Here is a 71764-nt window from a genome sequence, read left to right as displayed (position 1 = left end):
TCGGAAAAGGGATTCATCAGAGAAAATGACTTTACCCCAGTCCTCAGCAGTCCAATCCCTGTACCTTTTACAGAATATCAGTCTGTCCCTGATGTTTTTCCTGGAGAGAAGTGGCTTCCTCGCTGCCCTTCTTGACACCAGGCCATCCTCCAAAAGTCTTCGCCTCACTGTGCGTGCAAATGCACTCACACCTGCCTGCTGCCATTCCTGAGCAAGCTCTGCACTGGTGGTGCCCAGATCCCGCAGCTTAATCAACTTTAGGAGACGGTCCTGGCGCTTGCTGGACTTTTTTGGGTGCCCTGAAGCCTTCTTCACAACAGTTGAACCTCTCTCCTTGAAGTTCTTGAATATCCGATAAATGGTTGATTTAGGTGCAATCTTACTAGCAGCAATATCCTTGCCTGTGAAGCCCTTTTTGTGCAAAGCAATGATGATGGCACATGTTTCCTTGCAGGTAACCATGGTTAACAGAGGAAGAACAATGATTTCAAGCACCACCCTCCTTTTAAAGCTTCCAGTCTGTTATTGTAACTCAATCAGCATGACAGAGTGATCTCCAGCCTTGTCCTCGTCAACACTCTCACCTGTGTTAACGAGAGAATCACTGACATGATGTCAGCTGGTTCTTTTGTGGCAGGGCTGAAATGCAGTGTAAATGTTTTTTGGGGATTAAGTTCATTTTCATGGCAAAGAGGGACTTTGCAATTAATTGCAATTCATCTGGTCACTCTTCATAACATTCTGGAGTATATGCAAATTGCCATCATAAAAACAGAGGCAGCAGACTTTGTGAAAATTAATACTTGTGTCATTCTCAAAACTTTTGACCACGACTGTAGACACTGTCATGCGTGAAAAACCCAGGAGGGCGGCCATTTCTGAGATACTGGATCCGGCGTGCCTGGCACCGACGATCATACCTCAAAGTCGCTTAGGTCACTCATTTTGCCCATTCGAACATTCAATAGAACAGTAACTGAATGCCTCGATGCCTGTCTGCCTGCTTTATACAGCAAGCCACGGCCACGTGACTCACTGTCTGTAGGAGCGATCCATTTTCGTTAACAGGGTGGTGTACCTAATAAAAAGATATGTGTGTTGACCGTGATCATGGCAAGGGAATGTAAGTGTGTCTGTTTGAACAAAATAACAAACTATTGATTTCATTTGCATGGCACAGCCATGTAGTCAATAGGCTACACAGACCAGTAACATACAGGTTAGAGAAGAGATGAAAGAGCTCAACCATAATGCACTTTGCAAAAACGGCCTCATACTTGTTTTTTATTGAAACGTCTGCATTTTTCTCCAGTAGCAATGGAATGAGACTGTGACTTTTCCTCTGACAGGCATAGTAAAGCCCAGTGTTTCCCTGCTGAAATGCACAGTGAACACAATGTTAAATGTCACAGAGAATGATCAGTAGCGAATCGTTCTAATATTCAACTACTTAATCTCACTACTCACATAGTCCACAGTGTCAACCTCCCCTTTAGTGCTCAAAACCAGATTAATTAGTTTCACATTCGTCCTTTGCTTGGCATGAGGATAGCAATCATCAGGCAATCCAGGAAGGAGAAGGTTCTCTATGCAGTGTAGTCCTCTGTTTCTACAGGCAGACAGAGGAAGAGAGAGCATGGAAACTTTCCACAAGACACCCAGTTTTGTCAGGGTCATCATTGGTAACACTAACATGTTCCTGCATGATTCTGTATCTTTTACTAAATTGCATCACCTAGGTGAGGAACAATTACAGCAAAGTAAATGGTACACTTGATCTGACAGTCTACTTGTTACCTAGTATTTACATAGAAATTACATGGTGAAATAGTAACTAATAACTACTGTTTGTGTATTTTGGATTCATTGAAACACGCATAAATAAGAGGTTCGAAGTTACACAACTACTATCCAAATGTCTCAGAACTGCACATCCAGTACCTTGTTCCTTAGAGCTACATCTGCATTCAGGTCCAGAAGGTACTTGACCACTCTGATGTTTCCACGTCTGCAGGCAGCTATTATTGGTGTATCGCCAGATTCCCCATCTTGAATATTTAAAGTCTTTGCGTCCTCTTTAGAATGTGGTACACCTTATGAAGGTCGTCATCGTAGGCAGCTTGGCAAATGGGCTGCAGAGATGAGCAAATGGTTGAGTATAAAGTGAATTCATAAACAAGTTAATGTATTTGTATGTATTGTAAATCAATGCATGTTGATTTGTCTTGATTTCATACCTGGGTCAAGGGTTTATTGAAGGATAAACAGATCAACAATGAAACAATGCCAACAACAAATACTGTAAGTGAGCCTACTGCTGTAATCAGACCAAACCCTTTTGTGGCCAAGACCATATGTGTGACATATGAGCATCATAACTGTACCAGGAGTGGGTCGCAGTTCCGGAGCGACCCACTAGGTGTCATCCTCCGACAACCTTAGGCACCTCCTCACTCACAGTCTGGACTAATCAGTATCCTATTGGTGTCACCTGTGTCTACCTGTTCACCTGTGTATTTATGCCCTCACTTCCCTGTGTTCCCTTGCTCAGGCCAAAGCATTTGTCCAAGTGCATACCTCCGCAAATCTGTCAGAGGAGGTGCAGAGGGGGAGAGAGAACACGAGAGAGGAGCATCATGGAGTGCTGAAAAGGAGGGAGGATGTAAATGATGCGTTTAGTGCACCATTTACCAGGGCAGAGGTGAAAAGAGCAATAGGTAAGGCTGGGTTAACTTCACCTGGGAAAGATGAGGTGTGCTATGTTATGTTGGCCCATCTTAGTGATGTGGCACTGGATAAGGTATTGGTGTTGTACAACAGAGTGTGGGAGGAAGGGAAACTACCAGGCAGTTGGAAGGAGGCAGTAGTGGTACCAATCCGGAAGCCCGGGAAGGATCCAACGAAGCCAACAAGCTAGCGGCCTATAGCTTTCACATCACATGTATGTAAGATTATGGAACGTATGATTACGGAGAGGCTAACTTACTTCCTGGAGAGCAGGGGGCTAGTATTGCCATATCAGAGTGGGTTCAGGAAGTGTAGGGGAACTATGGATCCAGTGCTCTGCTTAGAAGCAGAAGTCAGGAAGGCTCAGGTGAACAAGGAGACTGTTGTAGCTGTCTTTTTTGATGTGGAGAAGGCGTATGATATGATGTGGAAGGAGGGGTTGTTAATCAAGCTTGATATTATTATTATTTTTATTTTTATGGGGGTAGGAGGAAGAATGTACAACTGGATAAAGGACTTCCTGTTTGGAAGGTCTATCCAGGTGAGGGTGGGGAAGTCTTTATCAGGCAGCTACTTGGTGGATAATGGTACACCCCAGGGGAGCGTGATTAGTCCTCTGTTGTTCTCAATCATGATCAATGATGTTTACGCTCAGGTACAGCCGGATATAGGGAGGTCGTTATTTGCAGATGATGGTGCCTTATGGAAGAGGGGAAGAAATGTGCCATACATAGTCAGGAAGGTACGGGAAGCAATTGATGAGGTAGAGTGGTGGGCATTAATGTGGGGATTCAGGTTCTCTGTAGAGAAAACTCAAACAGTGTTCTTTACCAGGAGGAAGGTGGGAGATGAGGTATGCTTGAGGTTATATGGGAGAAACTTGGAGAGGGTGGGGGCCTTTAGGTTCCTTGGGGTATACTTTGATACTAGACGGACCTGGGCAGAACACATTGAGAGAGTGGTGGGAAAGTGTAAGAAGGTGCTAAATGTGATGCGCTGTCTGACGGGGAAGGAGTGGGGGGCTGAGCGTTCCTCATTGAAGACCATGTATGTTGCATTGATCCGATCTGTAATAGACTATGGAAGTATAGCATATGGTTCGGCAGCCCGTACATCACTGGAAAGGCTAGATGTCATACAGGGGCAATGACTCAGAATATGTAGTGGGGCGTTTCGGATGTCCCCAGTGGCTGCATTACAGGTGGAGATGGGGTTATGCCATTGCAGATTAGGAGACAGCAGCTGGCAATGAATTATTGGGTCAACCTACAAGGACATGGGGTGTCTCATCCTGCGAAAGGGATTTTACAGGCATGCTGGGAACATGAGCGAAGACCGAACACAAGCTTTGGGTGGGTGGGTAATACCCAGGCGAAGGAGATGGGACTGTATGGAAGGGAGTTTAGTCCAACGGTAGTTATTCCTGTAAATCCACCATGGCTATTCCCGCCTCCAGTAGTTGATCTAGAAGTGTTGGAGAGACTACAGAAAGATAGGGAGGGGGTTGATCCAGCTGATTTCTTTAAAAGGTTTTTGGAGACTTATTTGCTCCGCCTTTCTTTTATCGTGATAAGTCCATTATTTTGTATTCTGGCTTCGGGACCACCAGTAAAGATCCTTGTTTCACCATCTCTGCCTACTGTATATCCTGCACCGCACCTGGGTCACACCTCACACCAACCTTTACACATAACAGGTAATTCCTGTCTCCGTTCAGTTATAGCCGTGAGACAGCCAGCCCCTCCTTAGGTCACTACCTTTCAAAAACACAAATTACACCTGAGTGCAGTCAAATACAGACCATCTCCGGTTTCTGTCAGATGGCTAGTGAAATCCCATAGCCTATACAGATGCCATATCTTAATTTGATCATCCTGTTGTTGCAAACTTGTAGTGTATTTGAGGTTTGAAAAGGCTTCTAAAGTTTGTAAATCGAACAAAAAGTGTATCAACCACTACAAAAAATGTCAATTAATTATAATCTACATAATAATTCACATTTCCTGTTGCTGCAGGATTATTTTCCTGCTATAGCAAACTGGCTCAAATTAAGATCCTATATATGTATGTGTACAGCCAACACTTCCCTAATTAACAAGACAATACATCTGTGGGAGACCCCAAGTCATAAAGAGCATTCTGCACCCATCCACTATCTCTGTCTATGGACCACCAAAACACAGAGAAGAAAAATAAATAAGTCAGACTACATATAAGATTTCCCTCACCTGGTCCAAGAAAACAACTATACCAACCCACTACTCCCAGTAGGCTATTAGATGATGTAATGAATAGAACAATTTAAAAAGTTGTGATGAAAGTCTGTCTGGCAGGCCTATTATTATGAAGTGTTTGACTTATTTCCTTGTATTTGCCAACGTGGGACAAAACTATCTCAAATAGTTTTTTTTGTAAGTGTAGGCTACTATTTATCCTATTATACATGCAATTAATAATGTAAGTAGCCAACATGATGTGTTACAGTGGGGGGAAAAAGTATTTATTCAGCCACCAATTGTGCAAGTTCTCCCACTTAAAAAGATGACAGAGGCCTGTAATATTCAGGTACACGTCAACTATGACAGACAAAATGAGAAAAAAAAATCCAGAAAATCACATTGTAGGATTTTTTATGAATTTATTTGCAAATTATGGTGGAAAATAAGTATTTGGTCAATAACAAAAGTTTCTCAATACTTTGTTATATACCCTTTGTTGGCAATGACACAGGTCAAACGTTTTCTGTAAGTCTTCACAAGGTTTTCACACACTGTTGCTGGTATTTTGGCCCATTCCTCCATGCAGATCTCCTCTAGAGCAGTGATGTTTTGGGGCTGTCGCTGGGCAACACAGACTTTCAACTCCCTCCAAAGATTTTCTATGGGGTTGAGATCTGGAGACTGGCTAGGCCACTCCAGGACCTTGAAATGCTTCTTACGAAGCCACTCCTTCGTTGCCCGGGCGGTGTGTTTGGGATCATTGTCATGCTGAAAGACCCAGCCACGTTTCATCTTCAATGCCCTTGCTGATGGAAGGAGGTTTTCACTCAAAATCTCACGATACATGGCCCCATTCATTCTTTCCTTTACACGGATCAGTCGTCCTGGTCCCTTTGCAGAAAAACAGCCCCAAAGCATGATGTTTCCACCCCCATGCTTCACAGTAGGTATGGTGTTCTTTGGATGCAACTCAGCATTCTTTGTCCTCCAAACACGACGAGTTGAGTTTTTACCAAAAGGTTATATTTTGGTTTCATCTGACCATATGCCATTCTCCCAATCCTCTTCTGGATCATCCAAATGCACTCTAGCAAACTTCAGACGGGCCTGGACATGTACTGGTTTAAGCAGGGGGACACGTCTTGCACTGCAGGATTTGAGTCCCTGGCGGCGTAGTGTGTTACTGATGGTAGGCTTTGTTACTTTGGTCCCAGCTCTCTGCAGGTCATTCACTAGGTCCCCCCATGTGGTTCTGGGATTTTTGCTCACCGTTCTTGTGATCATTTTGACCCCACGGGGTGAGATCTTGCGTGGAGCCCCAGATCGAGGGAGATTATCAGTGGTCTTGTATGTCTTCCATTTCCTAATAATTGCTCCCACAGTTGATTTCTTCAAACCAAGCTGCTTACCTATTGCAGATTCAGTCTTCCCAGCCTGGTGCAGGTCTACAATTTTGTTTCTGGTGTCCTTTGACAGCTCTTTGGTCTTGGCCATAGTGGAGTTTGGAGTGTGACTGTTTGAGGTTGTGGACAGGTGTCTTTTATACTGATAACAAGTTCAAACAGGTGCCATTAATACAGGTAACGAGTGGAGGACAGAAGAGCCTCTTAAAGAAGAAGTTACAGGTCTGTGAGAGCCAGAAATCTTGCTTGTTTGTAGGTGACCAAATACTTATTTTCCACCATAATTTGCAAATAAATTCATAAAAAATCCTACAATGTGATTTTCTGGATTTTTTTTCTCAATTCGTCTGTCATAGTTGACATGTACCTATGATGAAAATTACAGGCCTCTCTCATCTTTTTAAGTGGGAGAACTTGCACAATTGGTGGCTGACTAAATACTTTTTTTCCCCACTGTATGTTTATGTATTCAAATTTGGGTCACACTTTATTTGGATAGTACGGATATTCCATGTAGAGGCTCTACAGATGGTCATATTATCAACAAACTATCTGTTGATAAGCAACTGCTTGCTAAGGTTACGGTTAGGGTTAGAATAAGGGTAAGGGTTAAGGTTAAGGCTAGGGTTAGTAAATAGCAGTGGTGGCTGGTGGCACTTAAAATGGGGAGGATGGGCTCATAGTCATGGCTGGAACGGAATGAATGGAATGGTCTCAAACACATCAAACACCTTGCTTTCTATGTGTTTGATGCCATTCCATTTACTCCTCTAGCCCCTTCTGGTAGATAGTTAGTTGAAATGTTACTGGACTACCCAAATAAAGTCTTACCCAAATTTAGAAGTACATTTATTTAGTAAACCAGATTATATCTGGTTATAGGCTAAATTTCGCAACAACTGCATTCTCATCGACGGGGCTGTAGTGGAACAGGTTGAGAGCTTCAAGTTCCTTGGTGTCATCATCACCAACAAACTATCATGGTCCAAACACACCAAGACAGTCGTGAAGAGGGCACGACAAAGCCTATTCCCCCTCAGGAGACTGAAAAGATTTGGCATGGGTCCTCAGATCCTCAAAAAGTTATACAGCTGCACCATCGAGAGCATCCTGACTAGTTGCATCACCGCCTGGTATGGCAACAGCTCGGCCTCCGACCGCAAGGCACTACAGAGGGTAGTGCGTACGGCCCAGTACATCACTGGGGCCAAGCTTCCTGCCATCCAGGACCTCTATACCAGGTGGTGACAGAGGAAGGCCCTAAAAATTGTCAAAGACTCCAGCCACCCTAGTCATAGACTGCTCTCTCTGCTACCACACGGCAAGCAGTACCAGAGCGCCAAGTCTAGGTCCAAAAGGCTTCTTAACAGCTTCTACCCCCAAGCCATAAGACTCCTGAACAGCTAATCATGGCTACCCTGACTATTTGCATTGTCCCCCCCTCTTTTACGCTGCTGCTATACTGTTTATTATCTATGCATAGTCACTTTAACTCTACCCACATGTACATATTACCTCAATTACCTCAACTAACCGGTGCCCACGCACATTGACTCTGCATCGGTACCCGCTGTATATAGCCTCCCTACTGTTATTTTATTTTACTGCTGCTCTTTAATTTAATTTTTGACTTAACACTTTTTTTTCTTAAAACTGCATTGTTGGTTAAGGGCTTGTAAATAAGCATTTCACTGTAAGGTCTACACCTGTTGTATTCGGCGCATGTGGCAAATAAAATTGTATTTTATTTTCTTTCATCTGCAAGTCCCGACATCTGCTTTTCACTGGAATATGGTTTGTCTGGAATGAACTGTTTTCATGAACTGACTTCTGATTGTGTTCTTTCACCCTTTCACACGAGACACCAACATCGTTGACCAAATAGAGTAGTCCTTTAAATATCATAAAGGCAGAGTTACCTCAGGTGCAAGAAGGTGCGTCTACTTGGCTACACCTGGCAATCCACCTGCTATGCTGCCGAGGGGCTAGCCTACTATTGTAAAGTAGGCTACTGAAACTTTATTAGCCTATGTCTGAGACTAAACAACTAAGAGACTAAAATAGCCTACAAGGCCATTAAACGTGTTTAAATGACAGCTCACCTCTGAATACACTTGGTGCATTCAAGACAACTGGGAATTCGGGGGAAAACGCGGTCAAATAACATCAGTGATCTTCAGGTCGGAAAGTCGGAGCTCTAGAAAGATGCCGAGTTCAAAACAACAAGGGACTGAGAACTAGGAACTCAGACATTTCCGACTTCCGACTTCAGTGCATTCAAGACAACTGGACTCTGAAAAAAACAAGCTCTGACTGGGAAAAATCGTTTTGAATGATCATCCAACTCGGAATTCCATCTTGGAAGCTCGGGCATCTTTCGAGAGCTCCGACTTTCTGACCTGAAGATCACTGACGTGTTTCCTAGACTAATATTTCCACAGCCGACTTCTTCATTTTTTATTTAGGCCATAGTAGGGTGTGGCTTGTTGGATTATTTAATGATTCATCATTACCATAGATTATAACTTTTTTCAGGTGTGTTTAATGACCATTTTTACGAACATACATTTGCCTACACAAACCGTATTAGGCTACAGTTGGTCTATTGCTATGCTAATTTTAAGAAGTTAGAATAGGCTATGGTATAGGCTACTATTTACTTTTATGAAGTTGATACTTCACACAGTTCCATCACAGCACAGACATTTTTTTGGAAAAAGGGCAACCTTTAGCTGCTGAACGTTGCAGCTAGAAATGCCCTGAATAGAGCCGATGTGATTCCTTATTGTACATATCAGAGAAGCATGTTTGTTCTACAGAGCCTATTTCTATCTGAACGTTCCAAAACGCCCTGCAGGTGTCGTAATGTAGGCTACGCCCTCTGGTGAAGGAGTTTGATTATTACACCACACTTATTTCCAATGCACACTATTTTAATAAGAATCACCTCTGGTGACTATTCAGAATGCACTGTTAAGTAACTGTATGTCCAAAATCATGTTTTGCTATAAGCTTAATTATTGGACAAATTATAATGAAATAGCTTCTTGTTGGTCAGTCTGTAGATTTCTGTATTTCTCTTTTCCCTCCACATGTTTTTATGATGGCAGTGTGTCAAGCGCTGCTGTTGCGTGTGCGCCATGAAGAATCTTCTTATGAATTACAGGATGCAAATGCTGTTGCCTGTGTCGAAGCTGTAGGGCATTTTCTATTTTGTCCAGTAGTGTGCTGGAGTCGATTTTCCTCTCCACCCCTTTTATGTGTAGTAGGACACATCCCTTCATAGCGACAACTGCTGCTGTCACCAACATCACTGCGCCGATGTTATCATAGGAGGACTGGATAACAATCTCTTTCGCCTTATAGGACATTGGATTTGAAAGACAGCTTTCAGCCATTTTATCACCGGTAAACTTTCGCTCTTTCTATCCCTTTTCATTTTGAACAATTACTTCATGAATTAGGTTTACAAAAGCTAAATACGCCAGGTTTGGATAAGATAGCAGTGGCTTTTATTGACGCCAGTTTCTTGCTTTCACACTCAATTCTAGCGTGTGACGACAGGGATGCAGAGTTTGGGGAAAGCAAATAAACTGGTACGCGTTTTGAACTATTTACATGGTTTATCAGTCTACTGCACGTTAATCTGTTAAATCAAATATCTTCTTTAATTTTCCAGAACCTACACGGTGTAGCCAGTGTTTTTATTAGGGAGTGAGTATCATTCATAAGCTCCTCCTCCCCCCCTTAAATTTCCTGATGTTGCAAAGCTGGTGAAATGTCCAGGAATTGGTTTTAAATCACAAACAAGAGGTCGAATAGAAGGTGCTATATTGCTACATGGAATCTGAAAAGTTCAGTGTAGACAAAGTGATGATCGATTGTAAAGATACAATGTTGCTGATGAGACACATTCCTAATGTTGACATGTAGGCAGTGATTTTCTCATTATGTTGACACACATGGCTATCAATAGAGGTTGTACTACTAGCTAGTGCCAGGTGCATCAGCTTACCAAAGCATACAGGAAGCACACAGACAAGTCTCAGTTTGAGAGAGGTAAGTTACAATGTTCATTCAAATGTTTCATTTTGTTTCAGATGAATAGTTACCTACTTTCTATGTCTATAGATTCACTGTGACTTTTGTTATTAAGATAATGTTATGCTACTGTAATAACGGGTATTAGATAGCCTACTGATATAATGGACCATTATCCTAACAATAGTACAGTGACTCAAATACAGTATGCTGCCCTACAATGCAAGCACATGCTATAAAAAAAGGTTTTGGTTCCTGAATCTGTACCGTATGCAAGTCATATCTTGAAATAGCCTACCATTTTTATTGTGCAAATTCAATTAAAGGAAAGACTCGAATCATTTTGATGGAAATACAGGTTCATTCAGAAAATAGGACCTGTCAATAAAATGTGTTCTGTTGTTCCCTGGAATATTGACTTAGCATCTTAGGTATGTTGTAAACAACTTTTAGCTTTCTATGCCTTTCCATTCTCAAGCAACATTTTAATTGTGTTGGTTTGTTGTCCTTACTGTACTGTACCATAGAAAATAGTACTGAAAGTAAATAGTACTAACAGAGTAGAACACCTTACTCTGTTAGTTTCCTGATTGGTTCTTTCTCACAACTCACATTTGACCAAGCATAATTTTAGGATTAATAATAGGATCTGTACTTATCTTTCATAATTATTATTACGTTTTTATCAGATATTATGCATTTTACCACGATTTCCACAACAATCAACACAAAAATTATTATTACTGCAAAAGTCCAAAAAAGTAATAAACAAATAAATAATAAATAAATAAATAAAAATGGTACCCCCTTTTTGATCTTGTCTCATCACTGCAACTCCCCAACGGGCTCGGGAGGTTGAATGTCGAGTCATGTGTCCTCCTAAACATGACCCGCCAACCGCGCTTCTTAACACCTGCCCGCTTAACCCGGAAGCCAGCCCCACCAATGTGTCGGAGGAAACACTGTTCAACTGACGACCGAGGTCAGTCTGCAGGCGCCCGGCCCGCCACAAGGAGTCACTAGAGCGCGATGAGCCAAGTAAAGACCCCCGGCCAAACCATTTTTACATTTACATTTTAGTCATTTAGCAGACGCTCTTATCCAGAGCGACTTACAGTTAGTGAATACATATATATATATATTTTTTTATACTGCCCCCCTGGCGTTGCAAACGCCATGCTCTATCAACTGAGCTACATCCCTGCCGGCCATTCCCTCCCCTACCCTGGACGACGCTGGGCCAATTGTGCGCCGCCCATGAGTCTCCCAGTCGCGGCCGGCTGCGACAGAGCCTGGATTCGAACCAGGATCTCTAGTGGCACAGTTAGCACTGCGATGCAGTGCCTTAGACCACTGCGCCACTCACAAGGCTGGGCCAATTGTGCGCCGCCCTATGGGACTCCCGATCACGGCCGGTTGTGATACAGCCCAGGATCAACCCCGGGTCTGTAGTGACGCCTCAAGCACTGCAATGCAGTGCCTTAGACCGCTGCGCCACTCGGGAGGACCAACAAATCAATTTCTAATATTTTTTAACATTGCTCCCCTAATGAAAAGGCCTGAGTTAAACATAACACTGAAAAAAAATATTTTAAATGAAATTATTAAATGTATTTTGTAATTTATCTCATTACCGTAATACATAATATTTTTAAAATATTTTTGTCATCACTTGTGTATACATGTTTTTTACGTTATTTATGTACACATATTTCAATAAAGAACAAAAGTCACACTATCAGATTAAGCCACAATTTTTTAAGTATATGTTGTAATTTTCCCTAATATTTCCGAAATATTGGTGCTTTACGATAATGATGAGCAGGTTTCGGAAGATGAGGCAGCATGTTTTGGTAATGAGTGTTGCATAGTTTGCCATTGAAAAACTGTACTGATCTCTATCTGAGATTCGGTAACCCAACAAATCATCAGTGTGTCATTTGTTAATCCCAAATGATTTGCATAATACTAAAATCAGTGATCTTAAAAACCAGGGCCTAAAATTAACTTTTTGGTCCACCAGCCACTAAGATTCTTTACCAGGCAAAACACATTTTTTCACTAAAATTACACCAACAAAACACAAGAAATGGATGAACAAGCTTTGTAACGTTTCTAAAACAATAAATGTATTACTAGTAAGAAGAAATGTGGTATATTGTTTAAGTACATTTTTTGTGACCTGAGTCTTTTAAACAAAATATCACAGATGAGACAAAAATGTTCACCTGCCCCTTTAAGGGCGGGAGGTTACCGTGGTAACGGGACTCGAGTTATGTTTATGCCTGTGAGATTGAGTCTGACTAGTAGCTGCATTGTCTTCTCTTCCCTAACAGTTGAAACTTGTTTGTGAACGAAACAATTTAAATAGCCAAGAAACACAAGGACAAAGTCTCTCTTAAGTAGACTTTCGTTTCAAGTAAATTAGGCCAACTTTTATACCTGTGCGCAGCGCTACTAAAAATTTTATTTTCACTCAGTTCTTCACGTGCGCACGGCCCCCAGGCAGGCAGTGTTGCAGCGCTGGGTGGGTAATCTTACATCTGCATGGGCTTTGCAGCATTTAAATTGATAAGGCCTCTGCAGAACTCAGGGAATTCATACTTCTTGCGCTCCGCGAAGCAGCGCAAAGCTGGTGTGAAGAAAGTTGTCTAGGAAGTGAGTTTGTGTTTATACAGGACCTCCACTCCTCACCTACCGTCAAACAATCATGTCAATGCGGAGCTGTACTGAGCCCTCCACATTGTAAAAAAAATTGAGAGGCATGGCGATCTGGTACGGAGCTCAATTTGGCCTCTGCGTGCCTCTGGAGGCGCCACAATTGCGTCACACCATCCATACTGGCGCCTCTGACCACATTTTCAGATAAAACATAAATTGACTCTTACCTGCCAATGCCAAAATCTACCTGCATTTGGCTGGTGGCGGGTGTTAATTTTAGACCCTGTTAAAAACCAACTTGTCATTTAGAAAACAGCCTATGTGGGATTGATATGAGTCAGTAACATTTATTCTACTGTCAAAATTTACTACAAAGTGTAAATAGGATAATTTTGGTCATAAAGTCAGTCACGTCCAAAACAGAGTTTTTTGAGACTTGTGGTCATGAGTGCATCACAATGTAAATGAAGGTTGGGTTTGTTTCAATCCTACCCACATGCACACAGCTGGCAGCACACAAGTAATCATAAATTCAGAGTGCAGTTGCTCCTGACCAGATCATAATGCCTGTGGTAAATGTGGGTTTACTTTGGATAGCCCTATAAAGCTAGTTAGGGACCATCTGTAAATTACACAATGTACATGGGACAATATGTTAAAATTCCAACAGCTCCAAATTTCAATAGCTGTGTTCGAATACTCATACTAACTGCACTAACCGTACTATTTATGACGTGAATTGAGTATATAGTGTGCTTATTGGTCATAGTATGGATATAGTTAGTATGCCAAAACTTCCTGGATGTCGTATTAAATTTGCCAAAATACGAAGTATACATGCAGTGGACACTATTTCCGTACTTTTAGGGCCCATAATGCAATTCTTCGGGAAATGGGTGTGGCTTCATAACGTTTTCAGATTTGAAGAAAATGGCAGAAAATATGCGGCCGAAGTCCGACGAGAGCGGATACAAATTCAATGCTTTAACTAATTATGACAAATGTTAACAAAATGTTGAGCAACGTAATAAAGTAATTACTTTTCAAATATGCTACGTTACACGTTATGTTGCCTGACAATTTGTTAGCTACACTATCCTTACGAACCGCATAGCGTTATAGCAGTATGTACCGGTATGTTAACTAGTTACCTAAGATTAGTTGGCTACTAATATATCGAACTTGCCAGGTAGTATATTAACTATCTGCTATCTAACTAGCTACCCAACGTTTATTGACTTGATTATTCACATAATTTTTAGCTAAGTGGTATACTCACAATTTCAGAGCCCTCTCGTGCAGAATAACTGATGAATTTACGAATGCTCAACAGCCGTTGAATATGGCCTGTGTCAGTAAACGTCAGCAAAAAACAGCATAATTAAATTGGTGCCAGCAGCACAGTTACAGTCACCAACGCTCTGGATAAAATGAAAACAGCTTAACCAACTCTGCTAGGGCGAGTAAAATGGTCAGAGTGAGGTGTTCTCTCATTTGTGTCTGGAAGTAGCTCGCCAACGTTAGCCAGTTAGCTTGAGTGCTTGACTGCTGTTGAATGCTCGGATCAACCCTACTCTTCGGCCAGAGCGTCCAGTGTGCGCTCTGAATGCTCCGAGAGCGAAACGCTCTGAATTTACGAACGGACAACCTGACAACGCTCTGGAAATTACGAACGCCCAGCGCACACTCTGGCACTCCAGATTGAATTTACGAACACACCCGAAATCATAAAATGTTTAGCTAGTCATCTGTAATGCTAACAAGCTAGCAAGAGGTTGCATAGCAACAGTATCAACTTCCGGTAGACAAGCAAATCTCTAGTACGCTCAACTGAAACGATACCGTTTGTTTACAATATACTAAAATGAACTAATAGTATATAGTATGTAGTATATACTCATTAAGTATGTAGTATACAGTATGTTAGTATGTGTATTCGAACACAGCTAATGACTTAAAAACCTCAAACCAACTATACATTGAAGAAATTCATTTACAAATTGAAAGTATTTAATGAGAAGGTGTGCAACATTTAAATATTGTCTCATTTGCAATGTGTAATTTATTGACGTCCCTAACTAGCCCCGGAGATAGGCTATCCAAAGTCAAACCAACTTTGCCATGGTCTCACACCAGCCCAAAATAATAATTGTCCTAACTCTTCCCACCTGCGAACACACACACGAGACACCCACATCAAACCACACCCCAAAACCAACTCACATTTGAAATCATTAATGGCCGCTAGCATTTCTTAATGAACCAAATCTAAAACGAGGCCAAATCAGGAATGCAGTCACCCTTTAATGCAATTTACTAAAATACCCCTTACTTCAGTGTAAGTATAAGTACTGTAATTACATGCATGTATTTTCAAAAGTCAAAAGTGGACTTAAACGTAACAAAGTGACTGTAAAAATGTAAAAGATAATGATCTATATATATATACAGTGGGGAAAAAAAGTATTTAGTCAGCCACCAATTGTGCAAGTTCTCCCACTTAAAAAGATGAGAGAGGCCTGTAATTTTCATCATAGGTACACGTCAACTATGACAGACAAAATGAGATTTTTTTTCTCCAGAAAATCACATTGTAGGATTTTTAATGAATTTATTTGCAAATTATGGTGGAAAATGAGTATTTGATCAATAACAAAAGTTTCTCAATACTTTGTTATATAACCTTTGTTGGCAATGACACAGGTCAAACGTTTTCTGTAAGTCTTCACAAGGTTTTCACACACTGTTGCTGGTATTTTGGCCCATTCCTCCATGCAGATCTCCTCTAGAGCAGTGATGTTTTGGGGCTGTCGCTGGGCAACACGGACTTTCAACTCCCTCCAAAGATTTTCTATGGGGTTGAGATCTGGAGACTGGCTAGGCCACTCCAGGACCTTGAAATGCTTCTTACGAAGCCACTCCTTCGTTGCCCGGGCGGTGTGTTTGGGATCATTGTCATGCTGAAAGACCCAGCCACGTTTCATCTTCAATGCCCTTGCTGATGGAAGGAGGTTTTCACTCAAAATCTCACGATACATGGCCCCATTCCTTCTTTCCTTTACACGGATCAGTCGTCCTGGTCCCTTTGCAGAAAAACAGCCCCAAAGCATGATGTTTCCACCCCCATGCTTCACAGTAGGTATGGTGTTCTTTGGATGCAACTCAGCATTCTTTGTCCTCCAAACACGACGAGTTGAGTTTTTAACAAAAAGTTATATTTTGGTTTCATCTGACCATATGACATTCTCCCAATCCTCTTCTGGATCATCCAAATGCACTCTAGCAAACTTCAGACGGGCCTGGACATGTACTGGCTTAAGCAGGGGGACACGTCTGGCACTGCAGGATTTGAGTCCCTGGCGGCGTAGTGTGTTACTGATGGTAGGCTTTGTAACTTTGTTCCCAGCTCTCTGCAGGTCATTCACTAGGTCCCCCCGTGTGGTTCTGGGATTTTTGCTCACCATTCTTGTGATCATTTTGACCCCACGGGGTGAGATCTTGCGTGGAGCCCCAGATCGAGGGAGATTATCAGTGTGTATGTCTTCCATTTCCTAATAATTGCTCCCACAGTTGATTTCTTCAAACCAAGCTGCTTACCTATTGCAGATTCAGTCTTCCCAGCCTGGTGCAGGTCTACAATTTTGTTTCTGGTGTCCTTTGACAGCTCTTTGGTCTTGGCCATAGTGGAGTTTGGAGTGTGACTGTTTGAGGTTGTGGACAGGTGTCTTTTATACTGATAACAAGTTCAAACAGGTGCCATTAATACAGGTAACGAGTGGAGGACAGAGGAGCCTCTTAAAGAAGAAGTTACAGGTCTGTGAGAGCCAGAAATCGTGCTTGTTTGTAGGTGACCAAATACTTATTTTCCACCATAATTTGCAAATAAATTCATTAAAAATCCTACAATGTGATTTTCTGGATTTTTTTCTCAATTTGTCAGTCATAGTTGACGTGTACCTATGATGAAAATTACAGGCCTCTCTCATCTTTTTAAGTGGGAGAACTTGCACAATTGGTGGCTGACTAAATACTTTTTTTCCCCCACTGTATATATTATATATATATATATATATATATATATATATATATATATATATATATATATATATATATACAGTGGGGAAAAAATATTTAGTCAGCCACCTACAATGTGATTTTTTCCACGGTCTGTACTGGTAAAATTTGCTTTGTGTAATAGGATTTTGATATTTGTGGTTGTAAGGTATTTTAGATGTATTTCCGGATTGAGTGGGAATGCAAACGGCATAACACAATATCCCTATAAAGTATCGAAATATGTGAGATACAGATCAAAAACTGTCTTGGGATATCAAACAACAGTATAGGTACACGTGTCAAAATGGGGGATATCCTCCTTTAAGTGGTTGCTCTTTGCTGAAACATATACTGCCGATTGTGGCTTAAAGTAAGTTAAATGGGGTTTATACACCCCGTATTTCATGACAAACCCTACTTAATCAAATAACTATTGTTTTACAAAAAAATCTGTGCAATCGGTTTAAGGAGTGGTCCTAGTAGAATTAGAAATTATGGTTCACATTACCAAAACGGACCTAAAAATGATGTGGTAATGAGAAATGTGTGTATCGGTTATGAGAGGCACTTAGCTCAATCCTCAAATAATAGGAGACAGCCATTATGAGTCAGCAAATAATTGACCACATCACTAAAGCCCATTCATGCCTCCATGTTAGTAAGGTAATGGTTCTCTGACATTTTACCAATTTGAGCTTTTTAGCTGTTTCGGTAATGAGAAGGCCAAGTGGGGTAAATGGGGTGTTTTTATTTTATTTCACCTTTATTTAACCAGGTAAACCAGTTGAGAACAAGTTCTCATTTACAACTGCGACCTGGCCAAGATAAAGCAAAGCAGTGCGATAAAAACAACAACACAGAGTTACATATGGGGTAAAACAAAACAAAGTCAAAAATACAACAGAAATACATATATATACAGTGTGTGCAAATGTAGCAAGTTATGGAGGTAAGGCAATAAATAGGCTATAGTGCAAAATAATTACAATTAGTATTAACACTGGAATGATAGATGTGCAAGAGATGATGTGCAAATAGAGATACTGGGGTACAAATGAGCAAAATAAATAACAATATAGGGATGAGGTAGTTGGGCGGGCTAATTTCAGATGGGCTGTGTACAGGTGCAGTGATCAGGATTGAGATTAAGAACCTCATTCTGAAGGCATACAAGCAAATAAAGTAAATTAACTTGTGCTCATCCAAGGACAACTCCTCTAGATGATGCATCATGGGTGAATACAACTTTATTTAAAAACGGAGTGGCGTTTTTACAGGCACTTGAAAAAGTGTTATGCAATTAGACACGTCTACAGACACTGTGTTGTTACATAATAAATATAATAGTTTAATATAAAATTCAACTAATATACAATTTTTATGAGTTATGGACAAACTACAGCAACATATTTTGTTTTATTCAAATAAGTTCTGTTTTCTAAAGGAAAATTGACCCGAGAATTTAATCCAGACGCATTTCGGTAATGAGAATTTGGGGTGAAAATGTACAAAATGCAGGTCAAAATGTTACATGTATTTAAAATAAGACACAAAAACTCAAAATCTTAGTCTTCAGAATCATAGTTGATTTTTCATGCATCAAGTTAGAGAGTCATGCTGTGTTCGTAAAAAAAGAGAGAGGAAGATTAGTGTTTCCAATTACATAATCAACCAATTAGTAAGCAATTAGTGGAGCCTACTCACAATTGGTTAAATTCACTCGATGCACACCGATGATGTCATTTCAAACACTTATCTTCCTCTATTCTTTACTACAAAACATAGAAACGCGCAATTTTCACATACTGAATGTTGATGTTGGGGTGGTGCTGGAGATTTAAAACAATATATATTCACTACAGAGGTCAATGTTTCTATTTGTGGCACACTTTGGATTATAAAGGACTTGTTTAACATTCCTTTTCACATTTCGTTGCTGGAGTGAAAAGATTTCAGAATTCTAACCACATTTTTGATATGATTAAATACAATTATTAACTGCAGAAATATGATAATTTTACGGTCACTGACTTCAAGTCATTTTTTTCTTCACATTACAGTCAGCCTCAAGCAGTGTTAATTACACCTAGATTTCACACCATGTTCCGATTTTGTACTGTACATGATGGGTTTCCATGGCAGCATCAACCAGACTATCACTGCATATCACTGAGTAATGGAAAGGGTTTGAATGTATGGCAACATCTTGCTTTCGAATCTGTTGCAGTATCAAAGAGTAATTCTGGGATTGAAGAGTAGAGGGAACCCGGATGATTAAAGGCTGCTGAAATCTGATAATTGACCAAGCTAGATAAAGCCCATCAAGGATTTCATCTCAGCAAAATATGTTCATGACTCACCCTATTTTGCTGCTTGGTTACAAGCTGTCATAGCAACAGTAGCACATTTTCTTGGGGGCATGTTTAGCTTTTTTTGAAAAACCTGTTAGAATTTGATTGAGAGGCTGCTTTTGGAGACTCGTGTGCTATGAAACAACATAGAAAAACTATTCGGCTGAAAAAGCAAAACAAATCCAATAGTCAAAAGATAAATGTCGGTCATACTACATACTGTACACTGTAATGCAAGTCAGGTTATAAACCAAGGTCTTGATCATTTATATGACTACTACCGAGGGTAAACTGTCTCTGTGGACAGCATGAATGTGTCTCTCAGTCTATTACACAATAGAGTCATGGCCATTAGCCGAGCTAAGGTTTCGCTCCTCTCGTCTCCAGTGGGCTATAATCTTGGGAGATGACAGATGGACACACTGGGAAGATTGGAGCCTGTGACCCTGCAGTCTAAAGACAACATGGAGCAAGGCTTCAGCTTCAGCACACTGGTGAGTCTTGTCAGTCAGTGGTAAGGGTACTCAGGGTGGGGGGTGAAGCGGGGAGGGTGTGAGCTGTGTGTGAAGTGGGATAGGTGGGAGGTGAAGAGGCGGTGTGAATAAGGAGGGGCTTGAGTGCTCTTGTCTTTGGAATTTAAGAATTCAAGGTTAGTATAGGAAGGCTGATGGAAGGCTGGGGTGAATGGGTTTACTCTGCAGAGGGGGGTTATGAGGCTCTGGGAAGGCACGTGGGTGGGCTGTATTGATGTCTTCTGTAGAGTGGGAATGGGTTAGTGGGCAAGTGGGTCTGGGGGGTCCACGCCAACGGTTTCCTCTGACTCACTCCCATTAGTATTCCCACTGCAGCTGCTCTGACATTCAGACTCATCTCTCCATTCAGGACCATCCCTCCATCCTGGGTTGGGAGAAATGGATTGAAGGAGAAAAGGAGGGATAGAGCGGATGTTAGCCTCTTCAGACTTCACTTCCTCTGCTCATGAATAGATTATTAGACAAAGGAGATGTTATTATCGAGCCCTCAAAAGAGCGAGCGCTCGTGCCTGCTTCAACTGTCACTGCCAAAAGGATGACTAAATTTGATACTTCATCGAGTGTCCAAACATTTCCCCCATTATTTTGCCCATTATGTTCTGCGAGCAATGGGTTCTCTATCCCCCTGTAGAGTCCAGTAGAATCTTGATAAGACACCCACATTCAATAGTAACCTTATAGGAACTCTGCAGCAGTGTCCAGTGTATACTGTGCTGTGCTCATTAATATGGTGCAGAGCAGGGCTGCTCAGGCCAAAGTGGGGGCTAGCATAGCAGTGGGCTCAGAGGGATCAGCTCCCTCCTCAATCCCCCCATCCTCAGCCCACTGAGCCTGCTCTGGCCGCCCTGTCCCAGTGAAGGATGAACAGTGATGATGTTGTCTGGTCACGTGACCTCCTGGAGAGGGAGGGCTGGGAGACTACTGAGGGAGACAGCCCATGTTGATGCTAGCTGTTTCAGAAGAAGCTACAGTAGTACTGCTGCTAGGGGTGATAGTGTTGCTGTGTCAGGCTGTTGGCCTTAGGGTTTTTCTGCCCATGTAGACGCTGGTACTGATGCAATGTTAGTGATGAATGTGTTGTTTTAGGCCCTGGGGTGTAGAGGTGTGCTAATGCTGGTGTTGATAACCAGGTTGTCTTATCCATGCTTAGTCCTATCCTAACCAAAACTAGCCTTTGATCAGTTTCTAGGGACACCTACTACACTGATGCTTGTGATTACTTTGACTCTTAAGTTGACCTCTGTGACTGTTCTGCCCGTGTCCTCTCTGACTCTGACCCTGGTGTTTGAACGTTGATCTCTGATCCTGGTGACCTTTGATCCCCAACAGAAGAAGCTGGCGGCTGAGCCAGATCACACAGACGTGAGCCTGACGGCGGCAGAGCGTGTGCGGACCCTCAGCAAGATGGGCTGCAGCATCGAGATCAACGAGGAGATCACGCCACGCCACTACTTCCGCTCCGGCGTGGAGATGGAGCGCATGGCTGCCGTGTACCTGGAGGAGGGCAGCCTGGAGAACGCCTACGTCCTCTACAACAAGTTCATCACGTAAGGAGAGGAGAGAGAGTATCTTATACCTGTGTCTAGACTAGGGCCTATGATAGAGTGTAATATTAGCAAACCTTTGAGCTATGTCCAATGTACTTATGGCAGATCAAGTATATTATCTGATGATTAATACACTACAGTACTTCATAAACTGTAATCTGTCTAACCACCCACAATCTCTCTGTTGTGTTCTAGTCTGTTTGTAGAGAAACTCCCCAGCCATCGAGACTACCAGCAGTGCAGTGTGCCTGAGAAACAGGTGATAATAAAGGTAATCCCTTGGGCTTCTGTAGTGAGTGGACCCCTGTGGTGCTCAGCCCTGCAGAAAGCCCATTAACATCAAGGCTCATTAGCCTGGCTGGAGGGATGGAGAGAGGGGTGGCAGGGTGGTACGAGGGTCCTGTCTGTCTGGCTGAGTGGTAGGCTGCTTAGTGGGTGCCTCATACTTAGTGGGGGGATTCAGGTCTGCTTTGATTTAAGTGATGTATGTTAAGGTAAGAGAGTCCAAGGTCAGCTCAGGGACAGCACTAGTTTAGAAAGGGCTGTAGATTACCTTTTGTTGTCAAACAATAGAAGCGCCACTATGATCTATTAAGTGCTTTGAAATGGTAGATGAATGGCTCATAATTTTTTATTCATAAAGTAATGATTCGGCCCACTCTTATTGACCATTGGAGCTGCAAAGTACCACTGCTAATGGAAGAAAGTGTTTCCCTGCCTGCACTCACACAGTTGATATTATTCTCAGAAGTTGCAAGATGTCGCATTTCCGCGGAAAGATCAATTGAAGAAGCTCCTCCACGAAAAGTACAACAAGGAACATACAGAGTATCTCAATAGTCAGGTAAGGATTAGCACCCAAACCTTTCATTACATTCATTGAGATTAGCTAGGAGGCTGCCTGGAAGCTCTATTTGTGGCTCTAAGCCCAGTGCTAGCGTGCAACACCTGTTCATATTAGTTACAGTGTGGTATTTGTATCACTTTTTCATGAATGTGAATACTTCAATGCAGCATTTTATAGTTACAGTTGTAGTTTATGGTAAGTAGTGATGAGAAGTGTTTAGGAGTAAGATCATGTATATCAACAAATTGTACTGATATTGAAATGGCACAGATCTGAAGTGTTATGTCTGTACCTTTGTTTGTGCGTGCACATGCGTGTTCATGTGTGCACTCGTTTGTATGTGTGTGCAGAGCCAGGCGGTGGTGGCAGATGGCTGCGGCCAGCAGCTGCAGAGGATGTCTCTGGTTGAGCAGGAGAGGCAGAGGGTGGCACAGCTGCGCAGGATGCAGATTGAGTCGGAGCAGTTCCGCTACTTCGAGGACCAACTGCGCAGACAGGAGCTGGCCAATCGCAGAGACGAGGCGGTCGCTAAAGTGCCTGAACAAACGGACGGGTCCTGCCTGTCTCACTCCTCCAAGAACCATGTTCGTCTCGACCCAAACCGCAATAAACAGCCTCTCCCCAGCAGCAAGCCAGCAGCTAAACTGGCTGGCGTACATAGTGAGTGTCCTGCTCCAGTTAGAATATAACATCTAGGTTCTATATTTTCGATTGAGTGATTGTTACTCAGAGACAATCCATTAGTATGGTAATAGGGAAGTCAATAATGAGGTACATTAATAGATACTGAATATATTTGAGCTGGTTAATCACTGTCGATGCATGTTTTTGTGTTGCAAAGTGCTGCATGAGTCACACTGATTGACATCCTGTTATTGTTGTTCTACATACTGTGCTTACGTGTGTGTGTGTGTGTGTGTGTGTGCGTGTGTCCATACAGATCAACGGGTTGAGGGCCTGAGGCGGGTGATCATTCCTAGAGACCTGACCTACAGGTTTCTACTGCTAGCCGACAGTAACACAGCCAGGGGTATAGAGACATGTGGGGTCCTCTGTGGAAAACTGGTAAGATATGCTCTGCTCTGTACACAAACATTGATCTTTTTTATTTGTAGACAAACTGCCAGTTTATTGGGGAAAGTCAAACTTCCCAGGTTACTGTTTACCTTATCTAAGCATACTGTAGGAGACACCATTTGTACTCAGTGCCATTCTATCTGCAAACAATAGTTATGTCAAGTAGGAGGAGAGAGGGAGGTTGCCAATGTAAGGTGTTCAATGTTCGAAGTTCAAGAATAATATTTGAAGTTGATTGTAGTTGCTACGGAATTTGCTCTCATTTTCTGATGTATGTCATGTGCATGCTTCAGATTGCTGTGTGTAGGTGGGTGTGCCAAATCCTGCAAAGTAGCAATAACAGTATGTCAGTGCCAGTAGACTTATGAGCAGTTATTAGCAACTATGTTGTGCATTGTAATGCACTAGCTCATAGGAAGTGTTACCTTTGTTTCTTCCAGACTCAAAACGAGTTCATGCTGACCCATGTGGTGGTGCCCAAACAGTCAGCGGGCCCAGACTACTGTGATATGGAGAACGTGGAGGAGCTCTTTAGTTTCCAGGACCACAACAACCTACTGACTCTGGGCTGGATCCATGTGAGTCGACACTACACTCACACGTACACACATATGCGCAAGCACACACACGTACACGTGCATGCACACTCACACTTACACATACACATGCACGCAAACATGCACATATACACTTACAGAGAGGCAATCTCGCCTATTCTAGTCATTTCTCATTTTTATGCCTTACAATAAACATGTCAATGACAAAGCCTACTTACATGAGTGCCTACAAAAATGCACAGCCTTTTGTAATTTATTTTCAAAGTCAAAAAGTAGGCGTATTAGATTTCAAATAAGTAGTTACACCAGCAAAATTGAGAAGAAGTAGAATAATAAAAGAAATATGAGGTATAACCGTACTGTTCTTGCTGAGAAGGACACTATTTATCCTGTAAAATGATTCCTTATGGAAAAAAACATACATTTCACATGTGAACACATGTTAAGTGTTCCAAAAACACATGTTTTCATGTGATCACATGTGATCTTATGTGAAGTTAATGTGATAACGTGACAACATGTAAAGCGATGTGGTAACATGAAACTACATGTGAAAACGTGAAGTGTTCTAAAAACATGTTTTTTTTTTGTAAGGGATAGCCCATCAGTGGAACAATTCCTATTCCTTATGACTTACATCAGTTAATGTGAAAGAAAGAAATGAAAAAGAAAATCTCATGAAGACAACAAAGCATAGCCTACATTTACCCAGGGATACACTCTATACAAATTATGTCTATTTATTTTTTCCCACTCTAATAAAACGTATACTTTTGGGTTCACAATGTATTTTTTTTTTAAACTAAATGTGTGCGTGTCCAGTTACAAGGTTGTTAGCTAATAAGGTAACATGACTGAACAGCCTGTTTGTTATTAGACAAATAGGCTAGTAAGTGGCCTGTGAGTAACCTAGTTTTAAAACTGCCTGGGAAATTGTATTTATCAAATGCTTCCCGCGAATTCACGATAGAAAAAAAACAAGAAACTGTACCTCTGGTAAAATGGATCATATCTTTTTGAATAGTTTGGGCTACAGACACACTGTTTTCACTGAGGTAATGGTGAAACCATGACAGTCACAAAGCTGAGCACTTGCCTAGCGTGTAAGTGATGCGCCATTTATGGAAACTTATATCAGACTTACAGCCTGCAATTTCAAAATTCTTCGACCATCAAAAGGTTCGGGGCTTGACCAAAAACATTTGGGGCTGCAGCCCCGGAAGCCCAGGCCTAATAACGCCTATTGACGCCTAAAATGGGAGTTATAGAGGGGAGGGACACAGTGAAATGTAGTTCCGCTGATTTTGGGGAATAAACATATTCTGTAAATATCAAATATAATACCTAACATCTTTTTGACACAGTTCCATTATCTACAACCAACCCTTCTGACTGTTGCTCTCCTCTGCCCTCAGACCCACCCCACCCAGACGGCCTTCCTGTCCAGTGTTGACCTGCATACACACGGCTCCTACCAGCTCATGCTGCCTGAAGCCATCGCCATCGTCTGCTCGCCCAAACACAACGAGTGAGTCTCTGTCCCTGTCCCTGTCTGCTAGAATGAGTAAGCCTACTGATGCTAACGCTAAAGAAAACCAATCTACTAAGACATGCAATGTGGGTGGTATCAAATAGTTTATTCAGTAGGGAACAATGTTATAGGAAATGCATGATGTAGAACCGACATGATGATTCTCTGTGATGTGGAATAATGAGTCGTGTCAGTTCTATACTTAACATCTCTATCTGATTCTACACAGCTCTAAATGTTCTACCTCACTGAATAAGCCTCAGGCATAAGTTAAGCTCTCAGATGACCAACCTAATGTAGGCCTTAGAGTTGCTTGGCTGGAAGACGATCTAGTTTTACCAGATGGATGTCATGACTTCCTTTGGCAATGAGAGCTCTACTGTATATAGACAAGGCCTGTGTCTGTGAGTTGCAGTACGGGGGTGTTCAGACTCACCAGCTCTGGGATGGGGGAGGTCGCCGCCTGCAGGCTGAAGGGCTTTCACCCACACTCCAAGGACCCGCCGCTCTTTAGCGTAAGTAATACACACAGACATTTTCCCAGCAGAAAGAGAGGCCTCACTACTTCCCTCTTATTCAGCACAGTCACAAATAGAGCTTGTGTGTTCATATAACCCTCTATTTTTTAAATGTAACCTTTATTTAACTAGGCAAGTCAGTTAAGATCAAATTCTTATTTACAATGACGGCCTACCCCGGCCAAACCCAGACGACACTGGGCGAATTGTGCGCCGCCCTATGGGACTCCCAATCACGGCTGGTTGTGATACAGCCTGGAATCGAACCAGGGGATCTGTAGTGACACCTCCAGCACTGAGAGGCAGTGCCTTAGACTGCCGCGCCACTTCATGGTTGTGCTTCTCCACTATTTCTGTTAGTTAACCTGAGAATGAAACAAAGCCTTTTCTATTTTCAGATCTGTAGGCATGTTGTTATAAAGGACTGGAAAACAACAGTGCTGGACCTCAGGTGACAGCGAGGGAAAGACACCCACAACCCTCCCCCTCCTCCCCATCACAAACTGGAACTCCTATTTATATCTTTGTTTACAATGAAGGCTTTTGTATTTATTTATTTATTTGAAATGAGGTACTGTGAATTGAAACTGCTTTGCAACACAGAATGATGTGAGCTATGGAGTTGTTCTAATGGTGTTGTTTTATCAACCCTTTATTTAAGTTGTGGATTTTTTGGGGGGGGCTTTTTGATAGCTTGGCTTGTCAGTTTTGGCAGAGGGGAGTTTTTGAGCCAGATAGTCTTTCTGCTTGTCAGATTTTATGTGAAATTCTTCAGAGCTAACTATTTTAGCACGCAGGCCTACTGTAAATGGCCTTAGGTGTTTCAGTGTGAGAACAACTGCCTGAGAATAAAGTGTGTCTGCGAGCGGGTGCATGTGTTATATGAATGATTACATGAATGATAGTCTCCCATGAGGGTATCCTTACCCTTAACTTTCCTGGTACAGGATACAACAGACAAGACTTGAAAGACACAATTATACATTTTTGCATAATTGATTACATATGCAGAGATTCAACAAACAAACAAAACATTTTTTTTAAACTCAATATATAATGGACTGATTGAATTGTGATGGCTGTGTGGTTTAGGAAGTTGTTTTGTGTTGTCTTTTTAGTCTAAATTATAATAGATTACTTTTGGCCAGTTGGATGTTAGCCTTGACATTTTTGCATTATTTGTGAGTCTTGATTTATCTTGAAGTGTTGACCTGAAAGAAAACCGTAACTAAATTATTATTAATGTAGCCCATCGAGGTGGATTGTCTTGTGGGGGGAGGAACAAACCAAAGTGCTCAAAGAATTACAGTGAATTCAGAAAGTATTCATACCACTTGACCTATTCCAAATTTTGTTATTACAGCCTGAATTCAAAATGGTTTAAATAGATTTTTTTGACTCACCCATCTACAAACAATACCCCATAATGACAAAGTGCAAACATTTTTTTAATATATTTTTTACAAATGTATTGAAAATGAAAAATATAAATATCTAATTTACATAAGTATTCACACCCCTGAGTCAATACTTTGTAGAAGCACCTTTGGCAATTCCAGCTTTGAGTTGTCTTTGGTATGTCTGTAGCAGCTTTGCACATCTGGATTTGGGAATTTTCTCCCATTCTTCCTTGCAGATTTTCTCAAGCTTTGTTAAGTTAGATGGGGAGCAGCAGTGAAAAGCAATCTTCAAGTCTTTCCACATTTCCACGTTTGCACTCTGAAGCAGGTTCTCATCAAGGATTTTCCTGTGTTTGGCTCCATTCATTGTTCCCTCTCCTTACAACTCTCCCAGTCCCTGCTGCTAAAAAGCATCCCCATAGCATGATGCTGCCACCACCATGCTTCACAGTAGGGATTTACATTTACATTTACATTTACATTTTAGTCATTTAGCGGACGCTCTTATCCAGAGCGACTTACAGGGATGGTGTTAGACGGTTGATGAGCTGTGCCTGGTTTTCTCCAGACATAGAACTTTGCATTCAGGCCAAAGAGTTAAATGTTTGTCTTATGCTTTGAGTCTTTCACATGCCTTTTTGCAAACATCAGGGGCCTCATTTATAACCGTCTTGTAAATTTTACACAACATATCTGCATGCACCATTTCTGAAAAGTGTGCACGCACAAAAATATTTAGATTTATAAACTTGGTGCATGCCATAAATACGCATGTTTCCCGTTATAAATCAGACCTGTAGTAAAACTGTGCGCACGTGAAGGAACTTTATAACGCTGCCTGAAAAACGCCCATCATTCACCTTTTATGGTGACAATAACTACCTTATTTGCTGCATACCTTGGAAGTATCGGAATTTTTCCTGCGCTACAGATGGCTGTATTGGTCTGCTAATACAGCACTAGTTAAGGCCCAGTGCACTACGTTTGTGGGGGAAAAAAACATTTATTTATTTAATGGATTTTTCAGGGGGTGCTGCAGCACCCTCAGCACCCCTATTTCCTGCGGTTATGCTGTCTACTCAGGAAAAAAAAGAAAACTATAGGCCTACTTACAGTGGTAGCCTATACACTTCAATGCAAAAGATCAACTGTCTGTTCACCTGTTGAATTCTATTGTATGTTATAAAGCGCGCTCCCTTTCGGAAATCATAGCATATCTTATACTGGTAGGCCCAATTAAATGAGAGCTGCGCATGGTAATTTGTTGTATGGCTACTTCAGGAATATGAACTCATCATGGCCAGAAAAGGTGAGGAATTTACTCTGCAATGGTTATGATATATGATATATGTATTATTCTTTATGAATGAAATATTGTCTACTCAAGAAATTTGACATTACCGTATACAGACATAGCCTACAAAGGTCAATGGAAAAGGTGAACCGTCTTGTCTACCAGCCAGCGCAGCTGTCTACCGTTAAACTGCACTTCGGATTGAATCTCAGAGCAAAATACTTGAAATGGCTTATCTGTTTACTACTGTGAAGCGGGTCCAATTAAATGAGAGATGGGACGAATGGTAGCCTATCCTAACTTGTTGTAGGCCTATAGGCTATTTTGTGAGTATGAAACCATCACAGTCAGAAAAGGTGAGGAATTTATTTTGCAATGATCATGGAAATGAAATAAATAATAGGAAATAGATGCCTAAATCCAATTTTTATAGAATGCAAAAATAAAACAAATCGATTTTCGCTTTTCTCACTGACGGCAAGTGATTGCATCTTGTAATTATATATTTAGCTACCCGATTGTTTTGTTGTTATGAATAAGACTGTCGTCATATTTTCCTGCACAAGGCTAGTCTACTTCTGCCTTCTTGCCATGCAATACCTCAACCACTAGAAAATGCATACTCATGGTCTAAAGTTTGCGAGAGGATAAGCACATTCTCACGTCAAGTTTTTATTTATATTTTTTTTATAAATTGCAACTTTAGTGTGAAAACGGGCGTTTTGGGGCATTTATTTTGCAAATGCAAAGTTTATAAATGAGGCCCCAGGAGTGCTGTCATGTGGCTTTTTCTCAGGAGTGGCTTCCATCTGGCCACTCTCCTATAAAGCCCAGATTGGTGAAGTGCTGTAGAGACTGTTGTCCTTCTGGCAGGTTTTGACATCTCAGCCAATAACTTTGTAGTTCTGTCAGAGTGGTCATTAGGTTCTTAGTCACCTCCCTGACCAAGGTCCTTCTTGCCTGGTTGTTCAGTTTGGTCGGCCAGTCAGCTCTAGGCAGAGTCTGGGTAGTTCCATATTTTTGCAATTTCCCAATGATGGAGACCACTGTGCTCTTGGAAACGTTCAACACTCTAGAAATTGTTTTATATCCTTCCCCAGATGTACCTCATCACAATTCTATCTCAGAGATCTACAGACATTTCCTTGGACTTCATGGTATAGTTTCTGCTCTGACATGTACCTTATATACTGTATATAAATCATCTCCAAACAATTTAATTGACAACAGGTGGACTTCAATCAAGTTGTAGTGACATCTCAAGGATGATCAAAGGAAATTGGATGCACCTTAGCTCAATTTGGAGTGTCATAGCAAAGGGGTGTGAATACTTACAGTAGCAGTCAAAAGTTGGGAACTCCTTCAAGACTGTTGGAAAAGCATTCCAGGTGAAGCTGGTTGAGAGAATGCCAAGAGTGTGCAAAGCTGTCATCAAGCCAAAGGGTGGCTATTTGAAGAATCTCAAATATAAAATATATTTTGATTTGTTTAACAGATTTTTGGTTACTACATGATTCCATATGTGTTATTTCATAGTTTTGATGTCTTCACTATTATTCTACAATGTAAAAAATAGTAAAAATAAAGAAAAACCCTTGACTGAGTAGGTGCATCCAAACTTTTGACTGGTAGCGTATGTAAATTAGATATTTCTGTATATCATTTTGAATAAATTTGCTAAAACAATATAAAAACATGTTTTCACTTTATCATTATGGGGTATAGTCTGTAGATGGGTGAGATTTTTTATTTATTTAATCCATTTTGAATTGAGGCTGTAACACAACAAAATGTGGAATAAGTCAAAGGGTATGAATACTTTCTGAAGGCACTGTATAAGCAAAGATGCATTAGACGCCTTATAAGAGGAGTAGCTTTTTGCCATCCCAAGGGCCTTGACTACACAGAGCTCAGGTATCAGTTCACTTGTCACCCCCATGAAGCATTTAACTAGCCTGGTCTCAGACCTGTTTGTGCAATCTTGCCAACTCATCATTGTTTGGCTTGACAATGACCATTGAAGTTAACGATACAGCATAAACAGATATGGAACAAGGCTATCCTTTAACGACCCCTCTGTAGAAAATGGAGCTGTCCTTTTTTCACCTTTGGCAGAAACGGGCATAATTATATATATATATATATTTTACACTACACACCCCCTCACAGCAGTCCTGATAATGGCATTATCAGTTGTACAATGTGGTGTTGGACTATTGCTACAGTGTGATTAGCTGTCCCAGTGGCGCTGCACAAACGTGTTACGTTGTAGTGGCTATGTGTTTGGCAATGGGAAAGACAACCAGTCAATGCAGTGACTCTACCACACTTTTCCACTGCTTTATCTCCTTGTCCAAGTTGTTGTTTAACTGCTCTTCAAATGTAGTTGTTCTGCGTTTGTCCCCAAATGAACAGAACCATGTCATCAAGGGAACGGAATGAGTGAAAACAGGTTATCAAGACAGGACCAGAGATCCAGTTCCTCTGCAATCCAGGGCATGAAGTATGTCAGTGTAATTACGTTGTGTTAGAGAATAAACAAAGCCATTATCCTGAAAGGATGAATCAGGAAATTTGTATTTTAAGAACAGGCATTTGTTGTAGTTCATTTTCTGAGAATGTGGGGTAGCAGTGACGCATAGAATCTGGTGTCTTTTGTATAAGAAAATGTGGCTAGATGCAACAGTAGTTATAGTAATTATATTATAAACACTTGTAATATAAATGTATGAGCCAGAGTTCTTTGTAGGAGAGCTTTATTCCTTCCTTGGGTGTTCATTCATGTTCACATGGATCTTTACAAACAGTCAGATGGTTGAAGCTTTCAGCAGTGATCTGAGCCATGCGAGAGACCACATCCAGGGATGAAGTACTGAACAAAGTGAACAAAAGAGGGAGAATGCTAGCTCTGTGGAACAGATTCAGCCTCTTCTACTTCATTCTATTGCCACTGCTGGAATCTATACACTCCCCCAGGAATGGCCCCAAAGTTGTATATCAGCTGCACATTCAAGCTTTATTCATTCAAAACAAAAACACAACCAACCAATAACATAACATAACATTCACTCAGGGGTGGGCAGTGCAAAGACAGAAACACAGGAGGGTAAATGGGGGACACATTCACAGTTTACAGGCAAAAGAATGAGAGCAGAAATTGGGGCTGGAGGGAGGGAGTGGGCTGGGGTGGGTGGGTCTGGACCTTGTTTAGAAGCACTTGCGATGCACAATGGAAGGGCCGGCCTCGTCGTACTCCTGCTTGCTGATCCACATCTGCTGGAATGTGGAGAGGGAGGCCAGGATGGAGCCACCGATCCAGACGGAGTACTTCCTCTCAGGTGGGGCGATGATCTGGTAACACAGAAGAGATCATTTAATACACAGAATGAGCAAATCACATATGTGCAATGAATAAGGTACAGTACAATGAAACTTAGTAAGACAATATCAGTGATATTTAGCTTCAGATTGAGTCTTAACAACTTAACTCAAATCCTGAAACACTTATGAAGACAAAGATTTATATTAATAGAAAAGAGGTCAAAACTTGGAAAGGATAATTGCGTTGAAGTGGGCCAATATCATTACTGGCTGTGAATGGCAAAAATAGACCTTTACAATTAGGAGGAATACTATATTGAACAAGTTCAAATCACTGTATAACATCTCACACAGTGACGTGTAAGTTAACTCTGTATGTTAGTATCTTCTACACACCTTGATCTTCATGGTGCTGGGGGCCAGAGCTGTGATCTCCTTCTGCATTCTATCTGCGATGCCAGGGTACATGGTAGTACCTCCTGACAGGACGTTGTTGGCGTACAGGTCCTTACGGATGTCAATGTCACACTTCATGATGCTGTTGTAAGTGGTTTCATGGATACCAGCAGACTCCATGCCTGGGGAGAAACCAGAGGAAATCACACTGAGTCACAAGAGACAGAGATAGATCTTTGTTTCAAACTCTTGAGAGAAAGGCAGATGGAGAGAGTGAAAGAGGGATAACAAAAAGAGAGGGGGATTACCGATGAAGGAGGGCTGGAAGAGGGTCTCGGGGCAGCGGAACCTCTCATTGCCGATGGTGATGACCTGACCATCGGGCAGCTCATAGCTCTTCTCCAGAGAGGAGGAGGAGGCAGCAGTGGCCATCTCATTCTCAAAGTCCAGGGCGACGTAGCACAACTTCTCCTTGATATCACGAACGATTTCTCTCTCAGCTAGAGATAGGAGAATAAGGGGGAGGTTAGATCAAGAACTTCGATTGATTGGTAGAACAGCACTTCTGTATCCGCATAGGCCTCTGCTTAAAAGTAATGTACTGTACAGTATGAGAAAATATAGTGTCATCAGAGATTTGACCATCCCACAGTTCCTACTGACCAGTGGTGACGAATGAGTAGCCCCTCTCGGTCAGGATCTTCATGAGGTAGTCAGTGAGATCACGGCCAGCCAGGTCCAGACGCATGATGGCGTGGGGCAGGGCATAACCCTCATAGATGGGGACGTTGTGGGTGACACCATCACCAGAGTCAAGGACAATACCTGTGGAGGTTTAGGAGGACACAGGTTTAGGAGGACACAGGTTTGGGAGGACACAAGGTTAAGACTCAGTGGAACTGAATGGTCAGTGTAAAATTAGGCTGGTTTTGACTGGTGTGTTAGACTGACCTGTTGTGCGACCAGAGGCGTAAAGGGACAGAACGGCCTGGATAGCTACGTACATGGCTGGAACATTGAAGGTCTCAAACATAATCTAGAACATGAACATTTGTTTAGGTTACAGTGTTATTTTTCACACTAACATTTTGACAGTAAGCATACCATTCTCATGGCACTAATCAAAGGTCATAGCATCATGTAACACATTCCTTCTGTATATATCAAGTGCATTACACAGCCTTAAAAGGCTGGGTTAGAGATATACATTGGACCAAGTCCCAGCTGTAGTGTATGAGGGTCATCACCTGGGTCATCTTCTCCCTGTTGGCTTTGGGGTTAAGGGGGGCCTCTGTCAACAGGGTGGGGTGCTCCTCTGGGGCCACACGGAGCTCATTGTAGAAAGAGTGATGCCAGATCTGCCAATCAACACAAAACACACCAACCAATCAAACAACAGCCTCACCACAACCTGTTGAAAAAATATGGGGTTCTATTGAGGCCCTTGTTGAAATGCCACACAAAAACATTGAGGTCGATTTTGAGAGAAATGTGCGATTCTAAGTGAATAACACCATCTGTTGCATGCATCTGTTGAGGGGATGACAGTGTGTGCCCTGAGCTAATTGGTTGACATGTTTGTCTCTTAGTCACCGGGGATGAGTCATAGTTAGATTACATGACAAAACTTGCATGGTGGAGGACGGGGGTACCATTAGCATAACATCTCTTTAGCTAACTCCATCTTTATCTAACCAATGATCATGTAGTAGTTCTGAGAATAGATCCTGGATCTAAATGCCACTGGATGGATCCCAAAGTGCCATCCGGGGAGTTGTGTTGGCTGAGGGGCTATTTTTGGGTGCCATGATGGAAAATTTAAGTACATCAAATTCCATGTTAGAATGTGTTACTGTGTTCCAATGCAATTTTTGTGTGGTCGTCTAAATCATGTGTGTTTATGAGTCTGTGTGTCATTGTTTTCTTGTAGGGTGTGGTGGGGTGTGGTAGGGTGTGGTAGGCTTACTTTTTCCATGTCATCCCAGTTTGTGATGATGCCGTGTTCGATGGGGTACTTCAGGGTCAAGATACCTCTTTTGCTCTGTGCCTCGTCACCCACATAACTGTCTTTCTGTCCCATACCCACCATCACACCCTGGGGAGAGGAACAGGCTGGTCAGAAACACACTCACCACACTGTAAAGTGGATGCTATTGCTAGCACTGAAATTCAACAAATAGGCTTTGCTGTGTGGAGCCTTAAACCATGATGGGTAAAGTAATGAGAAAAAAAAAGTGAAACATTTAAATAAAAATGCTTTGAAATTAAGAATATAACAAGGACCGTGAAAGACTACGGTCAAAAAGTGGATGCATTCCAATCACCCAATCAGAAGTCGGTTACATCCAGCCTCTCTTATGATGGACGAATGGCGGCTCACCTGATGTCTGGGACGGCCCACAATGGAGGGGAATACTGCTCTGGGGGCGTCGTCCCCGGCGAAGCCTGCCTTGCACAGACCGGACCCATTGTCACACACAAGGGCAGTGCTCTCTTCGTCGTCACACATTGTCAATTCTTTGCTTTACCTTCCTTACTCCGACTGGAGACAATCACTGCAGGGGCACCAAACAGAAGAGTGTGTTAACATCTACAGATTGGTAGATTGGTGTGTGTGTGTGTGTGTGTGTGTGTGTGTGTGTGTGTGTGTGTGTGTGTGTGTGTGTGTGTGTGTGTGTGTGTGTGCATGTGTTCACATTTATGTGTGAGTAGGTCTATCCCTCTAAAGCAGTGTGACCACACCCTTCTGAGGTGAATTCATGAAAACCTTAAACCATAATAAATGCAAATCTGGTGTGGCAATTATTGTCATTAATTCATTCAGGAATACATGGCTCAGGTAAATCCACTAGTGTGTACCAAAGTGTGAAAAAAGGATGTAGGCTATTCCTATTGAAAGTGACAAAGTCCATTTGGAAAGTTGACCTGTGCTTAGAGTACAATATAAATACATTTTTCCAAAAGCCTATGAAGCACATTGTTATACAATGTTATAATAATGTAAAAATGTAACATTAATAGCAAAGCATTCATGATTAAGACCAAAACTCCCCATAGGAATTACCCTACAACCCTCCTGAGTTAGGGTTAGGGTTGTACTCCAGTCTGTAATGAATGAATTCAGCACCCTGGGAAAACTTCCTAATTAGGAAATGATGCGGCGTCATGTCTGTCTTTGGACTGGACTTTGCAAACCTTTCTCCTTCACTCCCTTTCTCTGGCCCTGCTTGTCTACAATCGTTAAAAAAAATAGAAAGGAGCGAAACACGACAGGGATGGGAGGGAGGGAGAGAGAGGAGAGGGCAGCAGAATCAAGGAGAACCATATTTAGTCATAAACCTTTGGAATAAAGGATTTCCAAAGCTTTCCAGCAGAGGGTACCATGAGCAGCTATGATGAAGTTGGCCAGTGTTGAACTCTTCAAGACTCCCATCATTTGCAGAACATAACAGAGACCCCCAAACTTTCCAAACTGACTGAGTTCCTAAGAGACTTTACACTCTATGAGACAATCTATGAGCTTGACTGTCCCCAAGAGACGTTACAAGACTTTGAGACAGCCTTTGAGAAAAATGTTTCTGTTGAGTTATGGTACTGACCCAGATGTCTAATACCATGATCAACTAACTGAAAAAACAATGCATAATTGGTAACAGGTATCTTAGCCTATACCATAGTTGCACCAAGACATTGCAATTCGAGCATTTACAACTGTGTTATTCTACTACAGTCTTTCAAGCAAGCTCCAGCATGAGCAGCAACACTCACTTCTTCAACCACAAATCCTAAATGAACCACAACAGCATGAGGCTTAAGATCTGTTCCAAGAGCTGTGACACTTGATACACACAACAGACCACAGTGACTTAGCTGGGATACTTCTAAACCCCTGTCTTGTATTAACATGCACCTGTGAGATTAGCCAAAGCTCTTCAAGGCTAATGAGCCTGGTTTATATTGAGCAGCAGTCTGTGCTGTAAGGTGCTGACCCCTGCAGTTGACTCAGACTAGCAGATTAGCAGCTAACAATGTAGCAGGTGTCGTCTTGAGGCAGTAAGGCAGACTGGCAGGCAGGAGAGGAGGAGAGGGTAGGAGAGCAGAGGAGAGCAAAAAGGACAAAAGAAGTGGAGAGAAGAGGAAAGAAGATGGTAGGAGAGGAGAAGGGAGGAGAAAGGAGGAAAGGAGAGGTGAGGTGGTGGCCCACTTACCCTGACAGTGCTTGGCCGGGGTATACCGCTCAAGGATGGTGTGCCCCCTCACTGGCCAGGGGAGAGTTTATGTAGCTCCCAGCCCCTATCTTGCACTTCCCCCTCCCACATCCCAAACATGGAGCCGGGGCTGCACTCTCCCTGTCTGCCTCACTCAGCCAGAGCCTTATAGGGATGGCCGGGGAAAAACAGTCCAATAGTGGAGGGCCCAAGTCCCATCATTCAGAGCATTCCAGGGGCCTTTTTTCTGTGAAAGGCAGGAGATCTCACCATCCTGGAACATAAACACACAGCACAGAGCTCATAGGACTGCCCCCTGTGACACACAGGGCCCTCACACACACACACACACACACACACACACACACACACACACACACACACACACACATAGACTGTGGCATCACCATGTAGCAAGAGTGACATGGGTTAGGTCACAAATATAGCCTATAGGTGCTGTTTGAATTGGCATCAGTTAGATGATTAAATATTCAAGCAGTGTGAAGGAATATTATTACTTGTCAGTTGAGGTAGAGGTCTGTTAAATTCTCTAACTATGGAATATCCTAACCTCTCAAAATGTCAGATTGTCATTCTACACTCTTTTTCTCAGTGTCTCCCTGAAATTACCTTGCAACCCAACTTGTAATTGTCTGTGATAACCCACACTGAAAGGAAAGGGTGGTCACACTTTATTTGGATAGACCCATATAGATGATCTTGAGATGGTCATACTAACACTAAACTATCTGTTGATAAGCAACTGCTTGCTAAGGTTACTGTTAGGGCTAGGGTTAGGGTAAAGTTTAGGGTTAGGATAAGGGTTAAGGTTAGGGTTAGAGCTAGGGTTAGTAGATAGTTAGTTGAAATGTTGTTGGCAGTTATTGAACATCTACTGAACATCTACAAACCATCTACTTGGGACAATCCAAATAAAGTGTGTGTTACCAAAAGTGCTCTCGTTTGTGAGCAGCGGCTTGGGTAGGTAGACCTTGAGACCATAGCGAGGAAAAGTGAAGTTGAGGCTTTACTAAAGGTGCTGAAAGAACCTGTCACCAACTGCCAATTGCCACAGCGCTGAGACCCACAGTAAGTGGCCTGTTGAGTCACTGGCTCTTAGTATTACAAAGGCCACATCACCCTGCTCTAACAGTCAGGGGGTCAGACGAACAGTTCTCCCCCCTGGTCAAAAAGCACTTTATCTTCCATTTCATCACTTTTTGACCTCATATTCATTATCCTCATGACCATACCAGTGTCTCTAGCCTACACACATAGTCTAAAGCTTAAGTGCCCCTTTAAGTTGAAGCTAAATATATGTAGTTATTATTGAACTATAAGAGGAGCAGCTGGTCATAAGTTGGGGATGGGACGCTAATCATCATCTGCACTGGCACTGGTGGGATCACATACTGTAAACCCATGAGCTCATCTTCAGACGAATTGGCCGGGTGTTGTCTCAGGTATCAGGTTCTCTGGGCTCTCTGCTTGTCTGATGAGGTATGCTACTCTACAACAACGTACTGACAATAGCCAGCACAAAGCCATATCAGGATGAGAGACAGTAGTGGAGAGAGGGAGTTGAAGGGGGTGGAGAGAAGGGGAGAGAGAGGGGGGTGGCAGAGGACAAGATGGAGAGAGGGAATAAGGAAGTGAGAGAGTAAGAATATTATCAGCATGACTGGAGGGCTATTGGGTTTGTGGTTGAACTAACTAAATATACTGTACCTGTAAAAGGCCATTGTCAGTGAATGTGAATTGTCATTAGATGCAAATGGTACAGCAATCCCTCTGAAACAGTTAAAATGGTCAGGAATCGTCAGACTGTGCAAAAGAATGTAGCTGTCACCCAATGATCAACAGCTTTTAAGCTACAGCAAAATAATTTTTTTAAATTACAGTTTAAAAAGTATATATTTTTCTTTCTCTGCCATAAATCTTGAAATAACATTCTCATTTCACTCTCATGTTCTGCCATGTCATGACGATTATATGTAACTGAGCTTGTTCCTTACTTGTGTGTTCGAGGGAATTCTCAGTCCTGTTGTATTAAAGGATTCGTCATGTCCAGTAGTACAGAAGCTAAACTGTTTCATGGAAAAAATGCTTGGAATGTTAGATCTGCTATCAAAAATAAATGTAGCTTGTTGTAGCCTACACTCCATCCTAGACTGATGCTAGCTGATGCTGGTCTTCCTTTTGTTCATACTTTTAATACTTGCAATTAGTAACAAGATGTTGTACCGCAAGATGGCCAAATGTACCACATTATAAGACTTTTCATTCATTGTAACACAAAGGCAAAATTATTCAACAGTACGCAGCTCTCACAATATTGTCTAACTAGTCAGACTTGCACATCTCTACAAGGAGAACCTTTACCGATACATGACCTTTGCAATACTAGCATGGCTGGTGTTTATCACTGTCTGTCAGAGTGAAATCACCCAAATTGGAGGTCAGTTTTACACATTGAAGGAAAGCCACTGATCTGCCTCCCACTCTGCTACAGTAACAGCATGCAGCAGACTTTAATGCAGCACCAAAAAAGGAGCTGTTCAGTAAATAAGGAGAGACTTGGCAGACCACGCTTCCCCAAGGCATGTAGGGAAGAAATAATCCTACTGAAGGTGTGGTCTGGGAAAAAACATACCCTCACTCTATTGTGTGTGTGTGTGTGTGTGTGTGTGTGTGTGCTGTGTGTGTGTGTGTGTGTGTGTGTGTGTGTGTGTGCGTCTGCATCTACGTAATACTGTCGGTAAAAAGGCGTTCTGCATGTTTAAACTGAAGATATCCTTTGCACCCCGTTAGTCAGTGGACGCTCACTTATTTCCATGTTTAGCTGCACTCTTTACTTCCTCTCCTCTCTTGCAGTGACTTCTCTTCTTCTTCATGAGACCTCCTCTCATTCTTTGCCTCATTAAAGGCACATCTGTGTTTCTAAATTATAGTAACTACAGTAACAGTAACTAATTCAGTGAGCCTTGTTTTGAAAGTCTATGCATAAAACATTGCACTTTTTTGAAGACCATGGGTATACAGCATTATGTAATTATATTCCAGTACAGAAGACATGTTATTATCTGAGAGGTTCTAAAAAAAGATGATAGTCATCATCATACCCTTGTGTCACATAACTTTACAATCATCTCTGCCCCTCAGGATCTTCCACCCATGCCTCTATCATTGATGGGGAAAGTGGTTGTAGACCATTACATCTCCCTCAACACAGCTACTGTTGCTACTGTTCAAACTATCAGCACTGATAACACTCCTCCCAAATTAAACCCCATCTGACATAAGTCCATCACAGCAGACATCAACCGATCAGAGGAGGCCAGTGTGTGCAGCAGGGCTTTGGATACAGTCCTGCTCTATTAGCATGTGCTTTGACCGAAAATGGCAAAGCAGCTGTGGTCTTAAAGGACGTTCCCTGCTGCCGTCTCATTGGATGCTTAGCATCAACAGGCATCTGCTCACAACCAGCTCTGGAATGTCTTATGGCGACTCCTCGCAAGCAAGGCCTGAGCCCGAGCCCATTTTCTTCCTGTTTTGAGTGTGTGTGTGTGTGTGTGTGTGTGTGTGTGTACATGCGTGTTTGTCTATGTGTGTGAGAGAGAGAGAGAGAGAGAGAGAGAGAGAGAGAGAGAGAGAGAGAGAGAGAGAGAGAGAGAGAGAGAGAGAGAGAGAGAGAGAGAGAGAGAGAGAGAGAGAGAGAGAGAGAACGAGACTCCGTTGTAGTAGGCTACTGTATTCTAAAATGTATAGCGCTAGCATGTCTGGGAACATTGTGTTAGCTAACTCGAGTATAGATGCCGTACCTCAATACTCTTCAGACTTCAGATCCTTGTTCCATTTCCTTTAATATCCTCTGATTGGTCAAAGGACTTGAAGGTCTCAACTATATTGGTTTCACCAATCAAATCAAATCAAATCTGACGTGATGAGGTGAAGAAGATGAGAAAAGAAAGCCAGAATGTCCTATTGGGTGTAACTATGGATATTATCTGGTGTTATCTGTCTTGTCTCTGTTGGTTTCTACCTCTTTTACTGTTGTATTTAGCCTCACCTGACCTCTGGCCTACTGGTATCTCCCTTTCCCTTTACTGCCCTCACTGTCTGCGGTCTGAGAGCACTGGCACTCTCTGTACTCTTTGTGCCTTTCCCTCTATCGCTCTCTAGTGGCTTAATAATGACTATTGTTTTTCAGCAAAACAGCTTCAGGTAAGAGTTCATATGTAGATATTTTGATTTCAGATTCAACCCAACTGCTGGAATAAAGTGTTTGGTAACACGATCTATGAAGTACATAATGTATAATGCTTCATAACATCCTTTATAGTGCGTTAGAACTCTAACTATAAGAGTCCATAATAACTCATAAGCGGTTATAAAACTCTGTATGATGTTTTATAGATCATGAACTATAATGACTATAGTGCACAATGTATTATAGCCATACTGGTTTGAAAACACAGACAATATCATTCTTACACACATTAGGCTCTATAACACACTTTAACAACAGCTCATAATGTACAGTATTATAAAGCTTTATAACTCACTATGTGTTTTTGTTTGCTTTAATTAAAGTGATTCACCTATTTATAAAACACTATACAGTGAGGGAAAAAAGTATTTGATCCCCTGCTGATTTTGTACGTTTGCCCACTGACAAAGAAATGATCAGTCTATAATTTTAATGGTAGGTTTATTTGAACAGTGAGAGACAGAATAACAACAAAATAATCCAGAAAAACGCATGTCAAAAATGTTATCAATTGATTTGCATTTTAATGAGGGAAATAAGTATTTGACCCCCTCTCAATCAGAAAGATTTCTGGCTCCCAGGTGTCTTTTATACAGGTAACGAGCTGAGATTAGGAGCACACTCTTAAAGGGAGTGCTCCTAATCTCAGTTTGTTACCTGTATAAAAGACACCAGTCCACAGAAGCAATCAATCAAGCAGATTCCAAACTCTCCACCATGGCCAAGACCAAAGAGCTCTCCAAGGATGTCAGGGACAAGATTGTAGATCCTACACAAGGCTGGAATGGGCTACAAGACCATCGCCAAGCAGCTTGGTGAGAAGGTGACAACAGTTGGTGCGATTATTCGCAAATGGAAGAAACACAAAAGAACTGTCAATCTCCCTCGGCCTGGGGCTCCATGCAAGATCTCACCTCGTGGAGTTGCAATGATCATGAGAACGGTGAGAAATCAGCCCAGAACTACACGGGAGGATCTTGTCAATGGTCTCAAGGCAGCTGGGACCATAGTCACCAAGAAAACAATTGGTAACACACTACGCCGTGAAGGACTGATATCCTGCAGTGCCCGCAAGGTCCCCCTGCTCAAGAAAGCACATATACAGGCCCGTCTGAAGTTTGCCAATGAACATCTGAATGATTCAGAGGAGAACTGGGTGAAAGTGTTGTGGTCAGATGAGACCAAAATCGAGCTCTTTGGCATCAACTCAACTCACCGTGTTTGGAGGAGGAGTAATGCTGCCTATGACCCCAAGAACACCATCCCCACCGTCAAACATGGAGGTGGAAACATTATGCTTTGGGGGTGTTTTTCTGCTAAGGGGACAGGACAACTTCACCGCATCAAAGGGACGATGGACAGGGCCATGTACCGTCAAATCTTGGGTGAAAACCTCCTTCCTTCAGCCAGGGCATTGAAAATGGGTTGTGGATGGGTATTCCAGCATGACAATGACCCAAAAAACACGGCCAAGGCAACAAAGGAGTGGCTCAAGAAGAAGCACATTAAGGTTCTGGAGTGGCCTAGCCAGTCTCCAGACCTTAATCCCATAGAAAATCTGTGGAGGGAGCTGAAGGTTCGAGTTGTCAAACGTCAGCCTCGAAACCTTAATGACTTGGAGAAGATCTGCAAAGACGAGTGGGACAAAATCCGTCCTGAGATATGTGCAAAACTGGTTGCCAACTACAAGAAACGTCTGACCTCTGTGATTGCCAACAAGGGTTTTGCCACCAAGTACTGTTTTTTTGCAGAGGGGTCAAATACTTATTTCCCTCATTAAAATGCAAATAAATGTATAACATTTTTGACATGCGTTTTTCTGGATTTTGTTGTTGTTATTCTGTCTCTCACTGTTCAAATAAACCTACCATTAAAATTATAGACTGATCATGTCTTTGTCAGTGGGAAAACGTACAAAATCAGCAGGGGATTAAATACATTTTTCCTTCACTGTACGAGGTATTTGTCGGCTTTAAGTAAACTGTGATCCTTTTCCAGAATAGAAAGAAAAAGGAATAACGCAGTTAGCTACCCTAGTAACGTTAACATTTTATTTGACAGCGTCAACACGATATGGACATTTTTAAGCAAAGCTTTATTTCAGTACATAAAAAACACAGCATTTAGTTACCATAGGGATACATTCAGGAAGCTAACACAAGACTTTAAGTGTCCAGCAAGGTTACTCAACGAAAGAGTTTGGTTCATCGAACCAACTCTGTTTCATTTCACCCCCCTTTGACCTCATACTCATTTTAGCAGACACTCTTATCCGGCGCGACTAGAGTTAATTAAACGGGACCCTTCAATGGCTGAAGGGTCAAAACGGAAGAGGCCACACTTCTTAAACCCTTCCACCACATAGCACATGTCCTTGCATCGCTGGTACAGCAATTCATTAAAGGTTATTAAAATGGTTCTTTGAGGATCCATTAAAAGGGGTTCTTCAAATAACTTATAGGGGTTCCCCCACAGTTTCAATTTGAAGAACCCCTAAAGGATACTCCAGGAACCTTTTATTTTTAGAGTGTAGTCACAGCACCAATGCTTAGACTTTACCTCAGCAGGCTAACACAGTCTTAACCCAGTCAGTCACATGTCACCCTTTAATGAATTGCTGGAGACTTGAAACTAACATGTCTAACACAAACTAACACATGTCAAACTAACACGTCTTCAGGTCTCAGGCAAGGTTGCTCATCACGTAAGCATAGATCACCAAACCATGCTCTTTTGATGAGTAACCTTGCTGGATCTTGAAGACTTGTGTTAGTGTAGCAGATTGGGATCTGTGAAACTCTCTCCTCAGCCTGAAGTGTTGCCCCTTGCGCAATTGAAAAATACCTTTTTATAGGGACGGGTTGGAACGCATCAGGAGGGCGGTCACGTGTTTGCGAGGCAGAGGTCCTGAGTTAGAGATTCGGTATGAGCTGAATCAGGGTGAAGCGGTACTCGCTAAGCAAGCAGCATGACGTCCTTTACAATTGTGAACTTGGATCTACAATTGAGCTCATCTCAACCGCGATGGGTTGAGATGGGTTGGAATGCTTCATGAAAGAGGGCCCATGTGTTTGCGAGGCAGAGGTCCTGAGTTTTTGTCTCATATGAGCTGAATCAGGGAGAAGCAGTACTTGCTATGCAAGCAGCGTGATTAACATGAACTTCCTGAACTAATTATTATAGACTTTAGCTAAGTGGGCTAACACAGTCTTGTGACATGCAGGAGACCCGGTTCGAACCCAGTCAGTCACAAGAACAATATTAAATACACTGTAAACCCAAAGGCATTTTTAACTCAAATACTTCTAGTAAGTTGATCTCAAATTCAATGAAAAGTCATAATTACTTAAAATGTTTTTGGTACTGACTCAAAACTAAATGAGTCACATCAACTGTATTTTTTAAAAGTTATGATAACAAATTAACTTTTTTCCCAGCATGCTCTACTGTGGGTTTATTTTGGGGAATTGTTTTGAATATCTGTGTTTTTGTATGTACATTGAGTGATTAATCCTGTGCTACACACAGATAAATAACTAATCCTATCATTTAGTTCAATTTTTTGCACCCGTTACCGAAATGGTTGTTCCAGTTTAAATGGCTTAGGTAGTCTCCTCACACTGTTCCTAACCCTGGCAGTCATTATGAATGCAGTTTGTGGGTGAATAAAAATGTAAACCGTTGGATATCCTACCTCCGGCTGGATTGCAATAGGACTTATACATCCCTTTGCAAGCCAGCATAATGTGATTTGCAGGTAGGGTTGCAAAATTCTGGCTAATTTCACAGGTTTTCCAGAAATCCCAGTTGGAAGATTGAACATCTGAAAATGTTGGGAAAGTTACTGGAATTTTGCAACCCTACTTGCAGGCCTGATGTGGCTTGTAAACCATGCATTTCAGGCCACAGTATTAGGATAAAGCTTCAAAATAAGGCCAGATACGTAATGTATTGTCATAAAAAGTTGAATTATAAAGATATCATTCACCTAGGACCTAACTTGGTGAAGGCCACAGGACTGCAATATTAATTCGATTCAGTTTCAAATCATGAACAATTATGTATATTTGTTAATTCAATGATTCAATGTATGTATGCATTATAATTTCCAATTCAATATCTTAATAAAATTCAAAATTATGGAATTCAAAGACAATTTATCTTGGCACTGAAATTGCTCCATAGCTAGCTCAGTCCCAGCTCTATCTGTCAGAAAATATTTTCACTAGTTAGCTAGCTAGCCATTCACGTCCGTAGTTGTCTGTGTTTTCAAACCAGTATGGCTATAATGCATTATGGACTATAATCTTATAAGTAATTATAGTTCATGATCTATAAAATATAATACAGCATTTTATAAGTGCTTAGGAGTTATTATGGATGCTTATAGTCAGTGTTATAGCACATTATAAAGGATGTCATACAAATGTACTTCATAGAAAGTGTTACCGAGTGTTCAAGATTCAGTGCTGTCGAGATAAATCATCAATCAAGTAAAATAGTTTCCCTGCTGTTGTTGATCAGATGGATAATAATGCATACATCAAAATACTTCTAAAAACCATGTCTACCCAACAATTAAATAATCCTAACATCAAGGTTTCACTGTATTGCATCATGTTATCATTTTCTTTTTATTTCACCTTTATTTAACCAGGTAAGCTAGTTGAGAACAAGTTCTCATTTACAACTGCGATCTGGCCAAGATAAAGCAAAGCAGTGTGATAAAAACAACAACACAGAGTTACATATGGGGTAAAACAAAACATAAAGTCAAAAATACCACAGAAAATATATGTACAGTGTGTGCAAATGTAGCAAGTTATGGAGGTAAGGCAATAAATAGGCCATAGTGCAAAATAATTACAATTAGTATTAACACTGGAATTATAGATGTGCAAGAGATGATGTGCAATTAGAGATATTGGGGTGCAAATGAGCAAAATAAATAACAATATGGGGATGAGGTAGTTGAGTGGGCTAATTTCAGAAGGGCTGTGTACAGGTACAGTGATCGGTAAGGTGCTCTGACAACTGATGCTTAAAGTAAGTGAGGGAGATAAGAGTCTCCAGGAATGGCGGCCAAAGGAGGTGTTGGCTTTGGGGATGGCCAGTGAGATATACCTGCTGGAGCGCATACTACAGGTGGGTGTTGCTATGGTGACCAATGAGCTAAGATAAGGCAGAGATTTGCCTAGCAGTGATTTATAGATGACCTGGAGCCAGTGGGTTTTTGCGACGAATATGTAGTGAGGACCAGCCAACAAGAGCGTACAGGTCACAGTAGTGGGTAGTATATGGGGCTTTGGTGACAAAACGGATGGCACTGTGATAGACTACATCCAATTTGCTGAGCAGAGTTTTGGAGGCTATTTTGTAAATGACATCGCCGAAGTCAAGGATCGGTAGGATAGTCCGTTTTACGAGAGCATGTTTGGCAGCATGAGTGAAGGAGGCTTTGTTGCGAAATAGGAAGCCGATTCTAGACTTAACTTTGGATTGGAGATGCTTAATGTGAGTCTGGAAGGAGAGTTTACGGTCTAACCAGACACCTAGGTATTTGTAGTTGTCCACATACTCTAGGTCAGACCCGTCGAGAGTAGTGATTCTAGTCGGGTGGGCGGGTGCCAGCAGCGTTCAATTGAAGAGCATGCATTTCGTTTTACTAGTGTTTAAGAGCAGTTGGAGGCTACAGAAGGAGTGTTGTATGGTATTGAAGCTCGTTTGGAGGTTTGTTAACACAGTGTCCAATGAAGGGCCAGATGTATACAAAATGGCGTCGTCTGCGTAGAGGTGGATCTGAGAGTCACCAGCAGCAAGAGCGACATCATTGATATACACAGAGAAAAGAGTCAGCCCAAGAATTGAACCCTGTGGCACCCCCATAGAGACTGCCATAGGTCCAGACAACAGGCCATCCGATTTGACACATTGAACTCTATCTGAGAAGTAGTTGGTGAACCAGGCGAGGCAGTCATTTGAGAAACCAAGGCTATTTAGTCTGCCAATAAGAATGCGGTGGTTGACAGAGTCGAAAGCCTTGGCCAGGTCGATTAAGACGGCTGCACAGTACTGTCTATTATCGATTGCGGTTATAATATCGTTTAGGACCTTGAGCGTGGCTGAGGTGCACCCATGACCAGCTCGGAAACCGGATTGCATAGCGGAGAAGGTACGGTGGGATTCGAAATGGTCGGTGATCTATTTGTTAACTTGGCTTTCAAAAACTTTTGAAGGGCAGGATGGATATAGGTCTGTAACAGTTTGGATCTAGAGTGTCACCCCCTTTGAAGAGGGGGATGACCGCGGCAGCTTTCCAATCTCTGGGTATCTCAGACGTTACGAAAGAGAGGTTGAACAGGCTAGTAATAGGGGTTGCGACAATTTCGGCTGCTATTTTTAGAAAGAAAGGGTCCAGATTGTCTAGCCCAGATGATTTGTAGGGTTCCAGATTTTGCAGCTCTTTCAGAACATCAGCTGTAGCAAAATGCTTGTTGAAATTCTCGATTATTGTAGATTTATCGGTGGTGATAGTGTTTCCTAGCCTCAGTGCAGTGGGCAGCTGGGAGGAGGTGCTCTTATTCTCCATGGACTTTACAGTGTCCCAAAACCTTTTGGAGTTAGTGCTACAGGATGCACATTTCTGTTTGAAAAGCTAGCCTTTGCTTTCCTAACTGCTTCTGTATATTGGTTCCTAACTATATTGGTTCCTAACGCCACAGGATGTTTCTGTTCTTAGTTCTGAATTTTTTGAATGGGGCATGCTTATTTAAGATTGAGAGGAAAGCACTTTTAAAGAACAACCAGGCATCCTCTACTGACGGAATGAGATCGATATCCATCCAGTATACCTGGGCCAGATCAATTAGGAAGGCCTGCTCACTAAAGTGTTTTAGGGAGCGTTTGAGAGTGATGAGGAGTGGTCGTTTGACCGCGGACCCGTTACGGACGCAGGCAATAAGGCAGTGATCGCTGAGATCTTGGTTGAAGATAGCGGAGGTGTATTTAGAGGGTAAGTTAGTCAGGATGATATCTATGAAGGTGCCTATGTTTACGGATTTAGGGTTGTACCTGGTAGGTTCCTTGATAATTTGTGTGAGATTGAGGGCATCTAGTTTGGATTGTAGGATGGCCGGGGTGTTAAGCATATCCCAGTTTAGGTCACCAAGCAGTACGAACTCTGAAGATAGATGGGGGGCAATCAATTCACATATGGTGTCCAGGGCACAGCTGGGGGCTGAGGGGGGTCTGTAGCAAGCGGCAACAGTGAGAGACTTATTTCTGGAAAGGTGGATTTTTAGAAGTAGGAGCTCAAACTGTTTGGGCACAGACCTGGATAGTATGATAGAGCTCTGCAGGCTATCTCTACAGTAGATTGCAACTCCACCCCCTTTGGCAGTTCTATCTAGATGGAAAATGTTATAGTTGGGGATGGACATTTCTGAATTTTTGGTGACCTTCCTAAGCCAGGATTCAGACACTGCTAGAACATCAGGGTTGGCACATTTATGTTTTGCCAGGAGCAAACAATGTGGTGAGAGCTGATGGAGGTCTGACCCACTGACAGTCAGAGAGACTTTACCACTTTTACAACAGAGCTGTGGCCCTCTGATGACTCAACCTGTGTAGCAGAATTACTGTGAGAGCTGAGAGTTATGCATAGTGGCTATGTAAACAGTAGGTGGTGCTGTTGATTGCTTTCTATTTCCATTCTACTCATTTGCCTTCTAATCAGGTTCCAAAGTGAGACGAAATGAACATTCCATTCATCAGCAGTTCAGTACTTGGGCTGTTTACCTAAACAGTACTACATCGTATCCTTTAAGGCAGTGTCAGAGGTCAAACAGAAAAGGAAAACTCTCATTCCTGATGTTGAGTGGTCGACTGCCTTGGTATTTAAAGGGATTAGCAGGATAATAGACTGTGACTCAAATATGACCTATCAAGCCCTGCTCATGATAAACATCTGTTAACAAAATCACTGTAATTACAGCATTTTGTATGCTCTATTAGGAATGTCAATACCACTTTCTGTTAACTGGATGTGGCAACTAACTAGGGGTTAGTTGGGGCTAAAGTCCATCCTCATCTCCACTTAAAATTCTATCCATCTAACCATTGAATCACACTTTTAAACATATTTAAGCAGGTTACACAGGAACCCATCATATTAGAGGCATCCTTAATGTTCACACACATGACAGCACAAGGAGAGAGCTGGAGTGAGTCAAGTGGTGACTCTCCCTTTCTGAGTTAAGTTAAGGTGAGATCAGTTCATACTTGTCTTGACTGGTCCTTTGGAGTCAGGTTACAAATTGAGACCATCCCATTACGGAAAATCCAGGGTGTACTTTCCAAGCTTACCCCACACACAATGGTTACATTCCCAAATCTCAATTCTGCTCCTATCTGTGGCAGTGCCGTCTGGATCTGTGGGTTTATTTGGGCTCCTTCTGTCACACAATCTGCCTTCTACTGTTCACCCATTGCCCTCAGTGAACCACTTTACATTGATCATGTTACACAGATGTTGATCTATACACAGCAAATTGGCCAGTGTTACCTAGTGTTGATTTGGCAATGTAACATTTCTAGTGTTGAGTTTGTTACGTTAACTAACTTAAATTAACACTTTTTTGGTGTAAAAGAACCCCTGTGTTGGTGTTAAACCAAAACCACGCACTTCATTATCATATTTCCCATCATACCCTATTGCATGTAGATTTTTAGATACTCCAGGAAGTTTGTAGAACTGATAATGAATCTATATTTTTAAATAATTTAACCTCTGAACTATTTGTCTTCAATCACAGTATATTTTCAATATAGAGTTTATTTGCGGCGCTATTTAGCGGATTAGTTTTTTTTTTGTGTTCTCAAACCAGTGAGATTAACATTCTTCATAAAGAATATGGGCAAAATTGAATTATTGACAATGAAAAAGCACACAGCCATGACAATGCAGGAGTGGCTTTGGGCCAAGTCTCTGAATGTCCTTGAGTGGCCCAGCCAGAGCCCGGACTTGAACCCGATTGAACATCTCTGGAGAGACCTGAAAATAGCTGTGCAGCGACGCTCCCCATCCAACCTGCGAGAGCTTGAGAGGATCTACAGAGAGGAATGGGAGAAACTTCCCAAATACAGGGGTGCCAAGCTTGTAGCGTCATACCCAATTAGACTCAAGGCTGTAATAGCTGCCAAAGGTGCTCCAACAAAGTATTGAGTAAAGGGTCTGAATACTTATGTAAAAGGGATATTTACGTTTATTTTGTAATACATTTGCAAAAATATCAAAAAAACTGTTTTTGCTTTGTCATTATGGGGTATTGTGAAAACATTAATGAGGGGGGGGAAACTATGTAATCCATTTTAGAATAAGGCTGTAACGTAACAAAATGTGGAAAAAGTCAAGGGGTCTGAATACTTTCCAAATGCACTGTAACTCTACAATTCACTTGATAGGCAATGCACTCTGGGAAATATGCAAATAAGACTTTAGTTTAAACATTTACGTCATTTAGAAGACGCTCTTATCCAGAGCGACTTACAGTTAGTGCATACAATTTTCAAACTGGCCCCCCGTGGGAATCGAAACCACAACCCTAGCGTTGCAAGCGCCATGCTCTATCAACTGAGCTACAAGAGGCCAAACTAATTAGTGTGTTCATTTAACATTGAAAAGTGTGAACCCATATAGACAATGGACCAGAGTAAAATTTAACACTGTGTAGATTTAACGCTGGAGAATTTAGTACAAGAGGAAAGATTTATGTACAGTAAAATATCTCTAGCGCAGATTAACCACACACAATGCTCAAACATTTCTTGTAGAATTTAAGAATTCAAATGGCAAGCCTCCAAATGTCTGCAGGAAGATGTGTCATCAAATATCTCAGAAAACTTGAACTGGAGCTTACAACTATAAATAAACATCCTTACACCTCATATTCTTGAGAAATTCTTGCAAGAAACATTAATACACAAGGTTCATTGAACTTGATTCAAGAGGAATCCATGTTTACGGCGTCAAAAACTGCTGCCAGATAATGTTACAGTCTTGGAGTACATCAAGACCAGGCAAATTCAAATCTAAACCAATTCCTTAAACTGTGTGAAATGTGAAATACAAAGAGGTTGTCGTATCGGATGAGTGGTGGCAATTATTGCTGATAAACAAAGGAGTCTGCTCATACTGAATCCTCGATCATAAGTTTATTCAGATCACAAGCTTCAGCATAAGTGACAGGTGACATGACACCCGGAGAGCGACGCCTCAGAATGGCCGCTCTGCCCTTTCTGTAGTCTAGCCCCTATTTATAAACAATGCAAAAAGATGCTCCCTCTTCTGGCCAATCACCAGTCTCCCCTGTCTACAACACACTTCCTGTCTGTTGTATGTGGCGTTACACTAAAACATTCCCTCTTGATACTAACATAAACAACATTCAATTTCTTCATGAAAAACATTTAACAAAGACATAATCTTCATATACGATAAGGTATTTTCATTGAAATATGACTCACACCAACCCACACAAACTATGAAGAATCAGAGCAGTAGTCAATCGTTATTCGCAACATTCGCTATCGTTCATATCATCTGCCTAGTACTTTCACAGCAATACTCTATGTTGTTGCAATGCCTATCACTTTCAAAACAATATTGTACATTGTAATTTATTGTAATGTAAATATGTTGTTTTTTAATGCTAACCCAGACCTTTTCAAACCTTTTCTATTTCAAAGCTGTTGACACAGTACCCAACACATCATGCACATTCACTAAGAGCTATTAGGATCTGTATGTAAAACTAGTTGAAACACATTGTTTAATTACATGCTTATATAATATGTTTTTACTCTACTCAGCATATATTCTCTGTGTTTTTTGTACATGAAGCCTTCCATTGGAAATTGAATGATATTTATGGCAATGACATTTTAGTCATTTAGCAGACGCTCTTATCCAGAGCGACTTACAGTTAGTGAGGACATACATTTTTCATACTGGCCCCCCATGGGAATCAAACCCACAATCCTGGCGTTGCAAGCGCCATGCTCTACCAACTGAGCTACAGGAGGCTTAAAGATAAAGATAAGTGTTATTGCGCAATGGCAAGGTCGTCATGCAGAAGTGAGTTTTTGCACAGGGGTGGCGTCAGGGAGATGGGTTTGGGCAAGATGATCAGTAATATCCTTTTGAAATGCCTCAGGGCAAAATAAAAAGAGAGAGGTTGATTGTAACACATAATTTTTTTTTAGGTCAACGGGCAAAGGAACATTGTGGTCTTACATTAATGTGATACTATCACTGTAATAAGCATTGTTTTATATTTTCTAGATCATTGTCTCAATTTGCATCGTGTGAGAGTGAGTGTGTGAGTGTGTGTGTACGTGTGTGCGTTGTGTGTGCAATTCAACTACTGTATGTTATTTTTATTTTCATCTTTGAAATTGATGTTCTCAATCTTTCTGTTTGGAAGGATCAGTGACAGTATTTGATGTATCAACCATGTAGTGATTATAAATGACCCTTTCCTCCCAATTAAAAATGGTCTGCTAAGACGTGGGTTTATGTGGGTGCTTTGATTGCTATGATTGGCAGCGTGTCTAATCAAAAACGTTTTGGGACATAAACTTTGCATTTATGCCTCGATTCAATCTGTAGCGCTGAAGAGCTGTTGACGTACAAAGTCATGTTTGCTGTCTCAAGTGGATGAGTGTTTGTGGGATTGGCCAGAGGCCACTTGTGTATGGGAAGAGAATTGAAAACTGGAAAGCAGTCAACCTCAGACATGTTTGGATCTGTGGTCAATACTAATGTGATCGGGCATTCAGAATATTTAGAACAGTGGTTACATTTTCGCTCTCCTATTCCACTAATACAGATGTAGGATCTTAATTTGAGCAAGTTTGCTATAGCAGGACATTAATCCTGCAGCAAGAGGAAATGTGAATTATTATGTGGATTCTAATTAATGCTCAATTTTTTTATGGGTTGATACATTTTATGTAAGGGCAAGGGGTTTCTGATGACTCTGTTTTGTCTGCAGATCACATGGTCCAGAACAAACTCCTGGATCTAGCAATGAGTATCGACCTCTTTTGCTCACAAGGTCATGATTAACAAAATAACACATGGCTTGAGTCCCCAGTCAAAGGGAATTTGCGATTCATCAACACTTTGTTGAGAAAGATCCTTCCATTTAGACCACATGATTTATGAGTCATCTGCCTCATAAAAGTGTCTCAATACCTAATGGACCACTAGCAGAAACATGCATCAATAAAAATCTATTTGGCGCACGGTGACACATTCATGGGTTTCAAATGACTATGTACAAATTATGTTTACGTATGTATGCATCATATAAAACCATCATGGTTGTTCTGCATACAGCTTTGCTGGATCTGAAAATTGGCAACTCTATAAATCAACAACATCGTATAATCAAATAGGCTTATGTATAGAAAAATGTAGATTAATGAAAGCGAGACACACAAATATTTCTGTCATAAGTTTTATTGCTCCTTGTTTTGTAACTAAAATGTTGGGGGTCATCCCTTTTTAATACTGCATACAGCTTTAAACAGCTGAACATTTTGTTCAGTGATGCTCACCCAGTAGCGCTGAGAAGTCAACACAAACATTCACAATAGTCTTCAGATATTCAATCCCAGTCAGATTCATTCTGATAGTTCAGTAAACTAGCATCATAGCTTAAACTGGTTAATGTAACCTGGAAATGTTTGTACATTGTAGAGTCCATTGCATGAATCTTTAGAGATAACTTTAATATACAACAGTCATAGAAAATCTGCAGTCAGGCTACGCCATAATAAATAACACATTTAATTAAAAATATACTTTGATTAAATACAGCTTTATCTTAACTATGATAAATAAAATCAGCATATAATACAATATATCACAAAGTCATGCACTCTTCATCCCATCCTTTTAACATAAAATATATTCAAGATGTCCAATTGCACTTTCTTCTGTGCATGACTTCAGTCTGAATGCTTGTGCAATGTCCCAAAAAGCCTGTCCCAGTGTGTGAAGTACGGAGCATAGTTGGACTTGAACTTCAGATGGTGCAGGTCGTGGTGTGGAGCTCCACCGTAGAGCCCAAAGGGCACCAGTCTATGCGTGGACCAGGGCAGGTCATAGCCACAGTGGTCCTCCACAGAAAGCCAGATATTCAGAACATAAAAGAGCATCTCAGTCAAGGGGTGGCAGCCCAGCAGCAGAGGGTTGACCCCAGCGAAGAAGCCCAGAGACAGGGTCTCCCAGGCCCCAGAGTACTCAGTGGTCAGGGCGAAGGTGGATGTGTGCTTGTGGTGCACCTTGTGGAATGTCCGGTACAGCCAGGGCACCTTGTGGTGAAGCAGATGCCAGATGAAGTATTGAAAGTCAAACAGCAGGAGGCAGGCGACCACATCCCAGATGAGGCGCAGCGTTCCGGGGGCCTCGGCTATGAAACTGGCTGGTCTCCAGAACCAGTGCAGCACAGTGAGAGGGAAGAGGAACACCACATGGTTGTAGAGGGAGTGAGCCAGGCAGCTCCACATCATAGTCCAGGAGACGTGGCTCTTCTGCTGGATCTTAAAGGTCCTGATCCAGGCCAGCCTGGGGGAGAGGAGGTCCAGCACCACAAAGGGCAGGCAGAAGGTGAGGTAGACACTGAGGGAGAAAAATACAGGGAAGAAAGGTGATCTGAGACACGCATTATATCCCAGTATAAAGTCCCATAGGCTCTGTAGAAGCATTGTGTTCAGTCTTGTTGTGTGTGAGCTTGAAATGTGTGCTTAAACAACCTCCTGCAAAAGCTCTACCCTTTTATGAGTTCTCTGTGAAAAGTATCTGCCCCCAGTTGTCCTTATAAAGACTTCCTTCTAAGCATCCTTCTAAACTTCTCAGCTAAAGTATTTCAAGGTTTCACTGTAGTGCATCATGTTATCAAAGGGAAGAGGAGGAAGAGGAGGACAAGGAGGAGGGGTGGGTTGCACATTTTGTTTTGCCAGGAGCAAACAATGTGGTGAGAGCTGATGGAGGTCTGACCCACTGACAGACAGAGAGACTTCCACTGTTACAACAGAGATATGGCCCTCAGATGACTCAACCTGTGTACCCACATAAACCCACACCGGAGCCTAAGCAATCCGCTCCACCGATGTCCAGTCCAGCTCCAGCCAGCGGGGCCAGACCAGACCAGGGGTGCTATGGGGGGGTAGTTAGAGGGTGGTGGTCACGCCCGGAGCCGGATCCGCCTCCGAGGCGGAATGCCCACCCGGCCCCTCCCCTGTTGGGTTTAGTTGGCACGGTCGCAGTCCACGCCTTTGGGGGGGGGTACTGTCACGCCCTGGCTCTGGGGACTCTTATATGTTGAGCCAGGGTGTGTAGGGTCTATGTTTTGTGTTCTATGTTCAGTTTCTAGTTCATGTGTTTTCTATGTTGGCCGGGGTGGTTCCCAATCAGAGGCAACGTGAATCAGCTGTTGCTTGTTGTCTCTGATTGGGACCATACTTAGGCAGCCTTTTGTGCACTTGTCATTTGTGGGATCTTGTTCCGGAGAGGTTTGTGTTTGTTAACCTTAGGACTTCACGTATCGTTTTGTTGTTTTGTTGTTAGTGTTTAAAGTACTCATTAAAAGATGTACGCATATCACGCTGCGCCTTGGTCCGTTGCTTACGACGTTCGTGACAGTGATAAAAACAACAACACAGAGTTACATATGGGGTAAAACAAAACATAAAGTCAAAAATACCACAGAAAATATATATACAGTGTGTGCAAATGTAGCAAGTTATGGAGGTAAGGCAATAAATAGGCCATAGTGCAAAATAATTACAATTAGTATTAACACTGGAATTATAGATGTGCAAGAGATGATGTGCAAATAGAGATATTGGGGTGCAAATGAGCAAAATAAATAACAATATGGGGATGAGGTAGTTGAGTGGGCTAATTTCAGAAGGGCTGTGTACAGGTGCAGTGATCGGTAAGGTGCTCTGACAACTGATGCTTAAAGTTAGTGAGGGAGATAAGAGTCTCCAGCTTCAGAGATTTTTGCAGTTCGTTCCAGTCATTGGCAGCAGAGAACTGGAAGGAATGGCGGCCAAAGGAGGTGTTGGCTTTGGGGATGACCAGTGAGATATACCTGCTGGAGCGCATACTACAGGTGGGTGTTGCTATGGTGACCAATGAGCTAAGATAAGGCGGAGATTTGCCTAGCAGTGATTTATAGATGACCTGGAGCCAGTGGGTTTTTTGTGACGAATATGTAGTGAGGACCAGCCAACAAGAGCGTACAGGTCACAGTGGTGGGTAGTATATGGGGCTTTGGTGACAAAACGGATGGCACTGTGATAGACTACATCCAATTTGCTGAGCAGAGTTTTGGAGGCTATTTTGTAAATGACATCGCCGAAGTCAAGGATCGGTAGGATAGTCCGTTTTACAAGGGCATGTTTGGCAGCATGAGTGAAGGAGGCTTTGTTGCGAAATAGGAAGCCGATTCTAGATGTTACTTTGGATTGGAGATGCTTAATGTTAGTCTGGAAGGAGAGTTTACGGTCTAACCAGACACCTAGGTATTTGTAGTTGTCCACATACTCTAGGTCAGACCCGTCGAGAGTGGTGATTCTTGTCGGGTGGGCGGGTGCCAGCAGCGTTCAATTGAAGAGCATGCATTTAGTTTTACTAGTGTTTAAGAGCAGTTGGAGGCTACGGAAGGAGTGTTGTATGGCATTGAAGCTCGTTTGGAGGTTTGTTAACACAAATCAAATCAAATCAAATCAAATTTTATTGGTCACATGCGCAGAATACAACAGGTGCAGACATTACAGTGAAATGCTTACTTACAGCCCTTAACCAACAGTGCATTTATTTTAAACAAAAAAAGTAAGAATAAAACAACAACAAAAAAAGTGTTGAGAAAAAAAGAGCAGAAGTAAAATAAAGTGACAGTAGGGAGGCTATATATACAGGGGGGTACCGTTGCAGAGTCAATGTGCGGGGGCACCGGCTAGTTGAGGTAGTTGAGGTAATATGTACATGTGGGTAGAGTTAAAGTGACTATGCATAAATACTTAACAGAGTAGCAGCAGCGTAAAAAGGATGGGGTGGGGGGCAGTGCAAATAGTCTGGGTAGCCATGATTAGCTGTTCAGGAGTCTTATCGCTTGGGGGTAGAAGCTGTTGAGAAGTCTTTTGGACCTAGACTTGGCACTCCGGTACCGCTTACCGTGCGGTAGCAGAGAGAACAGTCTATGACTAGGGTGGCTGGAGTCTTTGACAATTTTGAGGGCCTTCCTCTGACACCGCCTGGTATAGAGGTCCTGGATGGCAGGGAAGCTTTGCCCCAGTGATGTACTGGGCCGTACGCACTACCCTCTGTAGTGCCTTGCGGTCAGAGGCCAAGCAGTTGCCATACCAGGCGGTGATGCAACCAGTCAGGATGCTCTCGATGGTGCAGCTGTAGAATTTTTGAGGATCTGAGGACCCATGCCAAATCTTTTTAGTCTCCTGAGGGAATAGGCTTTGTCGTGCCCTCTTCACGACTGTCTTGGTGTGTTTGGACCATGATAGTTCGTTGGTGATGTGGACACCAAGGAACTTGAAGCTCTCAACCTGTTCCACTACAGCCCCGTCCGATGAGAATGGGGGGCGTGCTCAGTCCTCTTTTTTTTCCTGTAGTCCACAATCATCTCCTTTGTCTTGGTCACGTTGAGGGAGAGGTTGTTGTCCTGGCACCACACGGCCAGATCTCTGACCTCCTCCCTATAGGCTGTCTCATCGTTGTCGGTGATCAGGCCTACCACTGTTGTGTCGTCGGCAAACTTAATGATGGTGTTGGAGTCGTGCCTGGCCATGCAGTCATGGGTGAACAGAGAGTACAGGAGGGGACTGAGCACGCACCCCTGAGGGGCCCCCGTGTTGAGGATCAGTGTGGCAGATGTGTTGTTACCTACCCTTACCACCTGGGGGCGGCCCCGTCAGGAAGTCCAGGATCCAGTTGCAGAGGGAGGTGTTTAGTCCCAGGATCCTTAGCTTAGTGATGAGCTTAGAGGGCACTATGGTGTTGAATGCTGAGCTGTAGTCAATGAATAGCATTCTCACGTAGGTGTTCCTCTTGTCCAGGTGGGAAAGGGCAGTGTGGAGTGCGATAGAGATTGCATCATCTGTGGATCTGTTGGGGCGGTATGCAAATTGGAGTGGGTCTAGGGTTTCTGGGATTATGCTGTTGATGTGAGCCATGACCAGTCTTTCAAAGCACTTCATGGCTACAGACGTCAGTGCTACGGGTCGGTAGTCATTTAGGCAGGTTATCTACACGGGGACTATGGTGGTCTGCTTGAAACATGTTGGTATTACAGACTCAGTCAGGGACATGTTGAAAATGTCAGTGAAGACACTTGCCAGTTGGTCAGCACATGCTCGGAGTACACGTCCTGGTAATCCGTCTGGCCCTGCGGCCTTGTGAATGTTGACCTGCTTAAAAGTCTTACTCACATCGGCTACGGAGAGCGTGATCACATAGTCATCCGGAACAGCTGGTGCTCTCATGCATGCTTCAGTGTTGCTTGCCTCGAAGCCGAGCATAGAAGTGGTTTAGCTCGTCTGGTAGGCTTGTGTCACTGGGCAGCTCGCGGCTGTGCTTCCCTTTGTAGTCTGTAATAGTTTTCAAGCCCTGCCACATCCGACGAGCGTCAGAGCCAGTGTAGTATGATTCAATCTTAGACCTGTATTGACTCTTTGCCTGTTTGATGGTTCGTCGGAGGTCATAAGCGGGATTTCTTATAAGCGTCCGGGTTAGAAGTCCCGTTCCTTGAAAGCGGCAGCTCTACCCTTTAGCTCAGTGCGGATGTTTCCTGTAATCCATGGCTTCTGGTTGGGGTATGTCGTACGGTCACTGTGGGGACGACATCATCGATGCACTTATTGATGAAGCCAGTGACTGATGTGGTGTACTCCTCAATGCTGTCTGAAGAATCCCGGAACATGTTCCAGTCTGTGCTAGCAAAACAGTCCTGTAGCTTAGCATCTGCGTCATCTGACCACTTTTTTATTAACCGAATCACTGGTGCTTCCTGCTTCAGTTTTTGCTTATAAGCAGGAATCAAGAGGATAGAGTTATGGTCAGATTTGCCAAATGGAGGGCGAGGGAGAGCTTTGTATGCGTCTCTGTGTGTGGAGTAAAGGTGGTCTAGAGTTTTTTTCCCTCTGGTTGCACATTTAACATGCTGGTAGAAATTAGGTAGAACGGATTTAAGTTTCCCTGCATTAAAGTCCCCGGCCACTAGGAGCGCTGCATCTGGATGAGCGTTTTCCTGTTGATTAATGGCCTTGTACAACTCATTCAGTGCAATCTTAATGCCAGCATTGGTTTGTGGTGGTAAATAGACAGCTATGAAAAATATAGATGAAAACTCTCTTGGTAAATAGTGTGGTCTACAGCTTATCATAAGATACTCTACCTCAGGCGAGCAAAACCTCGAGACTTCCTTAGTATTTGATTTTGTGCACCAGCTGTTGTTTACAAATATACACAGACCGCCACCCCTTGTCTTACCAGAGTCAGCCGTTCTGTCCTGCCGATGTAGCGTATAGCCTGCTAGCTGAATTTTATCATTGTTGTCGTTCAGCCACGACTCCGTGAAACATAAGATATTACAGTTTTTAATGTCCCGTTGGTAGGATAACCGTAATCTTAAATCGTCCATTTTATTCTCAAAAGCTTGAACGTTGGCTAATAGGATTGATGGAAGAGGCAGTTTACTCGCTCGCCGTCGGATCCTTACAAGGCACCCGGATCTGCGTCCGCGATATCTCCGTCTCTTCCTCACGCGAATGACGGGGATTTGGGCCTTGTCGGGTGTCTGTATGATATCCTTCGCGGCCGCCTCGTTGAAGAAAAAATCTTCCTCCAATGCGAGGTGAGTAATCGCTGTCCTGATATCCAGAAGCTCTTTTTGGTTATAAGAGACGATGGCAGAAACACAGTGTCCAATGAAGGGCCAGATGTATACAAAATGGCGTCGTCTGCGTAGAGGTGGATCTGAGAGTCACCAGCAGCAAGAGCGACATCATTGATATACACAGAGAAAAGAGTCAGCCCAAGAATTGAACCCTGTGGCATCCCCATAGAGACTGCCATAGGTCCAGACAACAGGCCCTCCGATTTGACACATTGAACTCTATCTGAGAAGTAGTTGGTGAACCAGGCGAAGCAGTCATTTGAGAAACCAAGGCTATTTAGTCTGCCAATAAGAATGCGGTGGTTGACAGAGTCGAAAGCCTTGGCCAGGTCGATGAATACGGCTGCACAGTACTGTCTATTATCGATCGCGGTTATATGTCACGAACAGAAGAGGACCCAAGAGCGCAAGTTCAAATTCAGAGTTCTTTATTCAAGGTTACAGGCGGGAAGAGGAGTCCCAGGGGTGTCAGGGGTCTTTCAGGGTCCTCCTGTGGGTACCTGTGCTCGGGGGTCACCAAATGTCCGGGGTGTCAGTCCAAGTGCTTAGTGTGTGTGTTCCCCAGTGATGGAGCGGCGTATCGGGCTGAGGGTGGTGAAACGTCTGGGCACGCTCATCTGGTGGTCGGAGACCTGGGGGAACACACACACACAACAGCAATATGAATGGCAGGCAGAAGTACAGATCAGGGCTGGGCAAATATCGTGGTGAGAGACAGAAGGCAGAACGAGTTACCGGAGGGGCTGAAGATCGGAGAGTAGTCGAGGTCCAGAAGGCAGGTTGGGATAGACGGGGCAGTAGAACAAGGAGGCAGTCAAGAAAGGATCGGTATCACAAACAGGAGTCAGAGCGCAGACAGGCAGGTTACTGGTCCGGGTTTGAAGACGATCTGACAGGGCTTGGCTGAAAACCAGGGCTTGATATACTGGGAGAGGTAGTGGGGAAATGCAGTTCAGCTGGCAGAGTAATTAGAACAGAGTGAGGCAAGGTGAGGATGGTGAGTGGGAAATGCAGTGCAGCTGGCCAGGTAACAAGAGCAGAGCAGGGCAGGTGGAGCTAGTTAGGCTGAGTAGAGAGAGGGAGGTGAGCAGAGTGGAAGATAATTGAATGCAATTAATGTTGCTACCAGGGAGAGAGAGTGCTCATGACAGGACCCCCCCCCCAAGGGACGGCCCCAGAAGTCCCAAGAACAACATCATGCCGGGAGGGTGGGGGGAGCAGGCGGCGGGTCAGAACTCCTCCGAGCGGTCAGTGAATCTCCTCATCCTCAGAAGGAGCTGGAGGGTCACGGTCGGGGAGACAGGACAGGCACTGAGACAGGAGCAGGGCGGGCCGGACGGCTAGGAACCCCTCTTGAGCGGCCCCTACGGATTGCAGGCTGATCAGGATGTAGTCGGTGGAAGTCAGTGATAAGGGTCCGGTCCACTATCCTCCTGGCCGGGATCCAGGTCCTCTCCTCCTGGACCATATCCCTCCCAATCAACGAGGTACTGGAGACCCCTACCCCTTCGCCTAGAGCGGAGCAGCCGCCGGGCCGGTGAAGACAGGACCGCCATCTACGAGGCGCGGAGGAGGTGGCGCCCGGGAGCTGCAGGGACCAGGGGACTTTCATGGACCGGCTTGACCTTGGAGACGTGGAAGGTGGGGTGGACCCGCATGGAAGCGGGCAACTGAAGTCGGACCGCCGTTGGACTGATGACTTTCTGCACAGGAAAAGGACCAATGAAGCGAGGGCCAGCTTTCCGTGATACAACCCGCAGCGGCAGATCCCGGGCAGACAGCCAGACCTTCTGACCAACCCGGTAAGTAGGTGCTGGGGTCCTCCGTCGGTTGGCACCGACGGCGTAGCTGGTTCCAGACTTCAGGAGCACAGTGCGAGCCTGGGCCCAAGTGCGCGGCAGCGGCGGGCATACGCAAGAGCAGACGGACAGGTGGCATCCGCCTCCTGGCTGGCAAACAGTGGAGGTTGATACCCGTAGACACACTGAAAGGGGGAGAGCCCGGTGGAGGAACTGGTGAGTGAATTATGGGCATATTCCACCCAGAGCAGGTGTTGAGCCCAGGCCGGGGATTTTGGGAAGCCACACACCTCAGTGCCTTCTCCAGCTCCTGGTTCATGCGTTCAGTCTGGCCGTTTGACTGCGGGTGGAATCCAGACGATAGGCTGGCGGTGGCCCCAAGGAGATGACAGAACTCCTTCCAAAGGTTGCTGAGAATTGCGGGCCCCGGTCTGACACTATATCCTGGGGTAGGCCATGGATCGAAACACATGTTCCAGGACCACCTGGGAGGTCTCTTTAGCAGAGGGTAGTTTGGGAAGGGGCACGAAGTGGGTCATCTTACTAAAGCGGTCAACAATGGTAAGGATGACTGTGTGTCCGTCAGAGGGCGGAAGGCCCGTAACAAAGTCCAGTGAAACGTGGGACCAGGGCCTCTTGGGTATGAGTAGGGGTTGCAGCAACCCAGCAGGAGGCTGGTTGGGAGTCTTGTTTGGGTTACAAGTGGGACAAGCTCGGATGAATTCTCGGACATCCCGTCTCATCCCCCGCCACCAGAACCGCTGGCGGACCAGATGAAGGGGTGCGAGTGATGCCGGGATGACAGGCCAGACGGGATTCGTGCCCCCACTGAATCACAGGTGACCTGAGATTTGCTGGAACAAACAGACGGTTGGGGCGCTGGTGCTTGGACCTGGCTGGTCCCGAAGAGCCTCCATGACCTGCTTCTCGATCTCCCAGGTGAGGGCCGCTACGACCAAGTGGCTGGGAAGAATGGGAGCTGTCATGGCGGTGGTCTCGTCCTTCTGAAACATCCGGGAAAGAGCATCAGGTTTGATGTTGCGAGATCCCGGGCGGTAGAGGCGTGAAATTGAAGCGCGTAAAGAACAGAGACCACCGCTGTTGACGGGAGTTCAGCCTCCTGGCTGTTTGGATATACTCCAGGTTCTTGTGGTCTGTCCACACTACGAATGGTTCCTTTGACCCCTCTAACCAGTGCCGCCATTCTTCAAGGCGAGCTTGACAGCCAACAGCTCGCGGTTCCCAATGTCGTAGTTGCATTCGGCAGGGGTTGCCGACGGGAGTAGAAGGCACAGGGGTGCATCTTGCCATCCTCAGCTGCTCTTTGAGAAAGCACTGCACCCACTCCCACGTCCGAAGCATCTACCTCCACCACAAACTGCCTTGCTGCATCTGGCATCTGGAGGATGGGAGCAGAAGTGAAACATGTCTTGAGGATATTGAAGGCCTTATCAGCAGCTGATGTCCATTGGTACGGTTGTTTAGTGCTGGTTAGCGCCGTGAGGGGTGCAGCCACTGTGCTATAGTTTCTGATGAATCTCCTATAAAAGTTGGCAAAGCCCAGGAACTGTTGCAACTTCTTCCGAGACTCAGGAACTGGCCAGGAAGTGACAGCCGACACCTTCGTGAGATCCATCTGAATGCTGCCCTCGGTCACCACATACCCCAGGAATGAAACGGTCTTGGCATGGAACTCGCACTTCTCTGCCTTCACGAAAAGAGAGTTCTCCAGCAGGCGGCGCAGGACCAACCGGACGTGGTGCGTGTGTTCTGACAGAGTCTTTGAGAATATTAAAAATATCGTCAAGGTACACAAATACGAACGTATTTAGCATGTCCCTGAGGATATCATTCACTAGGGCTTGAAAAACTGCTGGGGCATTGGTGAGGCGAAGGGCATGACGAGATATTCATAGTGGCCGGTTGGTGTGTTGAACGCTGTCTTCCATTCGTCTCCCTCCCTCATCCGCACCAGATGGTAGGCATTGCGAAGGTCCAGCTTAGTGAATACAGTGGCTCCCTGCAGCAGTTCGAAGGCAGACGAAAGTAAGGGCAGTGGGTAGCGATTCTTAACCGTGATGTCGTTTCAGACCCCGGTAATCTATGCATGGACGAAGAGAACCGTCCTTCTTGCCGACAAAGAAGAATCCCGCTCCTGCGAGGAAGACGACGGTCTAATTATCCCGGAGGCAAGAGAGTCATTAATGTAGTCCTCCATGGCCTTTCTTTCCGGGCTGACAGTGAATACAGACGACCCTTGGGAGGTGCTGTGCCAGGCAGGAGATCAATCGCGCCAGTCATAGGTCTGTGTGGGGGGTAGAGATGTCGCCTTGGATTTGTTGAACACCTCTTTCAGGCTGTGGTAACAGGCCGGAACATTGGATATGTCGGAGGTAGCGCTAGATCCTTCCCGGTGAACGGGCAGGGTGGCCCCCCTTAAACAGGTCTGGTGACAACTCCTTCCCCACTCACGGACTGTTCCTGTCTCCCAGTCGATGTGGGGGGTTGTGCTGACGGAGCCACGGGTATCCAAGAATGAGTGGTTGGCCAGGTGAGTGTAGGAGGTGAAACTGGATGGACTCCTGGTGGTTTCCTGACAGCAGGATTGTCACAGGGGCGGAGATATGAGTGACAGTGCCAAGATGATGCCCATCCAGGGCTCGTGCAGGAATGGGTTGTGTCAGTTGATGATGGTTCACGCCCAGTTGCTGTGCAAGCTCAGGGTCCATGATGTTTGCTTCGGCTCCGGAATCCACAAGGGCGGCCAATGTATGAGTCTTGTCAGAAAGCTGAAGGCGGAGATGAAGCAGGGTCTTTCGGATGGAGGGAGACTGAAGGCTTGTTGAGCTCACCCGGATCTCCCCTACACCTGGTGAGCTGCGGCTTTTGCCCGGACAAGTAGCGACACGGTGATTCTCGCCACCACAGTAGAGGCAAAGGTTGGAGCTTAGACGGCGCCGACGCTCCTCGGGAGTCAGAGCGGCACGGCCAATCTCCATGGGCTCAGGCTGATTGAGTTGGCTATGGGACTTGACAGGCAGGGGCTGGACAGAAGCGGTATCGACCCGAGTACGGATGGCAGGTTGACTGAGACGGCCCTTCTCCCTCCTGGGTCTGTTCGCGTCAATGCGACGGCAAGGTCATGCGGCATCAAGCGTTGAGGGCGGGTCATGGGAAACAAGCTGCGTCCTTGATATAGTCCGCCAGGCTATGGAGGAAGGCTTGCACCAGTGCCTCTGGGTTAAACCGAGCTTTGACTGGCCAGGTACGAAAGTCAATGGAGAAGTCTGCCACTGTCCGATTGCCCTGACGGATGGTGAGCGAGCTTGTGGCACCTTTCGGCTGTTGGCGAGCCTAGGTCAAAGACCTTTAACATCTCCTCCTCAAAGGCACTGAAGGAGGCACAGGCTGGGGTTTGCCGGTCGAATTCCGCCGTTCCCCACAACGAGCCTCGACCGGTGAGATGTGTGATGACATACCCCACCTTGGCTCCCTCTGTTGAGAAAGTCCTGGGCTGTAGTGCAAACTGGATTCGGCAGCTGCTCAAGAATGGTCTTACTTGCTTCTGGTTGCCATCAAAAGCGTTCGGGTTCCCAATCCTTGGTTCAGGAGCGTGGGGATCTGGTGGCAGCACTGCCGGGCCTGCAGCATTGGGACCTCCAGCGGAGGGATGAAGGAGTATCGGTGGTACAGGAACAAAAGGACCAGGGGGGTGCAGGTGGGTAGCCGGGCTTGAGAGTAGTTGCAGGGCTTGGGCTAGCTGTTGTTGCTGCAGTTGGAACTGTTGTTGCTGCTGGTTGAATAGCTGGAGAAGGGAAGATGTCGCCAGCCATCCGATTTTGTCTCCCTCAGAGCGTTCCAGTCGCTGTAGGGCAGTCCTCTCTGGCTCTTCCTCCATCGTGGTCAGGGAGTGCGCTGGGTCCATGATGGTCAGATCGTTCTGTCACGAACAGAAGAGGACCCAAGCGCAGGTTCAAATTCAGAGTTCTTTATTCAAGGTTACAGGCGGGAAGAGGAGTCCCAGGGGGTGTCAGGGGTCTTTCAGGGTCCTCCTGTGTGGTACCTGTGCTCGGGGGTCACCAAATGTCCGGGGGTGTCCAGTCCAAGTGCTTAGTGTGTGTGTTCCCCAGTGATGGGCGGCGTATCGGGCTGAGGGTGGTGAAACGTCTGGGCACGCTCATCTGGTGGTCGGAGACCTGGGGGAACACACACACACAACAGCAATATGAATGGCAGGCAGAAGTACAGATCAGGGCTGGGCAAATATCGTGGTGAGAGACAGAAGGCAGAAGCGAGTTACCGGGGGGCTGAAGATCGGAGAGTAGTCGAGGTCCAGAAGGCAGGTTGGGATAGACGGGGCAGTAGAACAAGGAGGCAGTCAAGAAAGGATCGGTATCACAAACAGGAGTCAGAGCGCAGACAGGCAGGTTACTGGTCCGGGTTTGAAGACGATCTGACAGGGCTTGGCTGAAAACCAGGGCTTGATATACTGGGAGAGGTAGTGGGAAATGCAGTTCAGCTGGCAGAGTAATTAGAACAGAGTGAGGCAAGGTGAGGATGGTGAGTGGGAAATGCAGTGCAGCTGGCCAGGTAACAAGAGCAGAGCAGGGCAGGTGGAGCTAGTTAGGCTGAGTAGAGAGGGGAGGTAGCAGTGAAATAATTAATCAATTAATGTTGCTCCGGGGGGAGTGCTCATACATTATAATATCGTTTAGGACCTTGAGCATGGCTGAGGTGCACCCATGACCAGCTCGAAACCGGATTGCATAGCGGAGAAGGTACGGTGGGATTCAGAAATTCGGTGATCTGTTTATTAACTTGGCTTTCAAAAACTTTTGAAAGGCAGGGCAGGATGGATATAGGTCTGTAACAGTTTGGATCTAGAGTGTCACCCCCTTTGAAGAGGGGGATGACCGCGGCAGCTTTCCAATCTCTGGGGATCTCAGACTTTACGAAAGAGAGGTTGAACAGGCTAGTAATAGGGGTTGCGACAATTTCGGCTGCTATTTTTAGAAAGAAAGGGTCCAGATTGTCTAGCCCAGATGATTTGTAGGGTTCCAGATTTTGCAGCTCTTTCAGAACATCAGCTGTCTGAATTTGTGTGAAGGAGAAGCGGGGGGGGGCAAGTTGCAGCGGAGGGTGCAGAGCTGGTGGCCGGGGTAGTGGTAGCCAGGTGGAAAGCATGGCCAGCTGTAGCAAAATGCTTGTTGAAATTCTCGATTATTGTAGATTTATCGGTGGTGATAGTGTTTCCTAGCCTCAGTGCAGTGGGCAGCTGGGAGGAGGTGCTATTATTCTCCATGGACTTTACAGTGTCCCAAAACCTTTTGGAGTTAGTGCTACAGGATACACATTTCTGTTTGAAAAAGCTAGCCTTTGCTTTCCTAACTGCTTGTGTATATTGGTTCCTAACTATATTGGTTCCTAACGCCACAGGATGTTTTTGTGCTGGTCAAGGGCAGTCAAGTCTGAGGAGAACCAGGGGCTATATCTGTTCTTAGTTCTGATTTTTTTGAATGGGGTATGCTTATTTAAGATTGAGAGGAAAGCACTTTTAAAGAACAACCAGGCATCCTCTACTGACGGAATGAGATCGATATCCATCCAGTATACCTGGGCCAGATCAATTAGGAAGGCCTGCTAACTAAAGTGTTTTAGGGAGCGTTTGAGAGTGATGAGGGGTGGTCGTTTGACCGCGGACCCGTTACGGACGCAGGCAATAAGGTAGTGATCGCTGAGATCCTGGTTGAAGATAGCGGAGGTGTATTTAGAGGGTAAGTTAGTCAGGATGATATCTATGAAGGTGTCCATGTTTACGGATTTAGGGTTGTACCTGGTAGGTTCCTTGATAATTTGTGTGAGATTGAGGGCATCTAGTTTGGATTGTAGGATGGCTGGGGTGTTAAGCATATCCCAGTTTAGGTCACCAAGCAGTACGAACTCTGAAGATAGATGGGGGGCAATCAATTACATATGGTGTCCAGGGCACAGCTGGGGGCTGAGGGGGTCTGTAGCAAGCGGCAACAGTGAGAGACTTATTTCTGAAAGGTGGATTTTTAGAAGTAGGAGCTCAAACTGTTTGGGCACAGACCTGGATAGTATGATAGAGCTCTGCAGGCTATTTCTACAGTAGATTGCAACTCCGCCCCCTTTGGCAGTTCTATCTAGATGGAAAATGTTGTAGTTGGGGATGGACATTTCTGAATTTTTGGTGAACTTCCTAAGCCAGAATTCAGACACTGCTAGAACATCAGGGTTGGCACATTTATGTTTTGCCAGGAGCAAACAATGTGGTGAGAGCTGATGGAGGTCTGACCCACTGACAGTCAGAGAGACTTTACCACTTTTACAACAGAGATATGGCCCTCAGATGACTCAACCTGTGTAGCATAATTACTGTGAGAGCTGAGAGTTATGCATAGTGGCTATGTAAACAGTAGGTGGTGCTGTTGATTGCTTTCTATTTCCATTCTACTCATTTGCCTTCTAATCAGGTTCCAATGTGAGACGAAATGAACATTCCATTCATCAGCAGTTCAGTACTTGGGCTGTTTACCTGAACAGTACTACATCGTATCCTTTAAGGCAGTGTCAGAGGTCAAACAGAAAAGGAAAACTCTCATTCCTGATGTTGAGTGGTCGACTGCCTTGGTATTTAAAGGGATTAGCAGGATAATAGACCGTGACTCAAATATGACCTATCAAGCCCTGCTCATGATAAACATCTGTTAACAAAATCACTGTAATTACAGCATTTTGTATGCTCTATCAGGAAGGTCAATACCACTTTCTGTTAACTGGATGTGGCAACTAACTAGGGGTTAGTTGGGGCTAAAGTCCATCCTCATCTCCACTTAAAATTCTATCCATCTAACCTATGAATCACACTTTTAAACATATTTAAGCAGGTTACACAGGAACCCATCATATTAGAGGCATCCTTAATGTTCACACACATGACAGCACAAGGAGAGAGCTGGAGTGAGTCAAGTGATGACTCCTATTCCACAAGTGATGACTGGAGTGAGTCAAGTGATGAGATCAGTTCACACTCCTTTGGAGTCAGGTTACAAATTGAACCCCCCATTCGGAAAATCCAGGGTGTACTTTCCAAGCTTACCCCCACACACAATGGTTACATTCCCAAATCTCAATTCTGCTCCTATCTGTGGCAGTGCCGTCTGGATCTGTGGGTTTATTTGGGCTCCTTCTGTCACACAATCTGCCTTTTACTGTTCACCCATTGCCCTTAGTGAACCACTTTACATTGATCATGTTACACAGATGTTGATCTATACACAGCAAATTGGCCAGTGTTACCTAGTGTTGATTTTGCAATGTAACATTTCTAGTGTTGAGTTTGTTACATTAACCTAAATTAAATTAACACTTTTTGGTGTAAAAGAACCCCAGTGTTGGTGTTAAACCAAAACCACGCACTTCATTATCATATTTCCATCATACCCTATTGCAGGTAGATTTTTAGATACTCTAGGAAGTTTGTAGAACTGATAATGAATCTATATTTTTAAATAATTTAACCTCTGAACTATTTGTCTTCAATCACAGTATATTTTCAATATAGAGTTTATTTGCGGCGCTATTTAGCGGATTAGTTATTTTTTTGTGTTCTCAAACCAGTGAGATTAACATTCTTCATAAAGAATATGGGCAAAATTTAATTATTGACAATGAAAAAGCACACAGCCATGACAATGCAGGATTGGCTTTGGGCCAAGTCTCTGAATGTCCTTGAGTGGCCCAGCCAGAGCCCGGACTTGAACCCGATCGAACATCTCTGGACAGACCTGAAAATAGCTGTGCAGCAACGCTCCCCATCCAACCTGCGAGAGCTTGAGAGGATCTACAGAGAGGAATGGGAGAAACTCCCCAAATACAGGTGTGCCAAGCTTGTAGCGTCATACCCAATTAGACTCAAGGCTGTAATAGCTGCCAAAGGTGCTCCAACAAAGTACTGAGTAAAGGGTTTGAATACTTATGTAAAAGGGATATTTACGTTTATTTTGTAATACATTTGCAAAAATATCAAAAAAACTGTTTTTGCTTTGTCATTATGGGGTATTGTGAAAACATTAATGAGGGGGAAACTATGTAATCCATTTTAGAATAAGGCTGTAACGTAACAAAATGTGGAAAAAGTCAAGGGGTCTGAATACTTTCCAAATGCACTGTAACTCTACAATTCACTTGATAGGCAATGCACTCTGGGAAATATGCAAATAAGACTTTAGTTTAAACATTTACGTCATTTAGAAGACGCTCTTATCCAGAGCGACTTACAGTTAGTGCATACAATTTTCAAACTGGCCCCCCGTGGGAATCGAAACCACAACCCTAGCGTTGCAAGCGCCATGCTCTATCAACTGAGCTACAAGAGGCCAAACTAATTAGTGTGTTCATTTAACATTGAAAAGTGTGAACCCGTATAGACAATGGACCAGAGTAAAATTTAACACTCTGTGTAGATTTAACGCTGGAGAATTTAGTACAAGAGGAAAGATTTATGTACAGTAAAATATCTCTAGCGCAGATTAACCACACACAATGCTCAAACTTTTCTTGTAGAATTTAAGAATTCAAAAGGCAAGCCTCCAAATGTCTGCAGGAAGATGTGTCATCAAATATCTCAGAAAACTTGAACTGGAGCTTACAACTATAAATAAACATCCTTACACCTCATATTCTTGAGAAATTCTTGCAAGAAACATTAATACACAAGGTTCATTGAACTTGATTCAAGAGGAATCCATGTTTACGGAGTCAAAAACTGCTGCCAGATATTGTTACAGTCTTGGAGTACATCAAGACCAGGCAAATTCAAATCTAAACCAATTCCTTAAACTGTGTGAAATGTACTTTCACAGCAATACTCTATGTTGTTGCAATGCCTATCACTTTCAAAACAATATTGTACGTTGTAATTTATTGTAATGTAAAGATGTTGTTTTTTAATGCTCAGAAGCTCAAAAACCCAGATAACCCAGACCTTTTCAAACCTTTTCTATTTCAAAGCTGTTGACACAGTACCCAACACATCATGCACATTCACTAAGAGCTATTAGGATCTGTATGTAAAACTAGTTGAAACACATTGTTTAATTACATGCTTATATAATATGTTTTTACTCTACTCAGCATATATTCTCTGTGTTTTTTGTACATGAAGCCTTCCATTGGAAATTGAATGATATTTATGGCAATGACATTTTAGTCATTTAGCAGACGCTCTTATCCAGAGCGACTTACAGTTAGTGAGTACATACATTTTTCATACTGGCCCCCCATGGGAATCAAACCCACAATCCTGGCGTTGCAAGCGCCATGCTCTACCAACTGAGCTACAGGAGGCTTAAAGATAAAGATAAGTGTTATTGCGCAATGGCAAGGTCGTCATGCAGAAGTGAGTTTTTGCACAGGGGTGGCGTCAGGGAGATGGGTTTGGGCAAGATGATCAGTAATATCCTTTTGAAATGCCTCAGGGCAAAATAAAAAGAGAGAGGTTGATTGTAACACATCAATTAAACTACTGTATGTTATTTTTATTTTCATCTTTGAAATTGATGTTCTCAATCTTTCTGTTTGGAAGGATCAGTGACAGTATCTGATGTATCAACCAAGTAGTGATTATAAATGACCCTTTCCTCCCAATTAAAAATGGTCTGCTAAGACGTGGGTTTATGTGGGTGCTTTGATTGCTATGATTGGCAACGTGTCTAATCCAAAAACGTTTTGGGACATAAACTTTGCATTTATGCCTCGATTCAATCTGTAGCGCTGAAGAGCTGTTGACGTACAAAGTCATGTTTGCTGTCTCAAGTGGATGAGTGTTTGTGGGATTGGCCAGAGGCCACTTGTGTATGGGAAGAGAATTGAAAACTGGAAAGCAGTCAACCTCAGACATGTTTGGATCTGTGTTCAATACTAATGTGATTGGGCATTCAGAATATTTAGAACAGTGGTTACATTTTCACTCTCCTATTCCACTAATATAGATGTAGGATCTT

At 43.4% G+C, this 71764-nt stretch overlaps 3 protein-coding genes and 1 pseudogene across 7 annotated transcripts; 1 reads left to right on the top strand and 3 right to left on the bottom strand.

Annotated features, from left to right (window-relative positions):
* Window positions 1-852: 852 nt before the first annotated feature.
* Window positions 853-8472, bottom strand: LOC121547042 (annotated as a pseudogene).
* Window positions 8473-9561: 1089 nt separating this feature from the next.
* On the top strand, window positions 9562-26938 carry LOC121547333 (AMSH-like protease). 5 transcript variants are annotated; one of them, XM_045209703.1, is made up of 12 exons: window positions 9562-9757; window positions 9901-9945; window positions 19846-19952; window positions 21321-21538; window positions 21734-21809; window positions 22287-22382; window positions 22736-23045; window positions 23326-23450; window positions 23903-24040; window positions 25435-25547; window positions 25966-26065; window positions 26467-26938. In XM_045209703.1, exons 3-12 carry the CDS (start codon window positions 19872-19874, stop codon window positions 26521-26523), a joined length of 1314 nt encoding a protein of 437 aa, XP_045065638.1. In that variant the 5' UTR covers window positions 9562-9757; window positions 9901-9945; window positions 19846-19871; the 3' UTR covers window positions 26524-26938. The 5 variants fall into 5 exon arrangements, with proteins under 5 accessions (XP_045065638.1, XP_041714473.1, XP_041714470.1 ...); XM_041858539.2 differs by lacking the exon at window positions 9901-9945 and having other exon boundaries at window positions 21734-21797; XM_041858536.2 differs by lacking the exon at window positions 9901-9945 and having other exon boundaries at window positions 9563-9757.
* A 4563-nt stretch (window positions 26939-31501) lies between these two features.
* On the bottom strand, window positions 31502-36787 carry LOC121547331 (actin, aortic smooth muscle). Its single transcript, XM_041858535.2, has 9 exons — window positions 36688-36787; window positions 34860-35034; window positions 34446-34574; window positions 33727-33837; window positions 33431-33515; window positions 33143-33304; window positions 32788-32979; window positions 32480-32661; window positions 31502-32113 (listed from the first exon to the last, which is right to left on the bottom strand). Exons 2-9 carry the CDS (start codon window positions 34986-34988, stop codon window positions 31970-31972), a joined length of 1134 nt encoding a protein of 377 aa, XP_041714469.1. The 5' UTR covers window positions 34989-35034; window positions 36688-36787; the 3' UTR covers window positions 31502-31969.
* A 17150-nt stretch (window positions 36788-53937) lies between these two features.
* LOC121547962 (cholesterol 25-hydroxylase-like protein) lies at window positions 53938-54757 on the bottom strand. Its single transcript, XM_045209702.1, has one exon. The coding sequence runs from the start codon at window positions 54728-54730 to the stop codon at window positions 53972-53974; it is 759 nt and encodes a 252-aa protein (XP_045065637.1). The 5' UTR covers window positions 54731-54757; the 3' UTR covers window positions 53938-53971.
* Window positions 54758-71764: the final 17007 nt, after the last annotated feature.

This window comes from Coregonus clupeaformis, chromosome 31, assembly GCF_020615455.1.
Source record: "Coregonus clupeaformis isolate EN_2021a chromosome 31, ASM2061545v1, whole genome shotgun sequence".
In the NCBI taxonomy this organism is placed as follows: domain Eukaryota; kingdom Metazoa; phylum Chordata; class Actinopteri; order Salmoniformes; family Salmonidae; genus Coregonus; species Coregonus clupeaformis.
The sequence above is the reverse complement of the archived record's forward strand: the minus strand, read 5'-3'. Positions and strand labels throughout refer to the sequence as shown.

Coding starts and splice junctions, on each gene's coding strand:
- LOC121547333 (XM_045209703.1), top strand. CDS start 19,872: ATGGACACACTGGGAAGATTGGAGCCTGTGACCCTGCAGTCTAAAGAC. Junction 19,953..21,320: donor GCTTCAGCTTCAGCACACTG/GTGAGTCTTGTC, acceptor GATCCCCAACAG/AAGAAGCTGGCGGCTGAGCC. Junction 23,046..23,325: donor TAAACTGGCTGGCGTACATA/GTGAGTGTCCTG, acceptor GTGTCCATACAG/ATCAACGGGTTGAGGGCCTG.
- LOC121547331 (XM_041858535.2), bottom strand. CDS start 34,988: ATGTGTGACGACGAAGAGAGCACTGCCCTTGTGTGTGACAATGGGTCC. Junction 32,980..33,142: donor CTACTCATTCGTCACCACTG/GTCAGTAGGAAC, acceptor TCCTATCTCTAG/CTGAGAGAGAAATCGTTCGT. Junction 32,114..32,479: donor CCAGCACCATGAAGATCAAG/GTGTGTAGAAGA, acceptor CTGTGTTACCAG/ATCATCGCCCCACCTGAGAG.
- LOC121547962 (XM_045209702.1), bottom strand. CDS start 54,730: ATGCTTCTACAGAGCCTATGGGACTTTATACTGGGATATAATGCGTGT.